Source organism: Saccostrea cucullata, unplaced genomic scaffold (genome assembly GCF_032062105.1).
Source record: "Saccostrea cucullata isolate Sc308-1 unplaced genomic scaffold, CSIRO_AGI_Scuc_v1 ctg2105, whole genome shotgun sequence".
In the NCBI taxonomy this organism is placed as follows: Eukaryota; Metazoa; Mollusca; class Bivalvia; order Ostreida; family Ostreidae; genus Saccostrea; species Saccostrea cuccullata.
In genome coordinates this window covers 6,495-73,468 of record NW_026936857.1, presented here as the reverse complement: position 1 = coordinate 73,468, position 66,974 = coordinate 6,495, and the positions used below count along the sequence as shown (strand labels likewise).

At 32.9% G+C, this 66,974-nt stretch overlaps 3 protein-coding genes across 3 annotated transcripts; 1 reads left to right on the top strand and 2 right to left on the bottom strand.

Annotated features, from left to right (window-relative positions):
• Positions 1-13,410: 13,410 nt before the first annotated feature.
• LOC134246764 (proton-coupled folate transporter-like) lies at positions 13,411-14,052 on the bottom strand. Its single transcript, XM_062729126.1, has one exon. The coding sequence runs from the start codon at positions 14,050-14,052 to the stop codon at positions 13,411-13,413; it is 642 nt and encodes a 213-aa protein (XP_062585110.1).
• A 5,444-nt stretch (positions 14,053-19,496) lies between these two features.
• LOC134246762 (proton-coupled folate transporter-like) lies at positions 19,497-22,650 on the bottom strand. The gene is made up of 4 exons (XM_062729124.1): positions 21,312-22,650; positions 21,142-21,225; positions 20,855-21,011; positions 19,497-19,931 (listed from the first exon to the last, which is right to left on the bottom strand). Exons 1-4 carry the CDS (start codon positions 22,480-22,482, stop codon positions 19,853-19,855), a joined length of 1,491 nt encoding a protein of 496 aa, XP_062585108.1. The 5' UTR covers positions 22,483-22,650; the 3' UTR covers positions 19,497-19,852.
• A 6,648-nt stretch (positions 22,651-29,298) lies between these two features.
• LOC134246763 (excitatory amino acid transporter 3-like) lies at positions 29,299-43,701 on the top strand. Its single transcript, XM_062729125.1, has 9 exons — positions 29,299-29,473; positions 30,059-30,514; positions 38,006-38,048; positions 38,682-38,823; positions 40,531-40,711; positions 41,207-41,440; positions 42,360-42,554; positions 42,995-43,129; positions 43,447-43,701. The coding sequence occupies exons 1-9, from the start codon at positions 29,430-29,432 to the stop codon at positions 43,637-43,639; spliced, it is 1,623 nt and encodes a 540-aa protein (XP_062585109.1). The 5' UTR covers positions 29,299-29,429; the 3' UTR covers positions 43,640-43,701.
• Positions 43,702-66,974: the final 23,273 nt, after the last annotated feature.

Below are 66,974 nucleotides of genomic sequence, written 5' to 3'. Positions count from 1 at the left end.
CATGCTTTAATTTTCATAATCATGCATAATGCAACCCCCCAACGTGTAACTAGTACCAAACCTTATAGATATTCCAAATCTTGAAAAAATATCTCTATTAGAAAATATGGACCTCGGAGGAAGGTGGGGTGTCATAGTCCTCGAATGGTCTGTGATGCATGTAAGGGTGTGTGTGTGTGTGTGTGTGTGTGTGTGTGTGTGTGTGTGTGTGTGTGTGATGGTATGTGTGTCTGTGTTGGGGGGGGGGGCTACTGGATGACTTTCAAATCTTCATACTAGTGACTTTTCATACCAATATCACACAGATCCGTGTTCTCAAAGAGAGTTATCCGTTTCCTAAAGGAGTTCAAAGTTACTTTTACTTGGATTAGTATATAAACCCCCTTTAGATCCGCGCATGATTAATAGCTCCCGTCGACAAGCTCACATTACATGTGAACAGACACTTACCCCACCTCTGTTGATTTTTCCGTGAAATCCTGGCTTACGATTGGTTGAAGTCTGTCACGTGAAGGAGGTGGATTACTTATACCCGGTCAGTTGTAAATCAATAGGCCTACCCGGTCGATGTATTACGTAACAAACATAACGTGACGTCATAATAGGCACAGTATGAGCGTGATGAAGCATTTAGCAAAGACAATCATTTATAAACCACAGATAAAACGTAAATGTTTCATCGGTGGGGTAAATTCGTTACATAGTGTTTAAGTGACAGGGTATGGGATGATACCTGGTTAGTAAATTTCATACCTGGACTCGGCTCCGCCTCGCCAGGTATGAAATTTACTAACCAGGTATCATCCCATACCCTGTCACTAAAACACTATGTAACTAATAATACCTGAGTTAGATGAGATGAAAACTTTGAATCCTCACAGGCATTGATATAAAGAAGAGAAGGAAACTTTCATAGATGATTAGATGAGTAGGGAAAGACAAAATGAAGAACAGTATTTTTGGCGCCATTGTTCATAGATGTGATGATATCTTGGAACCATTTTGTCTGTATGTCTATTTGTTTGAAAACAATTCAATCCACAATACCCTACTCTTTCTATAGTCATATTCTTAATTTGATAAAACTTGATGCACAAGTTATTAAATTATCAAAGCAGATAATTTTACTTGTCGGAATTGTTACTGCCACTTTAATATGAATACCGTATATGAAGACCTTGCAAAGTATCTTTCTTAGTCTCAATTTTCATTTTATTTAAAACAAAATATGTTACAAGTTTAGAATACACCAGTATCACAATGCTGTATTTACACAAAACGGTGGCAGTTAGAATTGTAAACACGATGCAAGGACATATTTATGAAACACTGGCGCACTGTAACATATATAGCGAAGGTTAGATTTTCTCAAATGTAAAACAAACATGTTGATACCCAAAATAAGTTCTTCTCACAAGAAATGTGAAATACAGCTCCAGATGTTCAAAAGTTATGACCAAGGTTAACATTTTTCAAAGGTAGGTCAAACTCCAGGGGCAAAGTCAAAGGGTCAAGTTTGTTAGTGTCCAGAAAAAAGCCTTATCACAAAGATTATAAATGGGAACTATGAAAGCCCTAGCCCTAACCGTTCAAAAGTTTTTGCCAAGGTTAAACTTTTTAAAAGTAAGTCACACTCCAAGGTCAATGTAAAAGGTAAAAATAGTCCAATGAAAGGTCTTGTCAAAAAGATGACATCTGAGAAGTATGAAAACCTTAGCCCCTATCGTCCAAAAGATATGGCCAAGATTAAAAGCACTTACCCCTTATCGTTCAAAAGTTATGACCAAGGTTAATGTTTTTAAAAGAATGTCAAACTCTAAGGTCTAAGGGTCAAAGTTCCTGGTATCCAATGAAAGGTCGTGTCTTAATAATTACATATATGAAGTATGAAAGCCGTAAACCTTACCACTCAAAAGTTATGGCCATGGTTAAATTTCTTTAAAAGCAGGTCAATATCCAATGTCAAGGTCAAATTAAAGTTGTTGATTTGCTATGGAAAATCTTGAGACAAACACTACATATGTGAAGTCCTATCTCTAACCGTTCAAAAGTTATGACCAAAGCAGAAGTTTGGAAATTTAGTGTTAATGAGTATCAAACTCCAAAGTCAAGGTCAAGAGGTCAAGTTTGGTGGTACTTAAACAAAGGTCGTGTCAGGAGGAATACACATGTGAAACATGAAAGCCATAGTCCCACCCAGTCAAAAGGAATGGACTAGGTTAAAATTCAAAATTGCGGACAAACAGACAAACAAGCATACAGCTAGACAGTCGGACGGACAGAGCAAAACTGTGTTCCCCCGAATGTTTGTTTACGGTGCCATAAAAATATACAAAAGGCTTAAAACTGCTGCCAGCCATTAAATAAAGTGGGTAAAACAAAATAACAAACAGCTGCTGCCTGAAATATGTCAATCTTAAAGAAATAACAAGCATTTGTGGCAGATTGGGTGGCGGGTGGTTTCGAAAACTCAACAGTTCAATAAACGTTTAGGTGTAGGGGGTAAAACTAGTTCAATAAATTTTACAGTGTGTATGCTTTGTATAAAACTAAGTACAATGGAAACACTTTTACGTAATGACATTATTACAATACAAACACTTAATTTATCTTAAATATTTATTTATGTTACTTAAAATGTACAGAATTGGGTAAAAAATGATATTTGTTTTTCCAATTTTTCTTTAATAAAGAAAAACCGTTGCCATGAGAACAAATAAGTTAAAATCATCACTTTCAAAATCTACCGATCTACCGAGAAAATCAAAGCATTTTAAAAGTAAACATTGATACAGTTTTGATACTTGTACTTGTCAAACTAAGTTTAAAATGAAATTGTCAGTTTTTGGCAAAAATAATTGACCATTAATATTCAGAAGAACACTCCTATGTTACTTAATATTCAGCTCATGGAAAGATTCTAGATATACATGTCCTACTAAAAGCAACTTTACAATTTATGAAATAGTCAATGGAATTATGTTTCAACGCCTTTTGAAATACATGTACATGTAAACTTGCTTGATGTGTATACATGTACATGTTTTGCTCATCATGGTTTCTTGCTATGCTGCTGTAGAAAAGCAATAAAAAAAACTAAACAAATAACCAATAAAAACTTTCTGACTTTAAGTTTATTTAATCATTCCAAAAGATTTCAATTATATGGTTTGTGTTTATATCTAGGCATCCTAGAAAATGTCTTTACTCAGCTTTGACTGGTAAGGTTTTGAGTGAAAAGTTGTAGGCATTGCATCTAGTGGGTAGCTGCTAATTCAAAAACAGTACATATAGCTATACATATCAATCATTTTATTAGTCTGTTCGTTTGTTTGTTTAATATCCCTTTGATAACTTTTATTAAGACACCACCACTTGAAAGTTGAAGGCTGCAAATGTAGACCTGTATTTAACACTTATGGCCAATGAACGGTAGGGTATTTCGGCTCATACAAACTCATTCGAAGGACTGGTGTCCAAGTCCCGCAAAGATCAACTTCGATTTCTTTACCTATATTTTAGGATTCTAGAGCAAATGCCTAAACCACAGTCCTTATAATCAAAGCATCTTTGATCAGTCCTACATTCTGGATAAATGCAGCTGAATGTATGAAGACAATGAAACTGCATTCCAAGTAACAAATTCATATTTTAATAAGTTAACAGGGCAATTACTTGGAAGAAATTGTAAAATTCTGCAAAGTTATTACACTGTCATAAATATTTGGAAAAGAATAGGGAAACTAGAAGTCTGCTTTTGCAAGCAATAGCGTATGTCGGCCCGAACTGGACAAGACTTTCATTTTTTGTATCACTATAACAATACCCATTAGCTAAACTTTGAGAACCATCAATTCGTACCAGTCCTTTCAGTACTTTGATTTAAAAATCAAAGTTAAAGAATTTTCAATTTCCCCTGGTTTCCATGGCAATAATCGATTATTTGAAAATTTTAAATGCGAATCGCACAACTACAATTACTAATCACTAAAATAAAAAAAGTTCCATGACGAATGTTCAAGGGACCAGAGAGAACACTCGAGGACAAAAATCGTCGCTTTTTGCAGGTTTCCATGGAAACGGTAGCCATTTTGACACGACTACAACCAGTGGTCGTCCTTTGAGGAAAGTTTCAGGAATATTGTCCCAGTCATCTTCGAGAAACAGCCTGGACAACAAAACATGCGTACAATCACAATATGTCTTCCCCGACTTTGTTTGGGACGACATAATAACAATGCTATATATGACAAAGATAAAATTATATATTATGTTCATTTTTTTGTTGTTGATATTTTGGTACAACAAAAAACAAAAAAAAATTACAAATACTTTTTGAATGATACACAGAAACTTGTTAAACATACATATGCCACCTTTAATTATCAACTCTGATACATACATTTATTTCACTGAATACAAGCTCAAAGATGGACAAGAAATGTACTGTAATCGACAGCTCTGACTCTTACTTTTTTTCTTAATATAAGGAAACAGCTGGTAGGTAGAATGTCGTTATGAAATCATTGTTTCCATGGACAACATTTATTGGGTAACAAGACTCCTCCAAATCCTGGGCCACTGGTATTGGCATATACATGTATAAGGTTCCATTTTGATCGATCCAATTTTGATTGGATTGCTTTCTTGAACATTCATGAGCTGGAATAGAATGGTCTTTACTATGACACTTCATTCACAGAAATTATTTCCAGGCCCTCATTAAAACTATTCAATCTAATCTAAATCTATCCACATTCTATTAATGTATCATTTTCTTCATTTGGTGAGTAATAAATAAATACAAACTGTAAGAAAAGCTCACCTGTATTAATTGTGTCTTTATATCAACTTGTGATGGATGTTTCTATCTCCTATCAAAGGTTACTTCAAACTAAAAAAATATAATAATGAATGAAAAAACACATAAAATTTACACGTTCAAACAAAACATGTCTTTAATTTGAGAGAAACAAAATTTACCTCTGTCAGAGTATGGGGCAATCAACTTAGATTGGAAATCAGTAAAACATTTTAATTCGATATATACTGGAATATATACAGCTACAGCTGTATTGTATTCATGTATAAGTAAACTCAACGAAAAGTGAAAGAGTCCAAGAAAATCCATTCAAGATTTATATATTGGAATAAAAATGGATTTGAGTGCAGACCCCTTTTTCTATTCTGTTTCATAAAAATGGTGAACATGCTTTGCTTGTAGTATAAAAGAAATCAAGAGAATGTTTAAATAGAATTGATTTTTTAAAGATTGGATGACAACTTATTCTGCAGTGCCAGATATGTCCCAAAGACAAGATTACATTTTGAAAGAAAAGATATGAAAAATGAAGATAAATCTTAGGTCATTCCCGCCTTCATGGGTAGAACACTGGATTATGAAAGTATTAATGCACAACTTCGAACTACGACTGTATGAAACGGACGAGAAAAATTGATTTTATCCAGCTGGTAGAGGTTCCTCAATTTCTTAAGATGTGGAAAAGCTTCTTTTTGAGTGCTTACAAAACTGTTATATATATTATACGATACTTACTAATGAAAGGACATTTATATGAACCATTAGGTGAAGTTGGTATATTTTATCTACATATACATGATATATATAAGCATATTCAAAAAAAAAATTAATATATATAGCTCAAAATTTCAAACTTCAAATTTAATAAATTAAAAGAGAAACTCTTACAGATGATTGTAAACAAAAATAAATCATAAACAGAAAAAAATCGGCAACTAATGACAAATCATAGACAAACATAACGTTTTTGTCACATAATCACGATGCTATTATGTCTATATGATGTGAGCTATCATTTTGAAGCAAGTAATTTGATTGTCTACACAACAACATAATTCATTAACTGATCATCACAAAGAAAATGCTATTTCACTCCCATTACATTTTCAATAGCAGCATTAACAAATATAACACCCATAATGATCAGCCTGTCAAATGCATCAAATATTTCTTTTCTGCATTTGCTTATGATCACTACAGTGAGTGAGTACAACCTTCTTGGATCAACATTTTACAGGCATGAAGATTGTTTTCTTCTTTCTTTTTGTTTCAATGTTTTGCTGTGGGAATATTGAAGCATATTATTTCGTTCCATATCCTAAAGGTAATGTAATTTTATCGTTAAAAAAGAGAAAACAATATTTTGAATGATGACTCATACATTATGAATTAGTACAACAATATTAACATAAATGCATTTTTTGTTAGTCTTTTTTCTTCATATTTTACGTATGAATTGATATACTTAGTACAATTGTCATTATAGTAACATAGTAAATAATATTGGCAAATGACATGAATAAATTGAAATTAAGAATTAAATCTTTAAACATAATGTGTACTATATACATATGTATGTATGTAAAATCTAGGGTTTCTCAATATAAAAGAAAACCATAAGATTTTCCAAATAAAAATTATTTTACGCACCCATTCTCAATATAGGGGCTCAAATAATGTCGCCTCATTTTCATTTAAAAGAAATACCACTGATGTAATTTTTAAATCAACATTATAAATAGTCATATAACAATGAATAAGAATTCATATAATTATCGATCTGAAAGGGTATTTAAGGAGTTCCAAATTCAAATATAGTAGCCTTTTTGAAATGTACGTTACTGTCGCCGAGGCAAATATTATGCTGAATCCCCTCTGTGTAATATATAGTTTTGATTCTCAAGTAAAAATTTTCTGATAAGTTAAACCTTGTATCATATATATTTCTTTTCATAACAATAAATACATTTTCTTTGTAATAATAAATAATTTTTATTGTGCAATGTCCCTGTCGCTTAATTCTATTTCAACCACATTACAAGCAAACACAAAGATTATACACCTGATAGTTTTGTTCTCCTTTATTTATTGATGGGCTAAATTTGAAATTTCAAAGGATTAATTACTCCTACTTAGATAATTTAACATGAAATTGAACAATTTGAGCAACTTTTATAAATATGTTTACGGAATGAAAGACATTTTCAATCGTAGAGATAAGAAAGAAATGTACGTTACCTATATTCTTCCATTAAGAATATATATTAAGTAGAAAATATGAGACGACTCTGAATAAGCAACCCCTTGTATCCTGTAAACTGGCAAAGACGTTTTGCTTAACACAATTAAAAATTATTTTTTACATGAAAAGTGATCATTTGAAATGTACGTGACTGAAATGTACGTTACCATGAAATTCGAATTAAGTGAATCTCGCACGAATTTTCATGTATTCTCATACTTTCAGACACTCGAATGTGTACACAAAGGAAAGTTTCAAAGGTTGGAGGTCGGCTAAATCCCAAAATTAATGAAAAGAAACGTTTCTGCTGAGGAAAAAAAATATATTAAGGTCAATTATATGTAATATAATTTTGATACCTGGTATATATTTCTGAATACGAAACCTGTATGATGCATTTCTTATGATATGCAGGTTCAAATAGTATCAATATATTGCGTGTCTAACGTACGCTTGTGGAAGAGAATTGATTTTTATATTTGAAATGTACGTTACGTATGGTAACGTACATTTTATGTATTTCTAACTGACATTTTTTTTTATTTGGTCAATGAATTACACGAGCGAAACAAAATTATCGTTACAATCCATTTGACAACTGGCCACATAAATCCATCTAAATGCACCCCCAATCCTCGTAAATGTTTTAGACTGTTACCACATGCTAGAAAATTTATTTCTAAGTGTCTTAAATTCATCTTTGGCAACCTTTTTTGCAGTTTGTTTACTTTTATTATGCGACTTTTCGTCAATATTAATTTAATTGTTGTTGATAATTTAAAACAAGGTATGCATAGGCTTATAATTGGTAAAAAAGAAAAAAAGAAAAGAAAGAAGAAAAAGAAACAAAACAAATAAACCCAGAACACAAGACGGTCACGTACATTTCAAATACTGAAAGGCACACAATACTCAGTTTTGTTTGAATCATTGCATTTTGGGTTATATTTTTCCAGATCTGTCGAAAAGCACGTATGTTTGTGTTTTGAAAAACGATGTTGCAACATAATTAATGAAATTGTTAACAAGACTGTCCATGGATATATTCGGAATAGATTTATGTTCAGTTTCAATGGCCAAACACGAGCATTTGTTAGATCATAGCAAAATACGTCTGACTCTTATATTTTTTTTGTCTGTACCCTTGCACACAGGTAGAATTAACTAGGCTACGACCGGTGTCAATTTCAGCGAAACAGCATAAAAGAATGGTAATGAACTGAGGTGGAGGGGACTCCCCAATAATATGTGAAATGAACGTTACCGAATTGACGTGACATTCATGTATTTGATGACAAATAACTTCGTTTGTCACATTATGATTTCTTATATTACTGCCTTAAAACGCTTCATTGAAATGATTTTTATGTCAATAATTGCTTTTTTTCAATATTTTCTTATTACTAATTTACATATTATTACAAGCATGAAATGTACGTTACCTACTCATATACTGAGGCAATCGTGTCTTTAAAGTGGTGATTGTGACATACAACACAATGTGATTACATAGAGAATCTTTTTTGGAATAAACTGAAACAAAACGATGGATTTTTAGATGAATTTTAAGTTTTTAATCAAACAGAAATATATCTTGAAATGTACGTTACATTTACGTAGTTTTCTAAATCGGCATGGATATATGTTAAAAAAGACAGTAACTACAAAATAGAATTTTACTACATGTACATGTTAGGTTCCAGTATCTATAGAAAATGACAAGATTCCAAACTGATCGCTCTAAACAAAACAGAGAGAAGAATTTAAAGCATATATTTAAAAAATGTTTTTATACATCTGGATCAAAAAGTAACCTTTGTTTTTTGAAAGGAAAAATCAAACGCACGTTCGTATGCCGAGAAAATATGTTGCTGACAGAGTTGGTAGGATGTGCTGGTGTTAAGATGAGATATTCCAATTGTGATTTTAATGACTACATTTTTTTTTGACATATCTTTTTGGACATTGAAGAAAGAGTAACGTACATTTCAAGCTACATTTCTGAATAAAATCACCCTCTACTTTATCGTCTTGTCATTATTCCATGTATTATAATTTGATAAAAAAAATCTGGAAACAAAATCTTCAGATACTTTCTCTCAAAGGTAATTGATAGAAAAATTGTTATCTTGAACTTCATTTTTTAAAAAATCAGAGAGGCATTTGTGCCCTTATATTGAGAATGGGTGTACGGTGTTATTTTTTCTTATACATTGATGAGAGAAATAGAAATACAATAATAATTCTGCAATATTTCAGATCAACCACAACCGAGTGACAGCATTCTACCTTGTATCAAAACAACGTTTGCTGGAAGATACTATTACAAAAGGCTTTTAGAATGCATTAATTTTGGTGTTTCATCGTACAATCCATATCGAACAATAAGATCAAGATTGAACTTATTTAGATTTTAATCTGATTTAAAAATCACTTTTGGCACATTTTTTTTTAAAATTTCATTTACGTGCTTAGATGATTTTTAAGGTTCAAAATATTTCAAAGGTTGCTGAACGTATTAAATTGATAAATATTATTAGATTAATAAAATAAAATACACCTTTATATTGTGTTGTAGTTTCTTTTCCCCAAATGGGTAGCATGTACAATGCATGTGAGCTGGGGAGCTGGGTGGTATTGAATGTTGTATGTTGAAATCAAGATTCCTCTAATTAACAAGATACTAGCATAACCTAAAATACAGAAACAAATGTATATATTAGCTTTATACGTGATGCAATTATCATAACTGATGCCTATTTCTTATGGCTTTTATCATTTGAAAAATCATCAGAATTATTATTCTAAAGAACATCGGCAATACTTTTAAGGTTGTTTTGAATAATTGCGATAAAGTGTTATAACAAGACATTTAAACAATGTGCAGTGCTGCACTAGAAAACATAATTATGTAATTGAGAACTTTGTAGACTTGACTCCTATAAACTTTTCAGATAAACATGAAGAAGGATATGGAGATAACGAACAGTATTCAATATCAAAGTCCATAAAACAATACAAAATAGGAGCAGAGCAAACACGGACCTCCAAAACATCAGAGGTGGGATCAGGTGCCATGGAGGAGTGAGCATCCCCTGCTGACAAAAAATTAAAATTCAACGATAAAAGAAAACCGATTCTGGGTGCAAAAGTGCACAAAATATCATATGGGAATGGTTTTATAATGTAGTATATTAAGGATTTTTTTTTCATAAAATCATATAATCAATTTTTTTTTTATAATTGATGCAAACCTACCTAAAATGATCATAAAAGCAAAAAGGCTTCCTTTAAAAGAATTCAAAACAAACGTTCTATCAGTCCTTTTATTCTAACTGGCATGAAGCTCAATTTTTGTTAGCTATGGCGTCCGTATAGAATGATCTCCACTAGCAGGTCCCTACGTCTTCATTATTTCAATAAACACTCAACACTTGATCGTCTATTTTCCTTTATTTTTTATATAAATTTTAAAAAATGCTAAAAAGGAATGTCAATTATTGATAATCCATAAAGATCATTCCAATTCAAATATTTATATCGATAAAGATTTCTCTAATGTTTCATGTTTTAGCATATGAAGTGTTTTAAATTAATTTCAGTGATCATAGGATATACGAGGGGCTATCAAAAAATTCGTGGACTGGCGCCATAAAATTAAACCCGCTTTAGGTACATGAATGAATTCTAAAATATCAAGTTATCATCATCTTTTCTATCTATAGAATAGATCACAAATCATAAATTTTATTTTTGAATAAAATAGTAATGTTTTTGTAAGCAATTGTATGTCCATGCGGCGCAACCTCGAAAATGACGTTTTTTTCTACGTAAGTATAACTAAGAAAAACCTTTGTTATATGAACATTTGACTTCCAAAAATCCCGTTAATTCAGGGATGTGTTGGGCCACTATTTTTCCATACAATATTAAATTTTTACCTCATTCTGGAAGATTTATGAAATCTTATCGTAAATTTTACATTTTCACACAAATGTTGCCTTGTATATGACGTCAAAAGGGGGAGGGGTTTCCTTTAAACTCTATAAAGTTTGCCACTGGAAAAACTGGTATACACCTAGGAAATGTTTAAACTGACTAAGGAGAAATAATATGCATCCAGATTACTTGTTTTTAATGCCAAAATAGATTCAGAAAGAAAGGGAATGCACGGTTTATGTCGATTTGTAGTCAAGGTGTGAAAAATCAATCAGGTCAAAAAATGACGTTGATCGTGTGTTGTAGATATTGAACTCCAAAAAAGCAAAATATAACGGCACAATCAAGCGAGGATCTCTGCCATAGTATAAATTCATTTGCAAAAGTATATGCATTGAAAGCCACTGTTCATGGCATTGTTAAGTCATCTAAACAAGAAGGATTAAAGTCCTTACTCAGCTCCAGGGTACCTCATAAAAATAAGTGTATGAGGTAGAAGAAGTAGACATTGAAAAACAATGACGCTATCGGCAGTTAATTTATATAGATTATTTTTAATTAATTTATAATTAAAACAAAGATAATTTTTTAGGGATACCTTATTTGGTGGTGCTCTATTTGACACAAATGAAAACACAGGGTTAAAATTTGAATGGACATTTATTAATAAATAAGTGACAAATCGAATTAAATATGTCTACACAAAGTGTAATTGACAATACCAATAAATATAAACACATGATGTAATGCATGTAGAAACAAACACACCTAGCACCAGCATAGAATCTTAAGTTTACAAAATTATTCAATGAGTTATGCAAAAAATGTCAAGTGAACAGAATGCGTATATTCAGATCTAAACAGTGTCAAAGATGGGACAACATTCGTCCTTCGCAAGCACCATAAATTCTGAAACGAAATGTCTGTTTTAAATCTAAATCAAAAAAACAAACAAACACAAAACAAAACAAAATATAACAAGAGGCCCATGAGCCACATCGCTCACCTGAGAAGATTTGACCATTCCGTTCTTTACCAGATTTCCCCCTTGTAATACATTTTGTGACCCCACCCTACCCCACTGATCATAATTTAGATATTTTGAAATCTGCACCACCATAGGATGCTTTGATTCCCCATTGTAAAACTTTGATTCCCCATTGTGGCCCCGCCCAACCCACGGGGACATGGTTTGAACAATTTAGAATCTACACTACCCCAGACTGCTTCCACATAATATTCAGCTTTCCTGGCCTAGTGGTTCTTCAGAAGAAGATTTTCAAAGATTTTTCCTATACATTTCTATGTAAATCTTTGATCCCCATTGTGGCCCCTTCCTTCCCCCGGGGGTCATGATTTGGACAATTTAGAATTTATACTTCCCCAGGATGCTTCCAGTTTCAGCTTTTCCGGCCAAATGGTTCTTGTGAAGAAGATTTTCAAAGATTTTTCCCATATATTTCTCTGTAAAAATTTGATTCCCCTATGTGGCCCCGCCCTACCCTCGGGGATCATGATCTTCACTACCCAAGAATGCTTCCACATAAGTTTCAGCTTTTCTGGCCCAGTTGTCCTTGAGAAGAAGATTTTTAAAGATTTTATCTATATACTTTTATGTAAAACTTTGTTTCCCCATTGTGGCCCCGCCCTACCCCCAGGGGTCATGATTTTAACAATTTAGAATCTACACTACCCCAGGATGCTTCCACATAAGTTTAAGCTTTTCTGGCCTGGCTGTGAAGTATTTAACATGGGATAAAAAGAATCTCCCATGATTCTTGGGAGGCTCGCCAAGGCTCGGGGATAAAGACACACAACTTGTTCATTATATTCAACTACAAATCATGGAAGATCCTTTATTTTTGTAATATACATGAATAAGTTTTTGCTCTCGTATTACTAACGTGTATACAGGTCCTTTTTTGAAGAAGCTATTCCATATAAAACAAAACAGCACGTGTCTGAAATAGCCCCAATGAATGCAATACTCTCATCTGAGATACATCTATGCAACAGTTTTATAACAATTAAAATCCCAGCCTCGGAAAAGATGGTTTTCGATGTTTCAAATAAACTGACTGTTTTGGGGTTGAAGCAAAATGGAGAATCCCTGACATATAATGATTCTACAGCAAATGCACCGTGTTTTTCCAACATTATGAATATAAAAGAAGAGATAGCAGTAAGATATTTCCGCCTTGTCAACTCTGGATAATTCTGGTCCTCTTTGAAATATAGTTTCAAAATCTCTTTAAAGTTTCCAAGGCAACCGAAGTTTTTTTTCTTTCTTTGCGATTTGAGCAATGTTTCAGGAATAAAGCACGTGATGATGAATGCAAAGGCCGACAATCCACAGGAGATTGCCATAGAGTGTTCGTATCCCCAATTCGCAACCACATAGGCAGAACTAAATGTTCCCAAAGAAAATCCAACACTGTACATACAATGTAAAACTGAACACAGTGATTAAATAGGATCTGGACTTTCCTGCTTTGGTTAGGTCAGAAACAACCGTCATAGCAATGGCAAGCTGAGCAAACCAGCTTCCACTGAAACCTTCTACCAATGCAAATGGAATAAAAAGATAAATATCCCAGTGAAAAAAGATAGCAAGGGTCATTCGAAGTTGCTTAACACAAATACCAAGCGATCCAGCGAAAAGAAATGGCCTTCTTCCAATGGAATCGCTCAGTGGTGAAAACAACATATTGGACAGAATAAGCGGGACTCCCTGGGCTATTGATATGTACACATCCCATTCTAACACTAACTTCTGAACAGTTTTCCTTTCCTGGTACCTTTGTGACGAGGTATTAGTTTCACAGATTGAATCATCACTGATATTGAAAAGGCTTCTATTAGGGAATTTTAGTTCCCAGAATCGGTCGCGTCCGTACTCGTTAGCCGTGTCTAGGCCCAATACATAGGAGAAAAACAGACAAAAGTCAGCAGCACACAAGAAACTAAATACTCGTAAATAGCCATCTCTGGTGTCGGACTCAGTTGTCATCTTGTAAAATAAGTCTCTTGCTCTTATATGGAACGCCATCACTGCCTTATAGCATACAACTATGCATTTATTATGTCAATTTATCATTACGTGATGTGAACATATCTTTACGTTATATCCATTTTTTATGAGATGATGTAAATATATCTTAATATCATGTCAATGCTGCATTACATGAAGTAAATACATCCTTTCATTATGTCAGCACTTCATAACTTGAAGTAAAAATTTCATTATGTGAAGTGATAATGTGTTTACATTGTGTTAAAACTTTATTGCATGATATGAATTTTTCTTTACATCATTTCATTTCTTTAATATGTGAGGTAAAAATTGCATTACGTCAAGTAAATTGTGTTTTATAATTAAACTTATCATTACATGAAGTCAAAAGCCCATTCCTTTTTGAGAGTGTATATGTCTATTATATCAAAGCATTATTACGTGATATGGAGTTATCTTTATTTTACGGCGAGGGCATCATGATGTGAGGTGAACACATCGTACCTTTATGTCAGTGCTTTATTACGTGGTGTAAAAAGTGTATAACATAATGTGAACATATCTTTATATTACATCAATACTTTATTACATTATTAACGCCATTCCGTGATGTGGATATATAATTACATTATGTCAACTCTTTCTTATGTGATTTAAAAATATCTTTATATTGTGTTAACTCTTTATCATGTTGATTCCAAAAGTTCATTACTTGATGTTAAAAAACATTTACATTATCTCAAAGCTGTATGTCTAGTATATAATGAATGTTGACGACCGTGTCTTAATGACTGGTAAGGGGGGGGGGGGTCCTGATTGATTAGGACAAATTACAGGCACATAATATCAACCCCCCTCTTTTCCCAGACATAACTTTACTAAAGAAAATGTAATGTTCACTGAAACTGTACAGCCCCCCACCCCACTTCTTGTTGAAGTATAGATAGTCCACTAAGGGTAATGTAATATATCTGGGGAAAAATGGGACTGATCGAAGTTGGACCCCTCTCCCCGAAATAGGATTTTCGGGCTTGGACTTTTTTTTCTTGGCTTGTCAAGTTTTTTACGGGTAAATGATTTTTTTCTGGCTGACCTCCTCTTTCAAAAAAAGATGCTACGTCACTGGAGTTAATTTTTTTTAATCATTCCAGGGCCAGAATTCTATTACAAAAATCTACCAGTCGCTCATCTAAATCAATTGAATATGCCTTAGTAAGCAAGCATGTGCACATATCAGTGGCAGATATGGGAATCTTTAACAAGGAAGGGGGGCGGTATATGATTGGAGACCAAGGGCGGAAAGCGGAGAAGCTCTCAGGCTTTATAGTTTTATAGAAAAAAGTTTTCAACTTAATTCAGCTAAGCTTATTGTGAAACTAATGCAATGTCCTTCAAAGTTTAAGACTTTTATTTAAAAAAAAAATCAAAATAAAAAGAAAAAAAATGATTGCTGCACGATTCATAATATTTGATTTATTTAATTATGAGATTAAAGTAAACACCATTGAATTTCGACGTGACTTTAATTCACAGTCGCAGTGTTAAGGCTTTGCACGTTTCAAGATTGTCAATCATTTGTCGCTTAAAGCAGTGGCGTAGCATCGTTTTTGAAAGTGGGGGGGCCAGCCAGAGAAAAAAACTTTTTTACTTACCTGAAAAAAGTTGACAAGCAAAAAAAAAAAAAAAAAAAAAAAAAAGGGAAAAATGGGAAAAGTTTCCCAAAGTCGATAATCCTATTTCGTAGCGGGGGGGGGGGGTAAACTTTTTCTCAGTGTCAACTACATTTAGTACCAATTCTAATACTACATTTTCGGTACATCACAAGGGGGGGGGGCAACCAGGCTTTCAATTAACATTTCCTATAGTATAAGTATGGTTGGGAAAAAAAAGTGGGGGGGCCAGGCCCCCCCCCCCCTGACCCCCCCCCCCCCCCCCCACCGGTTGCTACGCCCCTGTAAAGTTTTCATTTAAAGATGTCATTCCCAAATCGCTGAGAATCTCTTCTACGACAGTTTTCTCTCCCGCCATTTTTAGTGCTTGCGGAACGCGGAAAATACGTTATCCTCATATAAAGCCGAGGATACCCGTGTTCGCATAACGTAATAGTGACTCGACATAACGTAGAAGAGTGCGCACAGTATGGCATGAGCTTTTCACATCAGTTAATAAAAACTAAGATCTCATGAAAAGAAAACATAACGAAATGCAAGTTGACGAAATATAATTGTAGTATGTGTAAATGTCAAACAGAGTTGACATAATGTAAAGTAAAGTTAACACAATGCAATAGTAGTGTGGGTTAATGTCATAAAGAGTTGGCATAATGTAATGGAAGGTTGACACAATGCAATAGTAATGGGGTTAATGTCATAAAGAGTTGGCATAATGTAATGGAAGGTTGACACAATCCAATAGTAGTGTGGGTTAATGTCATAAAGAGTTGACATAATATAATGGAAGGTTGACATAATGCAATAGTAGTGTGGGTTAATGTCATAAAGAGTTGACATAATATAATGGAAGGTTGACATAATGCAGTAGTATTGTGGGTTAATGTCATAAAGAGTTGACATAATATAATGGAAGGTTCACATAATGCAATAGTAGTGTGGGTTAATGTCATAAAGAGTTGACATAATGTAATGGAAGGTTGACACAATGCAATAGCAGTGTTCTGCTATAAGGCAGTGACGGCGTTCCATACTCTTAGTCATCTTCACAGTGTCAAGGGTTTGAGACTTCGGAGATGGTGAGGATTACTGACTTACTGTATTTGTAAAAATATACCGAGTGGATATCATCTCTAGGTGCTTTATCAAGGTACCTGTTTATCAAACCAGGACGATGGTCAAAACAACCTATCCTTGATCCATTTGGACAAACGATATCGAGAATAAATAACGTATGTCTGAATAATTGTTTGTTTATCTTTATGTGAAACGAAAAAAAAACCTGCTTCACAGAAGAAAACACTGTGCAAGTTAAGTACAATATTTATATAATATCTGTACTCTTTAAAATTAAAATATGTGGTTATTTGTACTATTTATTGAAAGTAAAATCAATTGATCCTTCAATATAAACTTGAAGTAAAATTTACAAAATTAAACTTTTTTGATAGCTTACATTGGTGTTTGTATCATTATTTTTTTTTATAAAGGTAATGAGAAGCTCAGTACATGTATATGTAAGAAATGGGAGTTGTTGTCATCAGATGGATAGAGCATAAATCACATTTAATGCAGGCATTTGTTTAATTTTTACTGTTTGCGTATTGCAGTATTGGATGTTTTAAATCCATTTCTATGGTCGACAGGAATACAGTCTCGATTATAGTCTTCAGTTTGCAAGTTTTATGGTTAATTCAATGATCTTGTCAGCAAATACAATCTATCATAAAGTCAAAAGCTGACTAACGGCTTACAAACAAATTGTTAGACCATCATTTAAATAATATTTAAAATGAATCGTATACGGATTTTCCCGTTATTTCTCGATCATGACAATGAACATAAGGCGAGTTTGCTTACTCCTCAATGGCACCTGATCCCACCTCTGATGTTTTAGAGGTCCGCGTTTACTCTGCTCAAGATTTTTGTTGTTTGAATGAACTATTGAGCTTGAATACTGTTCGTAATCTCCATATTTTATGATTATTAACAGACACAAGCAAACAATTTTGGGAAAGTTAAATACTCTATTTTGTTCAATTTTAATATTATTCTTCTCGAAAAGTGTAGCTCGATTTATTTGATGAACCCTATTAAAACTTGCCAAAGTGATGGCCCTCTCTCAAGGAATTCACTGGATACCCTTCTTTGATTTCGAATTCTTTTGCATGACAGATTTGGAGCCATTCTCTGTAATGACTTGAAATCTTATATAGGAGCTTTGGAACGCATAGTCTCAGAATTTTTCCAAACTCTCTATGATAAAAGCCTTTGATACCCTTAACTAAAATCGGACAAAAGTCGTTGGCTATGTGTATCGGACAAAAGTCGTTGGCTATGTGTTGTAGTTACCATGATAACATGTCTTAAAGATTGAAAAATGGCATTTTTTAACATGTTTAGAGCCTCATCGCTAATATTTGCAGCAAAGCACACAATTGGTAATGATTGTTTCCTAAAGTTGAAGACCTTGATGACTGAGATGCATAGCAACAAAAATTTATTTGATATAGGTTTCTAGTGTCAAGTACTAAGAATGGGGGAGTTTCATCAAAATCGGTGACCACGCGTGGCAACGAAGTTTAAGTGTTTACAGAGAATGGCTATTAAATTTTGACAAAAATATTTAGAAATAAGGTCTACATAAATAAGTTTATTCAAAAGTAAAATGACTTTCTTCAGACAAGGAAATGGAAATAAAAAACAAATACATGTACATATAGTATACATAAAGTCACAACTCTTACAATTGCAATGACAGATTTAAATGTTAAAAACAGAGGTAATCAGAGATTACAAATCTCACCTCAGTGGATGGTGTCTTTAGGTAAGACAGAGTCCCACATTAACATTAACTAAAAAATTTAGAAGTTTGTGACAAAACCTTGCTTCGGGTACCACCAAATTTGACCTCTTGAACTTTGAGTATGACCCATTTTTACAAAAACTATTTGTCATTACATCTTTGATTGCAGGGGCATAAAAAATAAAGTTTCACAATTATTTCAGCTGATCATAGTTCACACGAGAATTTAAATTTAAATCAATACTTTTTGAAAATGGTATAAATCATTCGTAGACTTAAAATCCTCAGCACTTTCAATTCTTTGATAAAAATTAAAGATATCCACAACTATGTTGTACTACATATTGCTGACAAGTAATCTCTCTCTTTCAAAAAACATTATTACATAATCATTTATATATATATTGAGTTAAAAAGAAAAAAAAAATTTAGTTCAGCCACCACCTGAAGGGACATGAAATTTAAACATTCAATAAGTTATTTGAAATTATGTCAAGTTTCAACTGTTTGAATATTATAGCATTTCTCTTCTGATAGACATTCATGTAATATGTTCCTTTGTAAAACTGACAATATAAGTGAAATAAAAATGAACATGTACAAGTAAAATTGCTTTGACATACATGAAGAAAGGATAATTATTATCACTGATAATCACAAGTTATATAATCGGTACACATGTAATTAGAAAAATGAGAAGAAAAATATCTGATTGAAAAAAACAAATGTATAGAGTTTCCACGGAATATTTTCAAATGTAAAAATAATAATAAATTCTTTAATTTGAACGTGATAGCACAATTAGTAACCGATTGCTAGATAGTTTACATTGTGGTCCTGTATAAAACATATTTACAGAAAGATAAAAAAAAATGAAAGTAGAAAATAGAACTATTAATTTTTTTAACCTAAAATGGTGAATAATTAGAGATTCATTCAAAATATTAAATAAAATAAAAAAAAAATAAAATTCAATAAAATAAAAAAAATCACAAACATGAGCTCAAAAAGGAATTAATAGTTTTATAATAAAAGTGTCACAATGTAAAATTTTCAAATCTACAGTGGTTGCTTAAAAGAATTTCATTTTCTCAAAAATTGTATCAGTGGTGTCAGTTGCTTTTATTTACAATATGAGAAGTCAACACAACCTGATTAGAATAAAATTCTACATAAAATTCTCAGTTAGAAATAAGCCTGTCTGGTGCTTATCTCAGTCTTAAATTTTACTGAGCAGTTATATTAGAAAGGCAAATGAAATGTAAATTAGGGACGAAGAAGCCAAAACTGCCTCGTAGAAAGATTAATGCACCTTCAGTCAAGATATTCTAGTTATTACCTTTGAAAAATAAACTTGAAATCAGTTTATATTTTTACTTGTTGGAATGGATTCATAGTCATCTTTATCTCTCTGTCCACGGCCACAAATAACCAGAATTCTATAAAATAGAAAATACAATCTTTATATCATTTGTACTTTCAGAAAGCAGTCATTGAATTGAAATTTTAACATGAAGAAAAGACTTTATGTATTCTTATGCTTATAGGCAATCTCACCGCAGCTTGTTTTTGCTAATTTTGTACAAGTCAAATAAAAGACTTTCATAGAGATGAATAATGTCATTTATTAAAATGACGGTATAAATGTGAACAATCTAACAAACAAGACGGGGATCAGATTCACAAGCTTTGATTAGCAGTTACGTAAAATATGATAATGTCTGATCCCCAAAAACTGACTTGAAAAAAGTATCTGTAAGACAAGACAATCAAAACATCATTTGAAAAAGTTAGCAAAAAGATGGCACATCAAAACAAAATAGGCGTACATAAAAATAGTTTAAACAAATCGAGTCAGAACGAATCAAATATATGATTTTACATGACATATTAATACCCATTTTAAGGGGTAGGAATGCAGGGGTGGAGGAGGGTCTTCAAAATAAACGTGCCTGATGTTAGCGTGGTCAGCATGCGGGTTATCACAATACAACTGAATGACTCGCTGAGCTGACCACGTGACCTTACACCTTCTATTACATGTAATCCATCAACCAAGGCGTGGATCTAAGAATTTTCACAATTTACTAAAATCAATCCTCCCGGAAACCTCCAACTAAGTTATCGCATTCAATACATAAATACAATTATTATTATAAAAATTTTTTTTTTCTGGAAAAGTTAAACAAATAGTTAAGAAAACATTGTCATTATTTTATTTTCTTTACATTAATCACTACAGTTAACCTGGAGGGTTATATCTCATAAAGAATGTGATTAAAAGTTACAAAATATGCCACTACAATTTTCTCAAACTTTATAATCAGTTGAAAATGTTGTTAAAGAACATAATTTTACTCACAGCAGTAGAATGAATGCTAGGGACATGAATCCAGCTAGGACCAGAAAGGCCATCCCTCGATTATAGTAAACTGTTGCAGAATATATAGCTGTCCCAAGTACAGAGCCAAACAGGTTACATATGTTCTCTATAATAGCTATACTTCCAAAGAGTGTACCTACAACCAGAAAAATAAATTACATACAAAGTCGCTGTAACAGAGTTCATAAAATACATGTACAACACTGGTTATTGGATATTTCTTTTTCAAGGAAATAACCTTTTGTGGTCTCATAGTTCAATATTACCTTGTTTGTTTACAGGTGTCATCTTTGACATCACCGCCCTGATCATTGGAATGGAGCACATGCCAACAGCACCAACTGCAGCAGCTATAAAGGAAATTATATCCAATATAATGTTGTAACAGTGGAAACATTACTATTCATTAAAAAAAGAAATGCAGACAAAGTCTTACCTATGTAAAGGTATTTCTCAGATGGGGCCAATCCAAATAAGATGTAATAAGCTACACAGGAAATGCTGCCAATGAATGCAATAATTTCATCTCTTAAACATTGCTGCATCAGTTTTATTCCAACTAAAACAATGACTTCAGACAATACTGCTTTCAAAGTTTCAAACAGACTTAGTTTGATTGGATTGAAACAAAATGGTGAATCGATCAGATAAAGTAGCTCAAAAGAAGCACCCAGCCTTGCAAACATGATGAAAGCAAATGCAGAAAGACCCACTATGTATTTCCATCTTTTAGAATCCTTGAACGATTCGTCCTCCTTTATGTAAAATTGGACAATCTCTTTTAAGCTGGTAATGAAGTGAAAATGTACTGTTGAGCGCCGACTAGGAGGTAGGGATTCTGGCATGAAACATATACCAATAACCGATAGGAAACATATACCGCACGACAATGCCATGGCATAAGTGTAGCCTAAAGCTACGATTGCATAGCCAGGTATGAAGTTACCAACGGAGTGACCCACTCCGAATACAAAGCTTATAGCAGCAATGAGAAAGGATCTAAACTGGCCTGTTGATATATCAGACATAATGGAAAAAGCGATGGCCAAGATGACCACCCAACTACCAGTACAGCCCTCAATAAAGGTAAAAGGTACAAACAGATAAATATTCCAATCAAATGCAATAGCTAGGGTCATCAGTAACTGTTTGATACAAACACCCGCGCCACCTATAAAAAGGAAAATCTTACGGCCCACAGAATCACTTAGAGGAGAGAATACAATTGATGCAAATATTAAAGGAATTCCTTGAGCTAGATTAATGTACACACTCCATTCTGAGACCACTCTCTGCACCTCTTGCTCGTTTCTGTAACTCTCAGAACTAGTATTGGTATTGCATCGAGATTTATCTGTTGTATCTAAATGAGTGTTGTTTGGAAACAGAGATTCACGAAATTTGCCATGCCCATATTGAATTGATATGAAATTTCCCATTATGTACGCAAGGAAGAAGAAGAACTCAACAACACAGAGAGGTGAAAACTTCCGGAGGTACCCCTCCTCTGTCTCCTGTCTCCGAGGTTCCATTCCGACAAATATCTCCAGATCAACAACAAAATAACTGTCAATTTCACATCTTAACAATGCAACACACTCGTACATAAACTGTTTCTTGAGTGACTATCCGTTCAACTGGATGACATTCTATCGTCAGCGTATGTTAAAATTCAGAACAAACAATTTATTCCGGGAAACCCTACCGTCTGTTCGAGGGAAGTCATTAAATTTTTTGTACAGTTATCCATTAGAATTTCATTGATTTTCCTGTTCTGTACCACGTTTGAACCGACGGTCACTTCAAATCATAAGAAGATTTGAATCTATTGGTGAGAGATCCAATCCCCATATTTCACTACAACAGAGAAGAACTGGAAGTTTACATGTAATAGCATCAAAGAGATTTTCTAAAAGCTAACATGGGATATCAAATCTAATAATTCTTTTCATTTTAAAACATGCTTTTCTATAGCCTTTTCAATAAGCACAGCTGTTGCTACATTAAACTTCGAATGACATTTCATCATAATACCTGAAATAGCAGTACTTACTATTTTGATACAGTTTGTATTGCATTACCATTAAAACTAAATCTATTTCCCTAGTTAAGGCTGGGGTTTTATTGTTAGAAAACTACAATAGAGAAACTTCAATTTTATACCATACATAGGCGTTGGAACCGAGGGGGGGGGGGGCTAGAGGGGCTTTTTCCCCATTTTTTTTTTGCAAAGATAGAAATAATATAAGCTTTAAACAACATTTGGGCGTAGGTTTCGTATGTGTTTAGTCCCCCCCCCCTCCCCCATTTTCAACAGACATATTGCAGCATAGTAAGTGGCGGTTCGTGAACTGGTAGTATTTGTCAAAAATTGGTATTGAAAGAAGTTTGAACATAACACCACCCTGTCAATTGTTTTCTCTGTCAATTATCCCCCACCCACCCACTCCCCCGCCAATGCCATGTATAACTTACATTGACTTTAGTGCTCATGCAAAGTTTGGGGGATTATTTCTTGGCTGAATAGATCTTCATGTTTCCCGAACATTCATGAAATGAATTGTTTATTATACTGAAATAAGCAAAGACTTTTAAATACTGCTTTTAACATGTTACTGAACCACTGGACACATTACACTCCGATAAAACAATCATCAATTTTGTGATGTGACCTGAAAAAAAATCAACCCTCGAGGGTGGGGGTGGGGAAGGGGTGAGAGGTATGATCGAACTTTTTTCGAATTCAGTACCGGTCAATATTTACAAACACTACCAGTACCTCTTATGCTTCTTTGACTAATAAACGTATTTGTTGAAGAGTGGGGGGGGGGGGACATATAATTTTGGTATCAGAAAATAAACGAGATTTTTTATTATAAAAAGTTAGAATTTCTGATATCAAAAGATCTCATTTTGTGATATCAAAAATTCAGTTACATATGGGGCGCCGTTTTAATATTTTCTAAATATTATTTTGTGATATCAGAAATTCGATTTTTTGATATAAAAATCATTTTTGATTAATAGAGAAAATAGAGAAGATTATTTGATATAAAAAAAATTCAAATTTCTGTTATCAGAAAATCATTTTTTGATATCAAGAATTCGAATTTTTTGATATCAAGAATTCGAATTTTTTATATCAGAAAAAGATTTTCTGATATTAAAAAAATCTATTTTTTGATATCAAAAATATTTGTTGATATCATGAATTCTTATTATTGATATCAAGAATTTTTTTTTTGATATCAGAAAATACCTCAAAAATATCAAAATTGTGCCTCATAGTTGGATTTCTTTTTAATACGACAAAATAATTTTTTGATATCAGGAATTAAACAACACTCGTATATAGTATTTGTGGAAAGGCAAACTAATGTATTGTATACATTTATAAAATGAGAGCTATAAGTTTTGGTTCTAAGATGTATAAATGAAGACAGCTAACTTAAGCAATAAAATATTCACTAATTACCCTATTTTTTGGACTTTCATAGGAACTGAAGGAGGCTACAAGACTTTTTCGGAATATGTACAGTTTTGTCACATCCAAACACTGTAAACTCATTTGTTAATTCGATTTTCTGTATATGTGTTAATGTTTCTAAATTTATCTATGCCTAAAATGCTAAAAGAAAAAAACCCTATTACAATTAAAGACTTAGGCTAGACTGAAACAACTATCAAGTGATAACATTATTACTTATCAGCAGCGGAATCAGCAATGCTGCATTCAGGATGACACGGGAATAAGGGAGCATTCATAAAAGTAAATTCTATATCTATTTCACTCATAGTTTCTGATATCAAAAAATCGATTTTTTGATATCAAAAATTCGAATGCATTTTCTTATACCAGAAAATCATTTTATGATATCAAATCGATTTTTTTTTATATCAGAAAATGATTTTCTGGTACCAAAAGAAATAAAATTCTTGATATCAAGAATTATTTTATGATATGAAGAATTCGAATTAAATCAATTTTTTGATATCAGAAGATGATTTTCTGATATCAAAAATTTATATTCTTGATATCAAGAATTATTTTATGATATGAAGAAACGAATTATTGATATCAAGAATTCTTTTTGTATATCAAAAAATAACTCAAAAATATAGAAATGGCACCTCATAGCAATCAGCATATCTTCTCCCATTTGCTCACTAAACAAGTCTTCTGCCATCATATGGAAGTCAACAAAAAATTGCCACTCGTCTGAAAAGAAAGTTACCAATGACGCTGTTGCCAATTTTCGTGTTCTGTTGCCCACCTGTATTCGATCTTTGCGGTGCTCCAAATCTAATACAGGACAGACGGTTGGTTGGTATGCTATTAGATCTGTTTCGAACTGTCTGAGTAGAAATCCGTCTATATACGGTATTACCCCTTGCTCTCTGAAATTCAGTATCGTCTATTGAGCTTTACAACACTTTGAGAGCAAAATTGTCCAAATAGCGGTTGTTACGGTTAGCCATGCATCTTGGACGTACGGACCTTTTACTTTTTGTAAATAAGGGCCTCGGTCTTTCAACAATCTGTCGGAATTCCCATGGTACCAATTGCGCCCCGTTTTGAGCAGACCAATTTTTTGTATTCATATGAAGTTAATTTATTCAAAACATTCCACATAAAAAAATGCTTGCCGTGGCCTTCAACACATCATTTAGACATATCGACGATGTATAATCAATTAACAATAGTTATTTAAATTCCATGCATATGTCGACTCGATATATCCCATTGAGCTTGAAATATTTACATTTGATAATATCTTTCTTAGGTGAACCTATTGAAGAGAAAATGTGTTCAGTTCTGTGTGAATGTTATTTGGGGTCAGAGGTCATAGCGCGACCGAATCACAGAACGAGGTGATATTTTTTCTACATATTTCTTTCACGATGCAACTTGTTTTCAACTTTTGGAATATATTTCTAAGTTAATAACGGTGATAAAGATAAAATCATAAACAATATGAATATTTTTCAATTACAAGATGTACAATAAATATTCTTTTGGTGTGAATAAAGTTTTGAATACTATAATAATTAACAAAAAACTGCACTTACCTTTTTAACCCGAAATTCCTTTGAAGTTATGTAAACTAAAACAGCCGATACCACCGCTTTTGACTTCAAATATTGTAAGAACTTATGAAATAGTTAGATTAGTTTCAGCAGCGATCATTGTTCTTTCACTGTCTATTATTTCCTGAACTGGACCGTTGAACATGAATGTAAACAATCAAATGTTAGAGCGAGGTAAACTAACTTTGACCAAACAACTTCTATGTCATTGCGCGTCACAACATAGCAAATTAAAATTTTCAAGACAACTTTTGCTCATTACTCGGACGCAAGCTAACGGACACAAATGCCAGTTGGTGGAATGTTTACATAGACTATACAATCTATCATATGGTGTTCTATTTTGGTGATCTTCTCATCCTGAAATTGATTTAGCGAGTGTCAAACTTACCATGTTTTTACCGAATCTCGCTCAAACTTTTGCATAAAAGAGACCTAACTGTGAGAAAAAGACAAAGTTGACAATCAAAGAAAATTAGGCGGTCGTGTTATAAAATTTGATGGCATATATTCGTCGATCAAGTGTTTTATCCAGATTTGTGGGATCGATGAAGGCTCAAGAGATATTAAGTTAAGTGTGCCTCATATTTTCCCGTAAGTCTTATTTCCTTACCATGGGTTTTATCTTCTATAACAACCATAAATATCAGTATTAGGATTGGATGATAAGGATATCCTTTCCCAGAATGAGCATGTTGAACAACACAACTCCTATGACTTGGGAGCGTAGTTTATCCAATTTGGATAAAGTATGGTGACTTTCTTTTTTATCTTAAGTTTTAATCCAAAGTAAACCATAATTTAAAGATTTCATAATCATATTAATAAGATATTCACCTATTTTTCTTATTGTAACTTGGACTTTTATAATACATTGCTTAACGAAGGACACATCTCTTCGATAGCTCACTCTCGATGGACAACAACTATAACAAATATGGCTGTTAATTCATCTCTCTTCTTAAACCTAAATAACCGAAACAGTAAATGATTGAATTTTTTATAAAAAGAATTATCGCATTGATGCACTCTATAAAACATTTTGCTTTACACATACCATACCAGTACTACGTTGGTTTTATGTGGCATTTCAAAGTAAACGACAATCGAAATGCCTGTATCCACTTGAACATTTGAAAAATCTGATCAAGAAGATCAAAGAGAAAAGAAATGGATACGTGGAACAACCGGCAATATTGTACCTGATTTGTTTTAAATAATAAAAACTCATGTAAAGTCTAGATTCGTTTTCTCAAACGTTATGTTACACTGAATGATTTTACATGTAGTTTTATGACCACGTCGTATAACCTTTTATTTAATAGTTATTAGCAGAACTATTTTTGTATTTATATGAAGCAGACTTTGTCCATAAACGTATGCGTAAAAAGAAGAAAACACTTGCTGTGGCTTTAACTCATTTTTTAGATATATCGACGACGTATTGTCAATTAACAATGGAAAATTGCTTTCTTATGGCGATATGATATACCCCGGTGAGCTTGAGATAAAAGATATCACATATTTTGACACATATGTTTTATATTTCGATACTGTATACAGGGAAATTTTCGACCCCGTTTTATTTTCGTCCCTTTCGCCCTACTCTCAATTTGGCGAATTAAAAACTGGGCGAATTGAAACAATTCAGTACAATTTCTTAAACAAAACTATGACTGGGTGAATTTAAAACGGGGTAAAATTGTTTGCAAGCGTGAAAGGGCGAAAATAACACGGGGATAGAATAACCCTGTATACAATAATTTACTTGAAAAAGACGTTAATGGTAAGGGAGCAGTCAAGCTTAAGCTCTATGATAAACGTGATGACTTTAACTTTACAATCTTCAACTTCCCTTTCTAAATATGCAGCAATATACCTTCATCACACGCATACGGAATTTATATATTTTAGTTGAATCGATACACAAGAGCATGCTCTACGTATGAATAATATATAAAACGAGGTAAATTATTGACATACAAGTTATTGAAAAGAATATCAGCAGTCTCGTTTAAGTCATAATTTTGTAAGTTCTATGGTCGATACAGTTACCTTGACAGCAAATACAATTTATCATTGAGTCAAATGCTGACGACTGGCGTTTTTCATACTTAATAATTGTACGTTCATTATTCATACACTGAATTGCGACGAATGTTTCCGTTTTTCTCGATCATGACAAAAAACAGGGGGCTGGTGTGACCGGTTGGCAGGGGATGCTTACCTCTCCATGGCACCTGATCCCACCTCTGATGTTTTGGAGGTCCCTGTTTGCTCTGATCCGATTTTGTATTGTTTTATAGACTTTTGTTCCCTTAATAATATTCGTTATTTCCACATGTCTCCTTCTTCCTGATTGATCATATTTGTTATCAGAAAATTGAAAGAATTTCGCATATTACAAGTTTTGTTAAGAATGCAAGCACTCAAAAAAACAGATAAGCTTTTCTAAAGATGAATTATAAGTAGAACCTCATCTTGAAATCAAATTTTTAAAATGCGCATATTCAAAAATCGAAAAAGCACATAAACATATATTTCGAAATTATACATGTTAAATGCTTGCATAACACCACGTTCTACCTAAAATGATGGAGAGGACCTTAGTTTGACCTTCATTATTCGTATCTCATCAAAATTTACTGTGATGGGTACCTAATTAATCTCATATTTTTGTGACTGAAGAGGAAAAGGCCAACTGAAAAGTGCTGTATATCAGGGTATTTACACTTTCATTGAACTTTAGACAAATCTGACTTAAGAGCTACATAATAGCTGTTACAGCCCCACGCTGCAACTGTAAAATTCCAATCCTATGGAATACAAATAAAGCAGCAATGAATTTGGTTTGAAATGAAGGTTATTTATTTCATCTATACAAATAAAAGGAACGTGGGCAGTAAAGTTCTATTAGCGAAATACATGTTCTGTGCTCGATACAATGACCAATAAATGTGCAGATTTGCAGAATTTTCTGCTTAATATACTTTCATCACAATTGCAGAAAATCGTCCCTCATAAATCTGGCTCCTTTATGAGTTTTTGATCAGTCTTTTATTGTATGTTGAAAAAATTATATTGTTTAATTCAAATATGCTAAAAATATGAAATATATAGCAAATAGTTTTGACGTAAGAGGTTCTGCCTGAACTTCTCTAAAAAGCTGGCGTGTGACATACCTTAATGGGCTAAAAAAAAAGGATAATAATCGTGATAAGTATGCTTATAAATAGACGTAATTTTATTCATGCTTCGTAAATACACGTTTAATTCCTATTTATTCATAAATTGTAAGGACATGTATAATGCTTAATTACATTTGATTGTCATCTCCACATCTTTTGTGCTTCATTTTCTGACGTATTTTATAAACTTCACAGTCTCTTTCTGTCAGTGTGTAGAATATTTTCTGGGAACAAGAATAGTTTTTTCTACGAAATTATTCCAAGAGCTGTTACCTCATATGAATATTAAGGGAAACCTCTTGAATTACACAGAGCCCCTGAGGTAAACATTCAAACCGTAGTTTGCTGAATCTTTGACTGGAATGATTTTTTGCAGATTATCACTTTTCTTGTGTTTTTAAGGAACGAAGCTCATTTTAACCAATCTTATACCATTTACGTGTATTACGTTTTTTATAACTGCGACGCGATTGATAAAAATGGGTAAAATGCAAATTATGCTATATCGTATAACATAAGTTAAAATAAGTTTTATTCCATATAATCTAATTTCAGTGTATTCAAAGACTTTTTTTTCTCACAAAATGACTTCAAGTTTAGTGTATTTTAAAAGTATTGTTAAGCGGAGTAATACGTTTTGATTCACTAATTGTGACGTAGTCAACTTATGTTATATACGGTATAAACTAAATCAATTATTCAATGAAATGACGAGTTACAACTTAAAATTAAATTGTAGAAAAATAACTTTTTACATTTAAAAAAAAACCCAATATTTTTTAAAACTTGAATATCAGAGCTGATTCGAGTTATTTCAGTGCAGTTCGCTTATCTCATCATTACTATTTCCCTTATCTTGTATTTTGTGTTGAATTGAAGAAGGAGGAAGTTATTTTGTTCTTTCTAGCACGGCGAAAAATATCAGAAAAATGGTTTCAGTCGGACAACAACGGTGCAGGGCCATCTTAAAGGACAATCTGCTGGTCATTTTAATGATCATTGCGGTGGTCATCGGAACTGGCATGGGACTAGGCCTCAGAAATGAAATCTCGACAAAAGACAAGAAGGCGATATTTTATTTACAATTTCCCGGAGATCTGCTGCTAAACATGTTGAAAATGTTGATTTTGCCTCTGATCGTGTCCAGTTTGGTAAGCTCCATGTCTGGCCTTAAAGCTCAGGCCACTGGACGAATGGGACTCAGAACTGTGGTTTACTATATGCTCACTACATTCGGTGCGGTCATTCTTGGAATCATTCTTGTGTCGACTATCCGACCTGGTCATAAAAGGGACACTGACATCGAGAGAAGTGGGACACCGAAATCTGCCGAGGGAGTGTCGGCGTTGTTAGACCTAATCAGGTACGACATATCAAAAAAGTGTTCTACCCTTACATATATCTTTCTATATTTTTATTATTCATAAAAAAGTCCAACAAAAGAAATGTTTACTGCCTCAGTCTAGCAATTCCATTGTCATATTTTATGTTTTAAGTAACGAACACGAGCAAACTTTATTTGCGCCATTCCATTTCCACTTGCATTTGCGCCAAAAATACGTATGCGCCAATTTTTTTCTCTTTCGATAGTGTAAGCATAGATGATGTCATTCTTCTTTTCCATTATATGATGTAATTAATAGTACTAAATGAAAATGACATCTTTTTAACGACAGCATAATTTATCAATTATCAATTTATTACTTCTTATTTGCGAACGTTCAAAATATTTTTGATAAATTAACAATGCATAAACCTTAAGTTAGGATATTTTGAACTTCTCATTCATTTTGTGTTTAGTTTCTTTAATTGTGGTAGCCTTGGTTTATTTGGTGCGCTAGGACGTTTTGGAGACCTGAAGTAATTTCTGCATCTCATCACATGAATACTGTTTGTTATTTACATACATTTCATCTGAAACGTTTTTAGATTTTCTTGCCGTTACCTCCCTAAATTATAACAGGCACTAGACATCAGACAATTAAGAATGATAACTGCTTCGATGGAAAACGCAATATATATATATATAGGATACTCCACCTACAAACTTGAGATATCTTTTGATGCACTGAATATGAGTAAAACCATAGATTGAAGAAAAACCAAATAACCAATTGATTATTTTTTAATGAATCTAAAAGTGTTTCGAATTGTTGTTTTTTTTTTTTTTTTTTTGTTGATTAGCGTCCCTCTAGAGAATTTTTCACTCATATGGAGACGCTACCACTTACCGGTGGGTAGCTCCAACTTTTATCTTATAGTCGGCACTTACAAACATTGAGCAAGGAGAGATTTTTTGGTACAAGCACCTATTGCGATACGGGTTCTCGATTTATACGGTCTCATTCGAAAGACCGGTCTTCACCACTCGATCACCTCGGCCATTTCCATCAGATAAAGGGTACCAAAGTCTGCTGAGTCGTGTCCAGTGCGGTCTCTACGTCCCACAGCTGGATTCGAACCTGCAATGTAAGGGTGAAAGTTTTGAAAGCAAAAGTTGGGTCGAAGAAAATATCGCTGATATTTATTTTACCGTTATTTGTGTTTTCATTGAAAGATATAATTTTAAAAATTCTCAAAAACCACTTTACAGAAAACTGAAAATTATGTGGAAGCATCATGAAGATTCAAAATTGATAAAATCATGATCCTTGGGGTAGGACTAATAGAATCACTCATTACTACGAGTGTGGGATAGTGAAATTCCACCGAGGGGATTCACTGTCTAGGACGAGGCTTTGTCGAGTCCTAGACCGTGAATCTTGGTCCAGAAGTGGAATTTCACTATCCTACACGAGTATGTAATTGAATGATTATTTTTCTCGCAGTATTTTATCCAAAATGACGGCCAGCTGTCAATGACGTCGCCATGATAGGGCTTAAAAATATAAAAATAAAAATTCTTTTAATTTTCCATCTAATTAAAAAACTAAATGCACCATCAGATAATAATACCTGAAAATGGTTTACGCGTAGTGTAAACTAATAAAATGAATTTCAGTCCATGTAAATTAATTAGATAGATAAAAACTAGGAATAAAAAAACTTATCTATCCGATACCTTAAGGTATGTCACTCGTCAGCTTTTAGAAAAGTTCACGCAGAACCTCTTACTTAAAAAGCATTTATTAAAATTCAATTTTTATAAAATATTTATATTCAACAATGTAATTTTTTTTAACATTCATCGAAAAAACTGCTTAAAACTCTACAAAGAAGCAAGATTTATGAGGGACTGTTTCTTGTGGTAGAAGGATATTGAGCAGAAATTTCTGCAAATCTGCACATTTATTAAATTTGATGTCTTGAAACTTTAGCCTCACATACTTTTACTCGGAGAATATTTTCCGTTATGATATTGCAGGAATATTTAATATAGGTCTTAATTTATAATTTTAGAACAAGTTTTACACCTTCCGTCAACAAACTTTGCCAAGAAATGAAGATATATTAAAGAAGTCAAGATAAAATTTACACCATTTTTTGCCTGAAAATCACATATTTTGACCAATATTTCAAAATTAACATCACTGACCCCAACTTTTTCCTTCATTATTTTAAACTACTCGATACCTGTGACTGATCAGCACTTAACTCCTAAAAAGCTTGATATAAGAAAATATTTTATTGCCTATTTAGTTTTTTAATACCCCAAATATGTTATTTTTTAGTGCAAAAAGGTCACACAATAATAAACGCGCATTAATTTGCAAGATTTGTTCAATGATAAATATTATTCAAACTATTTTATGTAAAATAAGATTAAATTTATCAACGTAGTGACCTCTGATAAAATAAAATTAGAGATAAAGTAATAAATCAAAGAGTTAAAATTTAAATGCAAAAAGGTCAACTTCATTGTACCAAAGATCAGTAAGATGCACACTGACCCCCTATTTTCTCTGCGATTTTGAGTCATACTATATGAGTACTTATCCAAAATATACTTCCCCAAAAAGCCTTGATTTAACAAATTTGACGAGTGATTTACCTTAAACTTTCATTCAAGAAGAACCCTCCGCGATCTAAAAATAGTGCCATTTAAAAAGTGAAAATACGACAATATTTTGAAAAAAAAGTTTATCTTTATAAATTAAATGACAACCTTTTAAGTATATATAATATTTTTTAACATTATTACATATTCTTTGTATAAAAACGGAAAGTTTACGTTATCGTTCATGGCGTAGTAATACACAGTGTGAGACAGAAAAATCTCACACTGCTGTCTCACACCGGACAAGTCAATCTTACACTGGTGATTATGCGAGAAAAGACTATGTATGGTAGAGTATCCAATTTTTACATTAAAATAGAAAAAAAAAATCTTCTTTTCAAGAATAACTGGACTAAAAAATCTGAAATGTATGTAAAAATATCCTCGGGTTGTATAAATCCTAAATTCTGCATATCATGACAAATAGGGGTAGGGCGTCGACACAATAGGTATAAGATAGGTGTAAACAAGATGAAAAACAACAGAGCCAAAGTTATTCATTGAGCGTTGTGGCCTATATATCGGCAACTTGTTTGAAGGAAAGTTTTTGACTGATAAAACTCAAAGATACAGAAAAATGTCTATATTACGCATGAACCTACAAAAAAAAATCGATAAAATTCCGGCAAAACAGTCAATATATCACCAAACCCCCTACCTCCGTCACTACCCGAACTCTGTCACGCTGTTTGTACACGAATACGATTGTGACGTCATTTTTGCATCCTGAAAATCTACAATCAAATTCAAAGCTACTATAATGGTCAAGTTCAAAAATGCGCTAAAAAAAAATAATCTTATTTCTTAGATATCATGATTAAAGTAAAATCAGCAAGCACCTTTTCCCCTGTGTGCCATTCCATCAAAATCTCGACAGGTGCTCAACATGCTCATTAAAAATTATTTTTATGAAGGTCTATTATTTAAGGAATCAAGCTTATTTCAACTTTTGTTATACGATATAATGAAGCTTATTTATTTCAACTTTTCTAATACAAAATAACATAACTTGTGGCAGTTTACGTTTTATAAACCCCGAAACGGTTTATAAAAAAAGCGTAAACTGTCTCAAGTTATGTTATTTTGTATTACTAAAGTTGAAATAAAGAAGCTTCATTCCTTATAATTTAATTTCATTGTAGACAATAAGACATGTTTTCCTCAAGAAAATGGCTTCAAATTTAGCATATTTTAAAAGTAACTGCATGCAGAGTAATACGATTTTGACGTTAACTCACTGTGACCTAGGCAAGTAATATTATACAAAATGGATAAAGTCTTTTACCCAATCAAATGGCGTGTTACAACTGAAATTAAATTATATAAGTTTAACATGACATGATATGTTTGATAGGTCTTGAAATATATTGTTTTGTATACAAATGCCAGAATGCGCTACGCGTTGAAATTAACGTTAGAGCGACATTTTTTAGTATAAAATACTTTAAATTAACGCTATTTATTTATATTGCTGAAGCCTTTCTAAAAATACAATTTTATACTGTTTGAAATCATTAAAACAGTTCTTTTATGTTTAAAAATAAAAAAAGGTATGAAAATTTAACTGGGGAATACATTTCTTTAAAACGTTGGCAAATTGTGGAAGACCCTGGTGACCGAGTGAATGTACATTGAACGAAATGACGCTGGCGGGATACGCGTTCTATTTAGTGGTGTTATATAAGCCCTGTTACTGCAATTTGTTTTAATATCACTAAAAACAATGTTCTTGTTTATTACTATGTGTAGCAAACAAGAAGCAAATCCAAACATCATTTGAAGAGAAACCCGGGGCGTTTTCCACTTATAGTGACGGAGTTTGGGTACTCAGGATAATACATATACATCAGGCTTAGAGCGAATTATGTTGTAAAGTAATGCATTACATTGCCATTACTTCAACAATTTGGGCATTAAATTACCATTACCATTTCACTATATTTTCTTAAATTAATGCTTTACATTACCGTTACATTAGTAAAGTAATGCATTACCTTTACCATTACTTTGGGGGGGGGGTTTAAGCATAGAAATTTATACAAAACTTTGCGTTTTTTTTTTTCATAAGTATGTATCCACCCCCTTCAAAACAAAACTTGATAGATAATAATTCAAATTTGATTTTAAGTTTTTGTATATATTACATTGTCAATATCTTACATTCACAGATAATTCAAACTTTTAAATTATGTTATACAACACTTGTACAATATCCCCTTTTTGTTTAACTACTGATGTCATGAAGCAATTTAACTTTTGGGGCACTGTAACCCCTATCTGCCTAAAATATATAATAATAAAGCATATAGGCTATTTTGATTAGCACCTTATGAAAAAAAATAAATGCATTGAGAAACTTTTTGAAAAAGTAGACGGATGTACATTTTGATCTGCTAATCATATAACGCCTGTGTGTCTTCTATTTTCTTTGGTACAATTAATGAAATTTTCATGGTCAGTACAAGTTTGACCAGCTTAATTAATGTTTTATAAACACAGTCAGGAGAAAGGGACTGGTAATTTGGAGCGTTTCTCCAAACAATGCATTGTTTTAATTGTTACATAACCCAGAGGCGTAGTGTGTTTTGATGACACTCTAGCTATTCAAAAGGTGGCAATTATCAGTTTACACTGTACATTAATTAGTGTATCTCATATGTGATTTTTTTTTTAAAATCGTTTAAAACTATTTTATATAATTCATTGAAATCAATTATTATCTGAAAAAAGTTTGAAAACTAAATGTAAGATAAGTGTACAGACTTTTAACATAATAAACAGTGTATTTAAAAAGATACAGAAATTTTGTTTAAATGGGTTAACTTTTTATCCAATTTTATCATTTGCAAAAAAATAAAAATAAATGAATAAAAAAAATAACCTAAACAATAATTTCCATCACCCATGTCCATTTTAATTTCTTAAGATAGGTACATGTACATACAAAATAATGCTTTGTAATGCTATGTAATGCCAGCATTACACTGGGTTTTATGAAGTAATGCATTACCATAACCATTACATGTAATGCAAATTTTTTGGCACTTAGGATAATACATGTACAGAAAAACCAAGCCTGATGTACATTACGAATTGCAATATATTTCGTTTTTATTACGTGCTATTTAAGGAGGCTGGGGGTCAACAAATTAACCATCACATATAGCTATACATGTATTTTTAGATATAATATATTTTCAGTCGTCAACTACATGTACATGTATCATTTGACAAAGAATTTTTTTTTTATACATTTTAGTTTTAAGTTTGATCATTTTGTGTATCTTTATGTAGCGAGTTTCTTCTGAAAAGGATCAAAATAGTCTTTAAAAAAGGTCACAACCACCTAGCCCACTTAATTTACCTAAGGTTATATTACGTGCTGCATATTACGTTGCGATCAATACCCTCCTTCGATAAGAAATTCGTCGATCGCATACAGATTTATACAAATAAAACATTTGTTTAGATGAGTTATCCTTTTCGTCCGAAATTATCGATAAAAGAAACGATTATTCGTAGACATTTCAAGTGACACATTTTTAAAAAACGTACTTGTATGTGTGACAGTTTTCAGGGAATACGTTTTTTAAAGAAATTTTACTTAAAAGGTCTATGAATGGAATGTACAGGGATAACGAACAGTATTCACGCTCAAACTTAAGCCCAATAAACAATAGATACTATAAGGAATGTGTTAATATTGTATATTTAATATATTTCTTTTGCTTTATGGTAAAGTAGAAGTTGCAAGTAAGCGATAAGTACCATTAATGATTTGCATATAGGAGGCATAGAAATAAAACTTTTCCTTTGGAAAAATACCTCTTCGATCAATATTTGTTAAATATGAGATGCACAATGGCGTTGCATAATTTGAAAGTCTCTTTTACTATCAGACGGTGCACAGTTTAGGAGGGATTGTGGATAACATATATGTATACCCCTCCTCCTTTAAAAAAGAAATGTTTTGTTTAAAGTGCTATAGAGTTTGGTTTGCTCATTATTCTCTGAAAATATTTTAATAGAAAATCTAAAATACATCTAGATTAACATTACTGAAATCAATTATATAAAAATGAATAAATTAATTCAAATTCATTCTAGAACTTTCAGAATTTGTTCAAACTTTACTTGAGATTGAATAATTTTATATCAAATTAAGCACCCCTAACAGATAATGCTAACACTACTTAGTTTTGGTGAAGACCTTGACACTAACGATTCACCAAAGTGATATATTTGATATATATACAATATACTTGTAGTTTGTCACTAACATTAAATTAGTATTTTGTATAACATGAATGAACTCTATAATTATGTTCATCTTTTCTGATACCCATATTACAAATTAAACTGGGTTTTAGAAAAAACCGGGAACAATTTCAATTGACTTCCAACACCAAAAATGGTACACTGTGGTAATAATACTATTTTATTGACATTTTGATTTGCCATAATGATAACTATGACTATAAAATGATGACTGTGACAAAGTTATCATGACTACACATTAAATATCCGCACAACTAAATAGTGGTATTTTCGAAAATTTAATCAGATAAATAGTTTAAAATTTGATTATTATATTTATCTATTATTCACTTTAGAATTTCTTGTCCGTTATATTGATCTTAAAATTGAAAATCTGTGCATTAAACCTTGTCATTGTTCGATAGAAGTGTGTCACTTATTTGGTTGTCTAAATACTCTCAGAAACCAGGTTTATACCTTTAAAAGATCATTAAAAAGAATAAAAGTAATCTATAAACTAAACTGTGAAACTATAGAAACCTCATGCCTTGATATTTATAAAAGAAAACAAATATACATTGTAAAGGATTTGTTTTTCAGGAATTGCTTTCCGCCAAACTTGATCCAAGCATGTTTTCAAAAGGTAAGTCTGTAATAAATAATCAAGTAATAAATTCCTAAATTCCTGATTTCTAAAAGTACGTTAATACAGAAAATAGTTTTTATACTTGCAATTCAAATAATTATGATCAATTATAATAAATCTAAAATTGCTTGCATTAAAATGGCTTCCTAATTGTGCTGGTAATCTAGCGGTAAACATCAGAAGACCGAAAGTTAATTAGATGATGACCACGTGTGTCAAATAAGGTGAGAGAGATATACACAGGGACTAGAAGCTAAATGTCAATCAATTTTAATTACCCAATAATGGACCTTAATCCATTTGATTGACAGGGGAATGCAGACCAGGTAAATCTGAAGGCGGTGCTTATTATCTCGGGCTTTAAGTTTGTAGGTAGTGGTTTATACACTGGATATAAACCTTCACTATTCTATCAACTTAATGATGACTGCATTATCTGAAAATTCCACTGAATGATGGAGTTTTTCCATTCAGTCACCACTCAGTAAACGTTCAGTCACCTTTCCATTATCTGAATGGTGTAGATCCAACTTGTGAATAATCATTATTATTGCTTTGTTTCTTGTTCACGTTTAATATTTCCTTTTGATTTTTTTAAATGTAATATATATTTTTTTTTAATTTCTCCAGCAAGAGACAGTAACTGAATATGAGAAAATTAACGTCAAACAGTATATCCTAGGACTGAACGCCACATATAATAGCACTACAGGCAGTGATACCAACAACTCGACTCTTATAAACGAGACAATCTACACCCAAAAGACCATTAGTAAGTTTTTATACGTATACATGTCAGGGATGGGGTAATTGAATAAAGTAATTGTAATTGAGTGTAATTAATTACATTTTTCAAAGTAATTAGAAGTAATTTGTATTTGAGCGAGCCTTCAATTACAAGTAATTGAATGTATTTAAATACATTTCAAAAAAGGTCATGTATTTTCAATTACTTCTCAATTACATTTCAATTACTTTTTTTCAAAATGAAAGTTTATATTTAAAAAGGTGTCTTATACTGATCCATGGGTTTATATTACTTATTCCCATGTTTTATAAATCTCAGTTCTCCCTATTCCCACTTGCATTGTTTAGATAGTTAATTTGTTTTACAGCAATTAGACTAACTACATCCCCTTTTAGATTTACCTGTATTATATTCATTTTAAGATAGAAAATAATGAATGGAATTGTGATAGATATTATTTATTTCCTTCAAAAATATGGATTTCAGAAAGTAACAAAAAAGATCTTGCCATACACCATACTGGTGGCTGCATTTCATTTCCGGAATTTTGAGTAATTATCAACTTTTCATTTCCGACATTTTTTAGTTTTCATTTCCGACATTTATTTGTTTTCATTTCCGACATTTATCAGATAGTACCTTTAGCTACAGATTTGAAGACTTTACCTATGAAAAATCCAAAGGAAAACATATAATAAATAAATTATTGAAATCCAATTTCTGAGTTTATTGTAAATTTATCAATGAATCGACTGTGGCAAAATGAAGACAATTGCACAAGAATTAAGTTTGAGAGATTGACTCAATGTTTACTGACTTACTCTGCGCAGATGTAAAGCAGAAAAAATAAAGTTCTGTGTAGAGCTGTGTAATAAGTGCATTATCAACCGGAGTAAAAACTGGATTAGAGTACATCAAGTGTCTTGGACAAAAGTTTGGTGCTGTCACTGACATTTGCTTTAGTACACATTAAATGAGGGGAAGAAGTTGTATGTAGATTTTTTATAAATATATTTTAAGTCAATTTTTGCAAATAATACTTTTAAAATTTCATTTTCACTGACTAGGAAAACATTAAATTGCTGCACATGTAAATTCCGGAAATGAAAACAAAATTATGTCGGAAATGAAAACAAAAAATGTCAGAAATGAAATAAAAAATGTCGGAAATGCTATGAAGATTTCCGGAAATGAAATGCAGCGATACTGGTGTAGTATGGGCTTGTGTTTGTACAATAATTAATTGTCTCATAATGTTTTATTTGTTTATACAGTGTGTCACACTCATTATAAGGTAAAGGTCTAATTTTGACCAGATGTGAACCCCTATCATACCCAAGAACAAAAACACTGAATGAAAGTTCGAATTCGATCGCTATAGAAAAAATCTTATTTTAAAAAAATCTTTATTTTTTTTTTTTATAAAAATAAAACTCGAAGTAATTAAAATGTATTTAATTACATTTGTCAAAGTAATTGAAAGTAATTAATTACATTTGAAAAAAATCAATGTAATTGTAATTGCAAGTAATTGACAAAATTATCAATGTATTTGAAAGTAATTAATTACATTTCAAAGTAATTGACCCCAAGCCTGATACATGTACGCATATGGAATGAAATCTACAGATTAGGGGTGAAAATACGCGTTTGATTCATGTGACGTCATCATTAACTCGTTCATACCTCTAATCAATTACGTGCAAAAATTAAGCACTTTATATTTTGTAGATGGTGAAGTTATTTCTATGAAGGTGCACTATGCCGAAGGAATGAACGTTCTTGGCCTCGTGGTGTTCTCGCTATTTCTCGGTGGAGTTTTAACAAATCTCGGTGAAAAAGGGAAACCTCTTGTAGATGTATTTGATTGTCTACATCTGGCAACTATGAAACTGATAACCCTTGTCATATGGTTTGTAAACGTAAATTACACATTGAAACAAGTATAAAATCCAACCTTTCAACTACTAAGAATATAAATTATGATTTTTGACTTATCTAATTACTGAATATATGGAAATTTTCGCCCCTTTCGCCCGTGTAACTAGAAGGCGAATTTAAAACGGGGCAAATTCAAAGAACATGAATTCTTAAACAAAGCTGTGATTTGGCGAATTTAAAAGGGGGCAAAATTGATAACGAGTGTAAAAAGGGCGAAAATAACACAGGGCGAAAATAACCCTGTATACAGTATTCTCTCAGGCATTGATAAATTAGGTGCCTTAGTCAATGCGTTTGTTCTGTTTAATTTTTAAATACGTTCAATTTTTAAAATTGGCTGAAAAGATTCCTATAAAGCAAGCAAAACTTACAATTCATAAGCAAGCATAATTTTATCACTTACAGTATTCATGCAATTGCTCAAAATATATGTTCTGTTCGTATAACGATTTCAGTCTTTGAACAGGTACTCACCGTTTGGAATTGTTTTCCTTATCGCTGCAAAACTTATTGGAATGGAGAAACCAATAGAGATGTTTACTCAGCTTGGCTACTACATGTTGACTGTATTGGTCGGACTGGCAATCCATGCATTTATAGTTCTGCCACTGATTTACTTCTTGTTTACGAGGAAGAATCCCTATAAGTTTCTGTATGGAATGCTTCAGCCAATGCTTACAGCCTGGGGCACAGCATCAAGGTACATGTGCACTTAAAAGGTTATTAAGATATATACGAAAATACAATTACTTATAATATAGATTTGTATGGTATTGATACACTGTATACAATACTAGTATGCCAAATCATACAGACAGTCTTCGATATGATTTTCCTCCGGCTTCTCTTGTCGGTATGAACGGCATGTTCTTTTGTCTCTTCATATTAGTTGTTCTTTGTGTATCTTTTAAGTGGTTCCATTTGTTTCTTTTCTTATGCTTCCTTCCAACATGATCCAAAACTTCCCAAGGACTCTGAAATACCAAAATCTTTGTCTGCAATTGCTGTGGAGGAAATAGGCACTTTTTGCAAGTTATCCTTTTTAAATAAACATCTCATAAAACAACGAGATAAGGAACAGTATATTTAAGATCAAAAGTCCATAAAAACAAACAGGAGCAGAGCAAGTTTAAGCGGACCTCCAAAACAATAGAGATTGGCTCACGTGCCATATAGGAGTGAGCATCCCCTGCCGACCATTCACTCCCGCCGTGTGCTCCTTGACATGATCATTTAATACAATAAAAATGTGGAAATGGTATAGGGAAAAATTGTAAAATTGTAAATAATTCTTTGCACATTTAGTTTTTTGACTCATATTCATGTGTTTGAAACTTGTAAATATTCATAATTATGAATTTGATTACTGATTCTTTTACATTTGCATGTAAACTACATATGCAGATTCAAGTAAGTGCAGGGATATAAGACCATATCTTCTTGCCAGTACAATTCAAATCACATTTAGAACTGGCAAAATAAGACTTACCGGTGTGTATTTCCAATTCGGAAATAAATTAAACCAAGACCTTTACCACTTCTTTCGATCTGAAGCAGATTCAAACATATAAAGTCTAGCCCAAAATTAACTACAGTTTGTACAATTTAACATTTAACAGCTCTGCAACGTTACCCGTGACAATGGATTGCCTTCAGAAAAGAAACCACGTGGACCACCGTGTAACTATGTTTGTCACTCCAATTGGCGCCACCATTAACATGGACGGAACAGCACTGTACGAGGCTGTGGCCGCCATCTTTATTGCACAATACCTAGGAGTGCCTTTAGATATAGGACGGATAATAATTATAAGGTAGTACATGTATACTTAGGACGGATAATAATCATAGGGTAGTACTTATCTTTAGGAGTGTCTTTAGATATAGGACGGATAATAATCTTTAGGTAGTACATGTATACTTATTTAGGGCGGATAATAATCAAAGGGTAGTATACTTAATACATGTAGTTAAGAGAGTCTTGAAAACAGGACGGGGTTGCAATAACAAGGTACATTTAGTACGATCAAGGCTTAGGAGAGTATTTAGACATAAGACGAATTATAATAAAATGTACAAGATAGTATTCTCAATACTTAGTAAGAGTCTATAAACATAGAACAATATGTAATAATAGGAAAAAAAGAATATATCTGGAATGCAGAATACTTTTAAGGGCATTTTTATTTCATAGTATACCACAATTTGTAAAATAAAATGAAAGTTCCTCATTTAGCGTTAATCTATTCCATAGTCTGACGGCCACAGCGGCAGCTATTGGGGCTGCAGGAGTTCCGTCAGCGGGGCTCGTTACCATGGCGATAGTTTTGTCTGCGGTCGGACTTCCTGTGGAGGAAGTGAGACTAGTTCTTGCACTTGACTGGTTTTTGTAAGTCCACATTTTAATGGTTTTGTATATGCTTGCTTTATAAAATATTGTCATTATCTCCCCCGACTCTGTTGATGATTATAAATATTGTTTACATCGTACTGGCATATTATTACTTCCATCATATTTAACAATTATATTATATATGTTATACAGTGTATCATGAGGTTGTCTCAAACAAAAATATATTTATTTTGAAAAAGAAAAAAATAGAATAATATATGTTTTTGGTGATTAAATTAGAATACTACAATTTCTATTAATCACACGAACTTTTTGCATTGATATATGATTGTACTTAATACCTAATATTTCAGAGATCGTTTTCGGACTGCAGTGAATGTACTGGGAGACTCCTTTGGTGCGGGCATCGTCGATCATCTATCTCGTCAAGACCTAGAGGAAATGGACAAGAAATGTTTGAAAGACGAAAGTCAGAAAGAAGATCACGCTAATGGTGTTGTTAATAATTTGCAAACCCATGATAAAAACACAAACACAAAAATGTAGGCTCATTCGCTGTAAGAATGAAATATTATCTGAAAGTTTTAGAATAAATTGTTTGACCTTGACATTTGTGTTTTTTATTCCAGTAACTTTGAACAATCGAAAAAAAGACCTGAAATAGATTCTCTACAGATGTGTACAAATGCACTAGGTACTACTAAATCGTGTCATATTTTGCTTTTAACGTACAACTTGTGTAGATATTAAGTGCAGTTCGTATAACGTAGTATATAATGGAAGATATCAAAATTAGTCCGTAGTTTAGACGCCACCTTTATAAGTGGAACGAAAAGAATTAACCTTCCCCCCCCCCCAGCACATTTTCAAACAAAAAAAACATATGTTGGACCCCCCCCCCCCCCCCCCCGAAACATTGGTATCCAAGATTAAGATCTGGTCAAGTTTTTTTATGAATCAGAATCAGATCTCTTTTTCGACTCTCACTGGCAGTCTTCACTCGAAAAACTAGAGGTACTGTGAGCAATGAGATCATTAAATGATGTTTTGCTATGAGAAACCCAACACATGTGTCGGTTCAAAATGTAAAATAGGAGGTGAAAGTTTCATTCAATTTCATTCAGTGGTATAAGGAGTTGCGGATAAGAGATGGGTACCCCAAAGCGTAACAGACGGACATACCGATTACTATATACCCTCCCGTTTTTCAAGCGGGGTTATAAAAAATGAATTTACTCATGATGCTGCTCATGAAAGCAATAATTCTATAATTAAGTGTTTGACTGTTTTTGTTTTGCTAAATTAACAATTTCTTCTAAATTCTCTGTTTACTTGAAATAATAAAATGGTTTCGTGTATAAGAAACATTCTTTTATACATCACCTAGGTTTTTTTTTAAAAATGCAACTGAAAAATATTCAACTTTTTAAAATATTTCATTCTTTTTTTAAATTTTACAATCAAAACATACAAATGTATAATTTCGTTCATAATAAGCAACAATCGAGTGTATTCTTAGTACAAAATAAGTACCTTACTCTGCATAAAGACCGCCAGACCACGCTAATTAAGGTTATTAACTCAATAAAGAGTTATTATATTACTCAGAAAGTTTACTAATTTTCCATTATGCTCAAGCTGACACTTTATAAACGACCGACGAATGATCATTCCGTGTCATTTTGAGATCTTTAATCTGTCAGTGTGAAGTATGGCCGTCATACTGTCCTGCAAGCGATACATGGATCTAGAAAATCTTAATAAAGCCGAGTGCTACTTCGAGAAATCGAACGACCAGATTGTCTCCCTTGAGCTGCAGTTGCTTCAGCTTCAGAAGAGGTATAATTCTATTTTTTGTAAGATTAATTTTATAGTAATTTATATATTTTTTTCACGTAGTCGTTGTTTAGACATTGAAATAAAACATTTCTAAATGCTGACAAATGTGTTTAAAACGCCATTTATACTCGAGATGCCACGAGCGCATTTTTTTTAATGATAATTGCCGATGACGGATCAATTTCAATATTATGCATATAACTTGCGAGCCGTCGTACAAACATTTCTTGGAAAGATGTCATGCATGTCTATAGATGTCTGATATTATTTATTATCGATATCAAATTTATGTATTAGGTACTTTTTGGCACGAGAGGCTGGGCAGAAGTGTTTTCGATATTCTTTGAGACTGCGCATGGCTGTGACGGAAGCGATGAGAGACATCTATTACAAGTTCTCCAAAGTCAAGGGGAGAGAAATCGTGCGGCTCCGCCAGGAACTATTTGGGGAGGACATAGAATTTCTTGTGTCGGACTCTGAAGACGAGGAGGATTTCACCCTAACAAGATGACTGAGGTACATGTATTTATAGTCACTATTTAGTACACGTGTACTGTGTTGTTTCGAGGTTTTAATAGAATTTGAAGTCCTACATACTGATTTTATGATGCGGCTTTTATAATTTCATTATATAATTACACGTTTAAATTCACATACATTGCATGTTACAGAATATACACTGTTTATGAAATTATACATTTTTACTATCAACAGTAGCTTGGAAAAATAGCCTCATTGATTTTCATTTAAAATAAATTCAGTGAAAATTATACTAGTATGAAGTTCCAAAGAAGAAAACCCTAACTTTTTATGTTTTTTTTTCGTTACAGATGACCGCAACGGAAATATAATCAACCAGCACCAAAATCCAAAAAGCTGTGGTCAAAAATGAGATTAAAATATAGCATATACAGCCAAGTGATTGAGCGTAAAGAAGGAAAAAGACGGCCTACAAATTTTCTTCCTGCCTGAAGATCTTATCGGAAGTTCATATATCATGTATATGACGGACTCTGACAACAATACACGGGTTCTTGCATAAATTTTATGGATTGTCATAGAAACAAATGATCACTTCCATTAAAATATTATCTTTTGTGTATTTTGTGTAGTACATACATAACGCTATGCACTCTGAATAAATTCATATCATCTCAAAATAAATGATGAAAAAATCCCAAAGTCTCATTTTCATTTTTTACTGAAAATTTTGATCACACACAACACTGAACAGGGAAAGCAGAGGCAATTCGAAATTGTAACATTCATTGCTTCGGATTGTGTTCGCGTATACATAATGTCACATGCATGTAGTTTGACTAAACGTTTGCGCTACTCTGTGTAAGTTAATGGATTGGATGTTCGGGATATGTGCAAAACTTGAGAGGCTTATAGATGAATTTGCGAGGGAGTATGTAATCGTTTCTCGAAATAAAATTATTGAAAAATAATATCGTTCTGCTATTCAAAAAATAAGTTTTTTGTGAAGAAAAGTTAGATAGATTGCTCTGGCCTTTTCCGAATTTCTGGTAAAATCTTGCACTTATTTAAAAGAAAAAAAAAATAAAAATGTGTTATAATGAGAATTGTATTTAAAGGCATATCTATGTTATTTATGTTTGTAAATATTCTCCAAATTTTTTTTACCAATTTTTTTTTCTTAACAATACATCAAAATTGTTAAAAAAAATTAAATAAAACAACATAACAACAACTTAGTCATATACTAGACGATTTAATTTTTAAACCTCTTCACATATAAATTGACATTTTGTCCAAAAATGATCACCAAAATTTTTTTAGACAGTTTTTTTTTATAATTAGAAGGAGCCCAAAAATTAATCGATTAGTTCAAAATTTCTGAAATTATTTAACTCTGAATACAAACTGCTTTAATGAGTACTTTGTCTTATTTAACGTTTCTGCCATATGTGCAAATGTATAAGTTTTGCGAATCAAAACTGTAGAAAGGGGTTTCCTCCCTTTGACTTGTCTCTTATTCGCAAAGAGCTTAATTTCGATAACACATGTAAATAATAATTAAATGATTTATACAAATGAGAAAAACATAAATGTATGTATCAATTAAATAAATAATGTTCTTCACCTTATCAAGATCAGGGTACCGAACCTTAAAACTAAATCCTGATATATGTGGCACATCACATTCACATCAATCATTCGCCATTTATGTCCGGCAAAACGGTAGAGATGAAGCTGGGTATGTCAAAATAGATTACGATTCTTTACAAGGATTTTGAATCTTAACTTTCTATCCCGTAAGGTGCATAATGACCATAGGGACCGAACCCTCCTCCCCGACCATGCCAGAAATCCTGTCACCGATAAAAAGAAGATCGGTATTTCGAACACCGTTATGTCATCCAAAAGTTGACTTTTTAGCTCACCTGAGCCGAAGGCTCAAGTGAGCTTTTCTGATCATATTTTGTCCGTCTGTCTGTCCGTTTGTCTGTAAACTTTTCACATTTTCGACTTCTTCTTAAAAATCACTGGGCCAATTTCAACCAAACTTGCCACAAAGCATCCTTGGGTAAAGGGGATTCAAGTTTGTTCAAATGAAGGGCCACGCCCTTTTACAAGGGGAGATAATTATGAATTAGAGAAAATTAATGGCATTTTAAAAAAAATCTTCTTCTCAAGAACCACTGGCCCAGGAAAGATGAAACTCATGTGAAATCATCCTCAGGTAGTGTTGATTCAAATTTGTGCAAATCATGACCCCTGGGGGTAGGGTGGGCCCAAAATGGCCGATCAAATTTTTACATAGGTATATATAGGAACAATATTTAAAAATCTTCTCAAAAACCACTGGGCCAGGAAAGATGAAACCCAAGTTGAATCATCTTCAGGTAGTGTAGATTCAAATTTATACAAGTCATGACCCCCAGGGGTAGGGTGGGGCCAAAATGGCCGATCAAAGTTTTACATAGGAATATATAGGAACAATCTTTAAAAATCTTCTTCTCAAGAACCACTGGGCCAGGAAAGATGAAACTCATGTGGAATCATCCTCTAAAAGTGTAGATTCAATTTGTTCAAATCATGACCCCCGGGGGTAGGGTGGGGCCAAAATGGCCGATCAAAGTTTTACATATGAATATATAGGAAAAATCTTTAAAAATCTTCTCAAGAACCACTGGGCCAGGAAAGATGAAACTCATGTGGAATCATCCTCAGGTAGTGTAGATTCAAGTTTGTTCAAATCATGACTCTCGGGGGTAGGGTGGGGCCAAAATGGCTGATCAAAGTTTTACTTAAGAGTATATAAGAAAAATCTTTAAAAATCTTCTTTTCAAGTACTTCAAAGCCATGCTTAGTGATATTTATAGGGAATCATCTTCAGGTAATGTAGATTCTAGTTTGTTCAAATCATGACCCCCTGGAGGGTTAAAATTCAAGCCGCCCCTCCCCCCTAACCTCAGTAAACTTTGAGTGCTGATCTGGTATGTGCTTTTTCCTAGCCAATTGCTCAGGTGAGCGATGTGGCCCCTGGGCCTCTTGTTTTAAAATTAGGTTAAAAATGAAGGTCAAGGGTTAAATAATCATGGCATGCACGTTAATATCTTGTCACAGGTAATGCACATGTCAAGCATGAAAGCCGTATCTCTTCTCTGTCAAAAGTTATAAGGAGAAACATTTTTGAAAAGTACAATGTAGATCAAATATAAGGTGAAGGTCACGGGGCAAAAAATCATGTTGTATTTAGAAAGGTCTTGTCACGGGTAATATACATGTGAAAGCCCAAAATCTGCCCATCAAAAAGTTATAACTAAAGTTAATTTTTTGAAAAGTAGGTCAGACTGCAAGGTCAAGGTGTCGGGATAAAAATTATAGCGCATTTAGAAAGGTTTAGAAAGGTTTTGTCACATGTAACACACATGTTTAGTATAAAAGCCCTATCTCTTATCATTCAAAAGTTTTCGCAAATGTACAAATTAAAGTAATGTTTAAATTTTTGAAAAGTATCACACTCCAATGTCATGGGGTCAAGACTCATAAAGATTTAGGAAGGTCTCGTCACATTTAATACACATATAGAATATAAAATCCCACCTCTTTTCGTTCTAAGATTTGACCAAGGTTGCGACAGACCGACAGACCTGCAGATGAATGAAATTTAATGTCCCCTATCGGGACAATAAAGTACTTCAAAATCCTCAAAAAATTCAAGTCTAAATATGTTTGCCTTACTTTCTGCTGAACAATCAAAGTTCAAAACTCATTTTGGGTTTATATTAATTTTTTGTAAAGTTTTGCAGTCTTCTGAACATATACACATATACATATTAACGGATTGCTTTGGAACTTTAATGGTGGACCTACTATCTGATTTCTAGTTCTCGTAGCTTTTTATTATTTCTCCCGCAGATATGATACTTACAGAAGAAAATAAGGGGCCTGCCTTTATAACATTTGGAACATTGATCATAACACATTTGGTTTAGCTTTTGATATTTGAATTTTTTTTCACCATATTATGATTGTCAGTATTCATTTGCTATAACTGTATCAAGTAAACAGTGTACAACCGAATTATAAGAAGAGACCAATAACCCACTGGCTCTTCTGTTCTCTATCAGCGGAATTTTCCCCAATACTAGTTAATAAATATACAATATATTTGTATTCCCATGCAAACTACTGTGACCCAGCCCTACCCCAGTCCCACTCCTACCAGAAGTTTCGTGATTTGAACAAACTTGAATCTCAGGATGCTTCCATACATATACATGTATGTACTGTAGTAAATGAACTCAACATCGACATAGAACATTTAGAATGACTATTAGAATTGTTTAGCACGAAGGGGTTATATTTCAGCAGATGATTTAACGGTCGATAGGGGTTCGATAGCATGCAATATTTATTGTGAAATTTGATATCTTTGCACTTCATCTTACCGTTTCCCCATAAATCAGTTTGTAAAAGTACAGATAAATGTCTAGTGTCATCCTATCGGGATTCCTTATGAACACATTAACTTTTTTATTTCTGTTTTTTTGAAAAAAAAAAAAAAAAAAAAAAAAAAAAAAAAAAATTTATATGAGATCATGAAATATTCTGATTGTACACACAAGTACTCTGAAGTTGACATTAAAAAGATACTTGAGTTTCTGATTGACAATATCTATGTTGTTTTTTGTGACCAAGTCTTCCAAAAATTTATTGGAATTCCCATGGGTACCAATTGCGCCTCGCCTCGTTATAAGCAGATCTATTTTTGCATTCATATGAAGCAGAATTTGTGCAAAATCGTATGCGTGAAAAGAAGAAAACACTTGCTATGACGTTCAGCTCGAGATTTAGAAATATCGGCGACGTGTTGTCAATTAACAATTGTAATTTCCATTTTTGTGTCGATACAATATATCCTGATGAGCTTGAGATAAAAGATACCACAGAGTCTGACACATCTGTCTCATGCTTGGATACTTTACTTGAAAAAGACATTAATGATAATCTAACAGCCAAGCTCTATGATAAAGTTGATGACACTAACTTTTCTATCGTCAGCTTCCCTTACTTATGCAGCAATATACCTTCATCACCTGCATACGGAGTATCTCTGTTGATTCGGTTCAGAAGATCATGCTCTACATATGAACAATTTCTAAAACCAGGTAAATTAATGACAAACAAGTTGATGAAACAAGTATATCATCAGTCTCGTTTAAAGTCATCACTTCGTAAGTTCTATGGTCGATAAAATGACCTTGTCAGCAAATACAATTTATCATTGAGTCAAATTTTGACTGACGTTTTTCATACTAATTGTTAGTCCATTATTCATACACTGAATTGACTACGGACTTTTCCGTTATTTCCCGATCATTAGAAGCACACGGCGGGTGTGACCGGTCGGCAGGAAATGTCCATTCCTCCATGGCACCTGATCCCACCTCTGATGTTTTGGAGGTCAGTGTTTGCTCTGCTCCTATTTTGTATTGTTTTATGGACTTTTAATCTTGAATACACTTCGTATCTCCATATGTTTCATCATACAGATACATACAAGATAAAAAAAAATTCTCACAAAAAATGAGAACTAGCCGATACATTAGACTATATGTCATTATAAAAATACTAAGTCAAATATACCAAAAGAAAGGATTATTTATGATTTTACTTTCTTATAGCGGTATTGCATTTCTCCATCTACGGTGGTATATGCTACATACTTCCCAAATTCCTCATAAAGGCGCGATATTGTTTTACGTCACTCTCCTAAACAATCTTCAAGAAACACTTATTCAATGATACTTGTTAAGAATTCATATTTGTCTAAGTGATTCTTGTGATATCTTATCGTCAGTTTATCTTTTTTATCTTCAGTCTTGTTTTAGGGTTGACAATTATCCTTCTATCCTTATAAAATAAATCAAATAGAAAACACAGCAGGCAGGACTTAGATACAACATGTTACATTGTTTTAATGCATCATGCTGCTTTGAAAAGAGATTTATCTCACTATTTTAATCAGTGTCCTCTTTGACATGAAGAACATTTGATTTGAATATCATACTAAGACCCAATTTCTTTAATAACTCGCTACCTGTACATTGAACGAAATTCTAAACTACATTAACTTACAAAATTTGAAATAATAAACATCGATTATATAAATTTGTATAACCTTTAAGCTAAAAAGTTTGTAAGAATGTAATAAACATATGATAAACATGAAGCAAAACACGATCATTAACTAATTTTTTTCATCATCTGATTGTCAAGGAATTTTAGAAACTGAATTTTTTTATTTCATCTGAATGCTAGTATTTTGTACAAGTACAAAGGGTATACATGTATGGACTATTGAATCATTATTGGGCAAATGAAAAAAATCAAATAAAACTGTAAAGTTACTATTTTGGACATTTTTCGCAAATATCTCAAGCAGAAATTGAAATAAATTAAAAAAAAAAACCCATAACACCAGCAACTTCATGTAGCATGCAATGAAATATGGAAATAATGAACACTATTTGAACTCAAATTTCATATAAATATCACCAATCAAGAGCAGAGCAAATACAGACAACCAAAACATCAGAAGTGGGATCAGGTGCCATGTAGGAGTCAGAAGTGACCATCCCCTGGTAAAATCATTAGACAATACAGTGTGTAAATACTTGCCTAACAATTAGTTCAGAAATGACGTTAAGCATTTGACGTAATAAAAGATTGTATTTGCAATACTTTACATTGAAGAGAAAGCAACTAAAGATATATTTTTGCAATCAAATCTTGAAGTACAATTTGTTGCTTTAGAATTAAAGGGAAAACAAATAGGCGTGATTAAGACAAGAATACATATTAACCGGATTACAGAAGGAAGGCTGCAAGATTGATTCACAACATTGAAATAAAAAGATAAAGAGGAAAATACAATATATTCAAATTCACACTCACTTTTGAAAAAAAGGACAAAATCAGACGTATAAAGAATAAAATAAAATAAAGGATGTGTTTGTGCATTAATGTCATAAAATGAACAAAGAGAGAAATATTTTCTTCCCATTCACGTTCTTACTTGTGAGTTTCTTGTATACTTAGATAGGAAATCAATTTTCTGAGAGAGGAGGATGTGTCATCCCTTGGAACATAAATGAGCCTCGTCGGATAGAAATCGACCTTATCGTATGCAACGTCATAATGAGAAATAAACGAATAAAGTTAAGAAAGATTTCCGGGTATTTTTACTACACATGGTTTTCACGTTAAGGAATGTTTTAGACATCGTCAACTGCAGTTCTCAGATTTGTTCTTTAAAAAATCGGATCATTTTAAATTTGTACTAATAAAATAAGCAAATTTTAAATGTATTTCCCTTCGTAGAGCCTTAACCTTTTTATTGTTACCATGGATCAATGTAAACAAAGGCCAGAGGAATGCCGAGTCCGATCTACATTTTTTTTTTCAACCAGCAGAAGACGCGAGTTTTATCTAACACCAGATTAAGATTAAGTTGGTAGAGATATAGCAAAGCAAAATTGGCATGGTGAATTACTTAGGAAGAACAGAATATATCTTTTATTGTAGTTTAGAGTATAAATTTTAGCCAAAGGAGGCGTATCTGGCACAGAAAATCACACATGTATTAATTGATGAAGTACTAGTGTGTGAACTTCATTTACTATCATCGTGTGTATTCATTCATTCAAGATTAATATATTCACAATATTATATTAGATATACTATAATGTTTCATGTCTTCGAATGAATTTACGTGTAATAATAATGTCAGATTTATATAGGAATTAACCAACCAAAACAAAAACAACATTAGGCCATTCCCAGTACAAGATGTATCAACTTTCAAAACACATTTTTCTAACATTAATATTCAAAGATATCAGGAAACAAGTAATACTAGTACTGTGTAAGGCAATATCTTCATATATCAGTAAGTCTCAAACGGAAACACGTAGACTGACATCTGAGAAGTGTGCATTGTCCGAAGCAACTGGATTTGATAAAGTGTGCAAGTTGCTTCCCTTTGACGCAAAAAGAGGCTCAACACGGGGGAATCATTTCTTTAAAAAGTTTTTTTTTGTTCTCTATCTTTTGTCTTTTTTTTCATTACTTACAGTTTATCAGTTTATTTTCTTAAATGCTCCACTCCTTATTTTGTAAGTTTATAAAATATACTGACGATGGATTATCTATGATTTTAAATTTCTTTAACTTGGCTAGCGAAATTGTTCAAAGAGGGGTGTTCATCTTGACCTTGTAGGGAGAGGGCAACAATAGGCTTTGCCTGCTGCCCGATCCTATTCACTTTGTGTGAATAAAATTTTGTATAAATGTAAAAAAAAAAAGAATAAGCCCGGTTTGTGAAACATTTCCTTCTACGCCATTAATATTTAAAAGAATTGTAAATCAAAAAATTAAAGTTGCATGTAAAAAAAAAAACCAATAGCTTTTTGAAATGTGTTCCTAAATATTCACCATAAAGTTAAGTATTTTGAGCCCCGTTATTACCAAACTTTTCTGCAAAAAACACCTTGACATGAGCAGGATTTCACACGTTCGTGATTCGTGAATAAACGAAGGAATATGGTTTCACTTTGTACAAGAACTTTCAATTATAACATCAAAAAGTTCTCTACATTTTAAAATTCTTCAATTTTCTTCTTTAAGAGAGGGGGATACCCAAAACTGATAGTGTACCTTCTAAATCTCAAATATTTTTTATTTTTTTTTGTTTTTTTTTTTTTTTTTTATTTAATAAAAATCAGAAAACAAATAATTATGAAATGTCTATTTTACGTATATTTTGCGGACTGAGTTAGAGACGGGATAGCAGAATGTTGTCTATATGCATATGTCGTGTGCCTTCATAAATATTATTTTTTTCTCCAGACAGGAGAGTTAATGATTTTTTTTCTTTTGGGGGGGGGGGGGGGGCTTGTAAAGTCAGCACATATATAAGGCTACCTCGCTGGCTAAATATGATTTAATTTATTTAAGAATCCTACGCACCCCAGCTGAAACCGATTCTCTAATTCATGGCATTAATTATCCTATTTAACTGGTTTAACTGTATTTCCTTATAAAATAATTGTTTAGAAATTCTCCATACAGTCTACGTAATCAATTCTTTTTTAAACATTCAGTTCGTTTGCAGTAATTGAATTAAAAAGGAAAGAAAATGTGCCACATGGTTTTATATCGTAATTCATCATAGCCTGTACGTGTTTTTGTTTTTCTTTCCCTCAATATGTTTCTAATACTCCAATAACAAAGAAATTATAATTTTTGCTTTTCCGAAATTCATATTAATACCTTCATTTTTTTCTGTTGATCTAAGATATTTTGTAAACTTTATGTAAATTCTCTTTTTCAAATGCATTGGAATGTTGCGTCACAAATAAACTATCATCGTCTAAAACCCACGAGTGATCTCGTGTTTACTTATCACCCGGTGATGAGAAAAGATAAGATCATCCTTGTATCCGATGATGATAAACTATACGCTATAATAAAAAAAAAAAATTAAGAATCATCTGACTTCCGCCTAAAATGTCAGAATGAAGTGATTATTTAAAGAATACGCACAAATCGTCCAAAAATAATGCATGCTTATTTATTGAATCGAGAATTTCAGCCAATGTGTATGCATGTTTCCCGTGACTTAAATTTCGCTACATGTAACTATAAACTAGAGGTACTGTGAGCGATGAGCTCACTAAATGATACCCCCCGCCTCCCATATGGTTATAACTGGTGAAAAAGTCCATGTTTTCCTGTGGCCGGGAAACCCAAAATATGTGTCGAATCAAAAAGTAAAGTAGGAGGTGCACAATGGCAATATGTAATAAAGATTCTGTGAAAGTTTCATCAAATTTCATTCAGTGGTATGAGAGGAGTTGCGGATAAGAGATGGGTACCCCAAAGCGTAACAGACGGACGGACGGACGGACGGACAGACGGACGGACGGACCCATGAAATGCAGGTTATGTGACTGACAAATTTATGTGACTTTTTCCAAAAAAATTATGTGGCGCAAAACATGATACATGGGGTAAGGGAGGTAAATCTCAAAACCTTTTGACGGACGTCCATATACGGACAATATTGTCCGTATTTTTTTATGTGACACTTCTTTAGAATGATTTTTTTAGTCACATAACACTCATTTCTGCTAAAAAAAAAATCAAATTTGTATGTGACAGTCACATAAAACAAAAGAGTCACATAAATCTTTAATGGGCACAAAAACTATCACTTAACCATTATTTCGTGAGAACGGACGGACGGACGGACGGACGGAAGGACGTACAGACGGACGGACGGAATTAACGATTACTATATACCCTCCCGCTTTTCAAGCGGGGGGTATAATAATATTCTTTTAAAAATAGCTGGTTTTTCTCATATACGAAGTAAATAATGTACGAACGATGCATAATTATTATTTTTACATATTTTGAAATTACAATCCTTCAGATGGAACGTTAAATAATTCCCTATGTTAAGGTTTACAACTACATGTCCATGTATTTTGCATGCAACAGATATAGATTACCCGCTGATAATGGCTGAAATCTTGCCGACTCGGCGTCAAATAAAAATCAATCAATCAATCAATGATCTGTATACTGATTAAAATGATATTCTATTAATTTTACTTATTTATTTTTGTACATTATGGATAAGAGAATTTTGATAAAAAGACGATCGGGTTTTCATTGGGAGGAGGGGGGGGTTAATGTAAGGCACAATAGAATGTGGCTGCAGTAGAAACAGTATTAGGAAAAATCCTAATAGAATGAGTCAATTTTGAGACACAAGGCTAGTATCACACCATGTTTGATTTCACGTTATCACTATATACAAATTGTTGTGATTTTTTAAAATCTAACTTAAGAATAATTATCGTAGCATGATTTTAGTTGTGATTTTATTGGCTGCATGGTTCATGTATTTTCTGTAAGAAACGAGGTATTTCTGAGATCGACCCTCTGTAAATTTGGACTCGATCGCATTAATTTGGTGTCTTTTTCCTTTACATGAGGATTACGTAAAATCAAACAAATTGTGTTAACTAACTCGTATGCTTTGAGGATACATGATGAAACGTAAAATCAGCATACATGTAGATCTATATTTTTTTAAATGGAAGTTCAGTTGTTCATTTGTCCGTCGGTACGAAAGACAGAAAAGTAGATTTTTTTAGGGGGGGGTATTCGGTTTTTAAAGGATTTATAATACAGTTAACACAATTTTGGGGATTGTAGATTATGATCAAATATTTTTGTCATTAATGAAGCATTTTATTTAACTTACACATGATGAACACTTGGATTGCTAAGCGATAATAGGTGCCCCTACCAAACAACTGAGAATAAACCATGACGTCACAATTGAATCGTAAAGAAACTGCGATATGCTCAGAGTTAATTTTGCAAACATACCAATTTCAAAATGTAATTACTTTGTTATAAATGAAGATATTTTGATTCCGTTTTCAGTTTTTGTCGTGATTTTACATGGACCACCAAAATACACAAAAATCTCAAATTCGATAAATTTTGCCATAAGGTCGATTTCTATCCGACGAGGCTCATATGTACAATGAGAATGAAAGAAAACATACCAACAATTTATGTAATAACATTTTAACCGAGATATACCGCGCATCATTGCAAACACCGTATGGCATTCATAACAAGATGTGTTTGTGAAACACTGACGCCCCGGTATGGCAACGTAGGTTAGGTTAAACTTTCTCAAACGCCAATCAATTATTTTGGCATCCATATTAAGGCATTCTCACAAGCAATACAATTGTGATATATGAAAGCCCTAGCACCACTTCTTCAAAACTTATGGCTAAGGTTAAAGTATTTAAAAAGTAGGTAAATCTCCAAGTCAAAGTCATAGGGTCAAAGCTGACGGTATCCGTTAAAGGTCTTGTCACAAGAATTTCATATGTAAAGAATGAAAGCCCTAGCCTCTACAAATCAAAAGTTTTGACCAAGGTTAAAGTTTTTTTAAAAATTAGGCTAAAGTCAAGGTCAAAAGGTCAAAGTTCTTGGTATTCAATGAAAGATCTTTTCATAAACAATACATGTGTGATTTATGAAAGTCCTAGCACCAACCGTTCAATAGTTATTGCCAAAGGAAAACTTACAAAAGTATTTTGTGTACAAGTCTATCAACTCCAAAACAAGGTCAAAAGGTCAGGTCACAAGGAATATGCCTCGATTTGAAAGCCATAGCCCCATCAAGTCAAAAGTTATGGGCAAGGTTAAAGTTTTTGCGAACGAAATTAAAAGACAAACAAACAGACAGACAGACAGATGAACAAGGGAAAAACTAAATATCCCCGAATCTACGATTGCGAGAACATAAAAATCGATTAAATAGCAAAGACTAAATTTCAAATTAAATGAGATTTGTAATCGTTTTTTAAACATCACTTCGAAAAATTCTTCACTTATTTTGAGACGCTACCACATGTACTCGGTACTCAGGGTAATTGAGCAGTGAGATAATCTTTGGCGTGCCAACACTGTACACGGGACCTTGGTTTATACGGTATCATCCGAAGGACCGGTCTCCACGTCCCACATGTGGGATTCAAACCCACGACGTAATGATCAACTCCTCACTCTGCAGTCAATAGAAAACACACTAACACTGTACCACGCGGGCAATAGTATGTAATGGAGGGGAAGAAAAGCAGCATGCATTGTTTGTATAAGAATACATGTCTATCTAAAGAGAATATCAGGTGGTGTAATGATGCGCATTGATGTCCGAATTCTTTTGACAATCTCTGTCGAAAAACCATCAGTTTTCCCAGCTTCACAGCATGAACAGAACTTTAAAATAAGCAAAATATAATCATTGAATTTAAACATAATTATTTTAATAAATAAATAGCAAAGGCTATTCAGACGTATTAATTTGGGTAAAGATTACCCAGTGAAGAAGAAAAAAGGTGAATACGACTAACTCCGTTCCCTGTACGATTGTCCACTTTTCAATAAGTAAAAAAATCATTTAACAAAAAATAACAATAGTCAGGAACTTGTGCGGAGACCTATGAAATTCTATTTTACAAAGAGTTCGTAGTGAACCTGGATCTTACAGTTACCTTGATATGTTATATAATGCTAATTTACTGGTAATGATAGGGTGTTAAAGATTGGTGGGTTATTTCTGAAATAGTTTATTTCACTTTGTGAATTCGTTCTCTAATGATATAAATAATCATTCATTATGAATTAATTTTAGAAATAAAACTATCATATATCGTTATAAGTTTGACATCAAACGTAAGAAATTGAGAATCAATACTTTGCTAAATATATTTCGCTTTAAAGGTTAATAATAAATATAACATACAGGAAATGGCCAATAATTACATCCAATTTGCTTAAATCTTGAAGATAGATTAAGAAGGTATAGTCTGGTCCGATTTATAGAAAAAAAATACTTCTAACGGCAAATAATTATTATTTGGTCCAGCATAGTTTTTTAACCTAATCTGAGTATGCTAAATTCGAAAAAATATGCTGGTCTTCATGAAAATGGCGTTAAATAGGTCAAAATGGCGATTCAAAATGGTGGACATCCAATTTTTCTAATTTTCTTTTTTTATCATACAAAAAGGAGAAATAATGTGTGAATATCTCACTGAGTGTAATACAAGTATAAAAATGATGATAGAATGCTACCATTATTACATTAACTCAGAAAAATTTAGTCGTGTGTACCCTTAATTCGAATTTTCTCTGCTTTTTTTGTCTATTGTTCTATATGCTGCTTTGGTCAGGATCTTACATTTGCATATATCCACACACTGCAGATTTGTATTTTTTCCTCTACATCTCACTATTCTACAACTGAATGATGGTGCAGCTGTTAGTTGAGAGTCAATATAGCGATTAAAAATACCGGATATTCATTTTTTTTTCAAATTATTTCTTTATGTCGTTTACATAGGAGAAAGGATTTGTGAATATCTTACTGAGCGTAGTACAACCATGTAAATTTCCAATAAAACACTAATATCATCACTTTAATTTGGAAAATTTAGTCGTTTAACTTTGAAATGTGTTAAAATGGCGATTCAAAATGACGTCATATTCACTTGAATTTCGTAAAATACGCAAACTGCTCTGATTCGTTTTGCAGAAAATAAATTACAGTTTGTTTTATATATATATAGCATATAGTATATATAGTATATATAGTATATTTATTAGTCCATTAAATATGAACAAACAAAAATACTAGAAAAGATTCATTTTTTTCTTGAAATAGTGGAAACAAACTGGACTTAAGAGTTTCCAAATTTCCCCTCGTATTTGACCGTGTTCCAAAGCCTTTGAGCCGGCCCTGTCCATCTAAAATCACTCCTGAATCGCTATTATTATCAACTCGTACTTCTACTTCAACATCCCTCAGCACACCATCAAATATAACTGAAGAAATTCTTGTCCAGTTCCATCGAACACTTTGTTCCAGCTTTTTAGCACTTATAAGAACTTGGTATTATCCCCTAACATTTTCTATTCCAGATTTATTTGCTAAATGTTTCGGTCTGTCTTCGGAATTTTGGTATTGTCAACACTCAAGTAAAATGGTGCCCCGTGTTAAGGATGACAAGATCGTTTCTTAGGAGTTCGAAAAAGAGTAAGCTCACTGGGGCCGCCAGAGAAACCTAAATCCTCCAAAAACCGATTATTTAAACTGATAGTCCGCCGAAACATGGCTGAAAAATTGCCTACTCGGCGTTAAACAATATACATTCAATCAATAAACATTCAAGAAACAACATATTTATGTTCAAATTTTTAATGTTTATTTTTTCAAAAACCTTATGGAAAATTAACTAGAGGTACTGTGAGCAATTAGCTCACTAAATTATACCCCCTGTCTCCCATATGAATATAATGAAGTGTCCATGTTTTGCTATGGGAAACCCAAAATATGTGTCGGATCAAAAAGTAAAATAAGAGGTGCACAATGGTAATATGAAATAAAAATTCTGTGAAAGTTTCATCAAACTTCATTCAGTGGTATGAGAGGAGTTGCGGATAAGAGATGGGTACCCCAGAGCGTAACAGACAGACGGACGGTCGTACATACCGATTACTCTATACCCTCCCGCTTTTCAAGCGGAGTGGGGGGTATTAAAAAAATCTCTGATATTCAAGACATGTAGCTCTTTATTTCGTGACCGCGTATAGATTTTTTGACTTTTAAGGTGGAAAGGTCATTCTATTAGCAAGAAAATTCTCAAACTTTATCATCTGGAATCACATTGTGTGCATATTTTGGTAAGAAGAGTTGTATAATTATGCAATTTAAGAGCGCCTGCAGATTCCTCGTGATTCCTATCACTTACAAGCTTTCGTACCAATAGGCCTAAGCCATTCTAGACTTCGATCTAGTCAACACTTCTCTTGACAACAAAATTTTCTTGAACACTCCAAAAACTTTACAAGGCAACTTGATCCACACTTCTTTGTTAGGGTAGTGTAAGGTTGTATCAAGAATAGAGGGGGGATTGAATACAAACATTTTCTTCTTTCATATTTTGTAAATTTCAACTTTTTTTTAATTTATATACACTGTTCAATACAAAATTATCCGTTCACAACGTAAAATATTTGAGAGTGCAGTTGAATTTTTGACTGAGAATAACAAAATGCAAATGTAGGGACCCAGAATCAGAGCTGGACAATCAAGAAAAATTATGGTTTACGTATATTATACTGATAATTCTTAATAAACATGTTTATATTTGGATATTATGATATATTCAGAATTACATGTATATGATGTAAAAATTACTAGCCCTCTAATTGTCGTGGTCCATCATTTTAAAAATCATACAAGTTATGTTGCACTAGCCCTTCCAGATGAATATAAACATTTATTTTTTTTCTACATTGGACTATAAAATATAGATCAAGAATTTCCAACAACTGATACGATTTAGCAACCCTCGAACTACAATGTTCACTCGCCTTAATGCTCGGGGAATACTGCTCTTGGGGTAGCTTAATTTTCATACTGTCCTCAAAACAGCAATTAGTATATGATATTATCAACTTTTTATATGAAGGCATGGAGAGACAGATAACAGGTAAAATGTCTTCAGAATTGTCAAAAATTTATCTTAATGATTAAAGTAATTAAACAAAAATCCGTGTTATAAAAATCTTAAGTCATTAACAGAAATATCCTCCAACTTTCATTGCATTTGAACATTATTTTATGAATAAAAAAAAACTCAATTTATTTTCTCGAATCAGAATCAAGCAGTTTGGATATTTTACAAAATTCGAGTGTATAAGACGTCATTTGAATTGCCATTTGAGCTAATAAACACATTTCAATTTTTTACCGACTAAATTTTCCGAATTTAAGTGATAATATCAATATTCTTTTTCATTTTACATGGTTGTACTACGCTCAGTAAGATATTCACAAATCCTTTCTCCTATGTAAACGACATTAAGAAATAATTTGAAAAAGAAATGAATATCCGCCATTTTGAATCGCCATTTTGACTTTTAACTTACACCTGCATCATCATTCAGTTGTAGAATAGTGAGATGTAAGGAAAAAAATACAAATCTGCAGCGTATGGATATTTTCAAATGTAAAATCCTGAACAAAAAAGAATATAGAAACAATAAACAAAAAAATCAGAGAAAATTCGAATTAATGGAAGAAACGACTAAATTTTCTGAGTTAAACTAATAATGTTAGAATTCTATTATATATTTTATAGTTTTATTACACTCAATGAGATATTCACTCATTATTTCTCCATTTAGAACGACATTAAGAGAAATTGGGAAAAATTGGATGTCCGCCATTTTGAATCGCCATTTTGACCTATTTAACGCCATTTTCATGAAGGCCAGCATATTTTTTCGGATTAAGCATACTCGAATTAGGTTAAAAAACTATGCTGGACGAGATAATAATTATTTGCCGTTAGAAGTTATTTCTAGCCTTCTTTTTAAAACTCAGGACCAGACTAGTATAAAAGAAAATGATTTGGCATAATATTAGAAATCCGTATTTGTTACGTTCAAGAGCAAAAACGAAAATAGGCAAACCGTGATCGATTTCAAAAAGCCTGTAAACAAAGAACTGTATGAACAGTGAATAAATGATTGATTGATCGTATGTTGTTTAACTTCCCTCTCGAGAATTTATCACTCATATGGAGATGCCACCGCTTTCCGGCGGAGGGCTGCAAATTTCGACCGATGCTCGGCACGCAGGGCCATTGAACAGTGATCGAGGGATTTTTTTTCTCGTCAGCACCTACAGCTAACGGTATATCGGTTAAATTTATATGGTCTCATTCGAAGGACCGGTCTCTACTTCCATGTCCCACAGCGGGATTCGAAACCACGATGTAAGCATAAGCTCCTTACATGTACTCTGCGACTTCATAGCAGTCACTCTATCACTGCGCAATGCGAGCGACTACAATTTTTTGGACAGGGCACAAATCACGGACTACAGGAATTCCAGAGATGGGATCAGGTGTCAAGGAGGAGTATGGATCCCCTGTCAACTGGTTACACCCGCCGTGAACCCCCTGTATTGATTAGGTAGACGTACGAATAAGAGACGTTACACAAATCAGAAATATAGTTAACACTTCTAAAAATTTCTATAATGAACCTAAAATAATCTGTCTGTTAGCATGGAAAAAGTGATAAGACATTGTCTCTATAATGGTTATCTTATTATGTTCCCCAAACGGAGTTTGGGAACATATTGTTTTTACTCTGTTTCTTATTATTATTATTATTATTAAGGTCTTCCGTCTCCAACGGAAGACCTTATTGTTTTCGTTCGGTTTCTTTTTCCCTATTATTATTATTTTTTTTCTTACCGATTTTGTGCACGCGATTTCTCGGAAACGGCTCGCCCGATTTTCACCAAACTTTCAGATCTGATTAGATATTTATCTGAACCTTGTCGGAAATTTTCGTCGTTGATGACGTCACTTCCGGTCGTGAGATATGGACGATTTTCTGATTTTTAGAGGGTCGGCTTGTCCTGAGATCTCCTCCTAAACGACTGAAGATATCGACTTGAGATTTTCAGTGAAGGTAGAGGAAGGATAGTAGATGTGACATTTTGCATATAGAGCTTTCCAGGTAAAAAGGCATAGACGCTCGCCTGGGCCCGAAAAATAGGCTCATACGCATCTAGCAAAAATTGATACGTTTTCTTTTATATCTTTTACTGGTTAATATTTTGTTAAGACATACTAAATAAAAAATGTGCAGTAAAGTAAGACCTTTCATTTGATATGAAGAAAATGGGGTTAGCCCTTCAAATTTGGGGTATAGAGGGGCCAAAATTCTCTCGTCTTTAACTCTTAAATGATCAATATTTTGTGATACATTACTGAAGCAAAGATATTCAACTTAACTATTTGCAACAATATATGCTAAAACTTTGATCATATGTTACGTAATAAAGGGTCACAGGGGGCTAGAATGCTAAATCTTTGACGCTTTATATCTCGAAAAGCGTGAATATTTTGATAAGCAGTATTAAACAAAAGATGGTCAAAATAATGTTCCCAACAATATGCATGCTTTCAATTTGTTCATTTTGTCCGTGGACACTTCCGTTGTAAACCGGAAGTACATGTAATTTAAATACATGTACATGTATAGCAATTTTTTTTCATTTTCTAATGAATGTAATTGTTCATAGTAGAGATTTAAAGAATGCGTAGCATCTTTATATTTCCACCGGAAGTACGGTTTGTTCAAACCGGAAGTTGTCTAAAAATGAGTATTTTCCATCGAAACTTTCAGGGTTGATTACTGCTTGCTTGATGTAAAGTTGAAAGTAGTTTTGAGCACATACGGTCGCACCGGAAGTGAAAAAGTGGAACCGGAAGTTGATTGGAATTGATAGATCCTACATTATTTTGTGTTTCTCAACATATTTTGAAGAATTCTTGTGCCTTTTTGACATTTTTTATCCTGTCAGTGGAATTTTCCCAACACAGGTCTTATTCCATCAGATATCGGACGGAAGACCTACTCGTTGCTTGCAACGAGATCGCATCTAGTTTTTTTTCTTATTTGTTCTCCGGTACTTTTTTGTCCGCGAGTGTTCTCAGAAACTGTTCACCCAACTGAGCTAAAACCTTTTTAGGGTTAATAGGTGTGTAGTGTAGGTGTGCGGAACGAAGGTCATTTTGCGCGCATACGCCTGCACGTGCGTGCGCGTGAAATGAGTGAATTGACTGATATACTTAATATAGCTATAACTTTTACATTTTTTGATGAAATGCTTTGAAACTCATTACATAAGGATATATTAATAGTGTTAATAATATGACACTGTCAAATTAGCACGAACTCACGCGCATGCACGTGCGCCTTGCTCTGATTGGCTGAAACAAAAATCTCAATATCTCTTTTGTTTTTCGACGAAATGCTTTGAAATTTTAAACAATGTCATGTATTAGGATATCCTACAATATAATATGGAAAAAATTTCATGACATCACGCGCATGCACGTGCGCTGCAATCTGATTGGCTGAAACTTTAAATGGCTATATCTCCTTTGTTTCTTGACGAAATGCTTTGAAATTTAAAATATAGTCATGCATTAGGATATTCTACAATATGATTTAGAAAAAAATTCTTGAAATCACGTGGATGCACGTGTGCTGCAATATGATTGGCTGAAACTTGAGATGGCTATAATTCCCTTGGTTTTCAACCAAACAGGATGGGATTTAGAACATAGACAGATATAACGGCCTCCTACAAGAAGGTATGGTCATCATGCACGTGCACGCACGCGCGTGCATTTGGAAGGAGTGAAATTAAAAATACACTTGAATGTGTGATTTTTAATACTTCTGGAATGCTTTAATATATAGTATATTTAAATATATAGAAAGTGTAGACAAGATTATATGATCATTATGCATGTGCATTCACATGGGCACGCGTGCAATGTTTAAATTTGAATATAATTGGTATCCTTTTGGGAAAACGTTGTTAATGTCAAAAATGCACAGATGTTGTCTTCTTCAATAAGGCTTACAGGGAATATGGCACCAAAAGGGAGTTGGGGAGCGTTTGGGGAACATCTGTAACGGTTCCCGTTACAATTAGCACTAGTTTGACTTTGTTATTAAATTTTCTTCCAGTTATTCGATATATTGACGTTTATTATTCTTAAATTTGATCAATAATATGAACGCAAAAGTACCTGTCATCTAACTGCAATGAAAATCAAAATTGTCATCAAAGATGCCATATTTCATTACTTTCTAACAAAAAAGTCAACGTAGTTCATTCATTGGTTCGAGCCCTGAGCGCGACTGATCTATTTCGATTAAAATTAGGTAGTGAATGTTCCATTGCCACATGGTTGGCAATTTAAAGAAAAAATCCCAAAAATGAGACCCCTTAAACCGAGGCATGAATTCGAAGATCCCTCACTGCTCAATAGCCCTCATGCATTAAATGACGAGAAAAGTTCTAAATTTTACGCCTTTCTCTGGTTTATTGCAACGTCTCTATATAAGAGAAACAATTTCGAACGGGGTATGAAACAAAATACAATGTAATTATATAATGGACTTTGAAAGCAATGATTATTTACATCATTTCAAGTAAATACTAAAGCACCGGCTAAAAGATAAATAACAAGTAGAAGGTAACATTTTCAATTTTTGACTTTGTCAGACTATAAGATAAATATTTATTTCCTTCACAAATAACATACATTGAATCGTAAATGCAAATATATGTAACACAAGTCAGGGGCTATCAAAATAATCCATCATAATACAGTGCACTGACGTTATTTAAAGTACAAATCTATCTTACATACATAACTTTAACTCTTTTAAGCTAATTTTCAAGTGACGGAATGGAAAGAGAACTTTGGTTTCGAAATTTGTTGTTAGGAGTTAATATTTTTTTTGTCGCAGATTTGTATCCCACTCCTAAAAATAAGAATTGGTCTTTCAGATGAGACCGTATTAACTAAAGTCTCATGTCAAGAGTAACAGGCTCAAAAAGAGATCCATATACTGCTTAGTGTGATATGTGCTGAGTACAGGCCTAAACAAACTGCCCTCTATCGGTAATTAGTAGCGTCCCAACATCAAAATTGATTTCATAAAATGGCAAAAAGTAAGCAAAGGTCAGACAATTCAAAAGAGCTAGAGGCGGAGACGTGAAGACCTCTACAAGTTACATGTGTAAAAGAATTAAAAAAAAAATACACATACATAATATAAAGTTAGAACGTTTTGAAATCGTATATAACGTTGTGAATTGAATATTCTATCTACTTGGTTTATACAAAAGTTGTTATGAAACCTTCCTTGAACTTACGGTGTATTTCTTTTCAAATTCTTCCTAAAGACATATATTGTAGATAATGCAACATTTCTTATTGTATTGTTAAGCTAATCTCTGCATTTTTATATCTACGCGTATATTGTTTTATTTTTAATCGAACTTTAATGTCAGACT

Coding starts and splice junctions, on each gene's coding strand:
- LOC134246764 (XM_062729126.1), bottom strand. CDS start 14,052: ATGGCGTTCCATATAAGAGCAAGAGACTTATTTTACAAGATGACAACT.
- LOC134246762 (XM_062729124.1), bottom strand. CDS start 22,482: ATGTACGAGTGTGTTGCATTGTTAAGATGTGAAATTGACAGTTATTTT. Junction 21,226..21,311: donor TGAGAAATACCTTTACATAG/GTAAGACTTTGT, acceptor TTTCCTTTATAG/CTGCTGCAGTTGGTGCTGTT. Junction 21,012..21,141: donor GACACCTGTAAACAAACAAG/GTAATATTGAAC, acceptor TTCTGGTTGTAG/GTACACTCTTTGGAAGTATA.
- LOC134246763 (XM_062729125.1), top strand. CDS start 29,430: ATGAATATTAAGGGAAACCTCTTGAATTACACAGAGCCCCTGAG. Junction 40,712..41,206: donor CTGATAACCCTTGTCATATG/GTTTGTAAACGT, acceptor GTCTTTGAACAG/GTACTCACCGTTTGGAATTG. Junction 42,555..42,994: donor GGACGGATAATAATTATAAG/GTAGTACATGTA, acceptor TCTATTCCATAG/TCTGACGGCCACAGCGGCAG.